Genomic DNA, 72,089 nt, shown 5'->3' on the forward strand with positions numbered 1-72,089 from the left:
CTCTCGAACTATGCTTATGTCTCGAGACTTAGTTGATGTCTCGCAGACCCTTATTCCTCCAGTGTTGTCCCGTGCCTTCTTCTGATCTATCTATAGGATTACAACACGAGACATTCTAAGATGTTCACACAAGTTTACCTTAAGCTTAAATATTTTCTGAGTTGAGCTCAAGTTACCCGGTTGTATTTTCGCTCTTAGTTTACTTGTCGAACTTACATTGATTCCTATCTTTCGAGACTTAGGGGTTTCTAAAATACATTTTGGTATCATCAAAACTTAATACATTATGTTCCTAACATTACCGAGTCTTGGGTAGCTTGGAATCTGTTATCGATCTTACTGTTGAGCTCAATGACTGCAACTTCTAACTTGTTGAGTCGATCATCATGGTTGGGCTCTAATACAAACTGCAGTGTACTTAGGGTTTTGGTAGAAAATTAGGGAAGAAGAAGAATGAGAAATTGGGGATTGGGAAGAGAAGACAAAGAAGATAAGAAAGTGGAAATTGTTATTACTCAGCATAGCCAAAATCTTCTCCACCCACTGAATAAATACAAGAGAATATGCTCAACTATCAAAGCAGAAAAATCGCAACAGAAGGCAGCTGACAGGGTACCAAACAACGTCGTCGGATGCGGAGGCCAACTGCTGCTAACGGTCACTCAAAACGACGTCGCCTGAACTGCTAACCCGACTCCAACTTCCTCCCCTTCATACGGTGTTGTTTAACTAGTTGATTTACTTAGCTTCTGTCTGCCACCCTTCCTCCCTCTTTCCTGATCAGCTATGAATCCTTCCAAGGCCGTAATAGCATGTTTCGCACAGATCAGATGGACTGAAGGAGTTTAGAGAAATATTAGAGGAATTTATGGATTTAGACTTGTTAATAATCTTAATGAAGGCATCAAGAAGCGATTTCTCTTTCCTCTAATTCTTCTTCTGCCCAAGTTCCATTTTTCGTCAGAACGGCCCCAAAATCAAGAGTTTCCAAGTGTCTTCGTAATATTGAAAACACCCTATAACATTCTCCAAATGTTAGTTCCACCCACAACTTCTCATCAGATCAATGATATGTTGTTTTGATAGGTATTTAATGTTATGAAGGAATACACGTCCAATCCCGGGGATTTGATGCAGGTTCGAATTGGGGACTCAATACATGATCGAATTAGAGATATTGCTTGAGGACAATTACTTTTTTTCAAGGTAGGGATCACGGGACTATTTGTAGCATCCCCAGACGGCGCCAATGTAAGAGTAACATTACCCCTTCCTTGAACTGTGGATCCTGCTGGTGAGAAATTCATCACCAGAGGAGTGGGCCAGTTGAATCAGAGGAGCTCCATCATTTCAGCCATGGTAACCATTATCATTTCAAAGCTAGCCTGGGCTTTCTACCTTGATTCTTCTAGTCTTTCCTTGAATTCTGCTTAGTTATCATATATGTTCTTAAAACGCTCTTCATTGTTCACCATGTTGGCTCAGGAATACTGGCTCTAATACCACTACTGTAAGACACCATAGTATAATATCCAGGAACAGAAAGAGAAAACATATTTGTAGCCAAAAAACAAAAAGATATAGTGGTTGATACAGCTCAACATTCTACTAACAAACAAACAAACAAAATGTAGAGAAAATGACAAAAGTATAATAAAGGGGCAAAAAAAAAACAGCAATTAATAACTAACATCCCAACCAACAACCATAAGACAATAATGTTTTATGAAAACAACTTATTAGGATTTCAGTAATTAATTCAGTCCACCTAGTTTGTTGATTGAGTCCTTTGGTTCATTACAGAATGCAATTGACAAATCTGGTATGGAGAATAAAGTTTGCTCTAGCTCCTTCATCAGCTTCTCAATCATTTGGAAAGAAGAAAATTGAGAAATGAAATCCTAGTAGATTACTCACAAGTTTGCCTCCAGTCAATCTAGTACAGTGTCAAAATATTTCAAATCAAGGACATGCAGTAGAAGCTGGCGTGATGATCCTTGCACACCAAACGTACGCAGCAACACGGTATATATTTTGCATTACATAGAATTGTTATATATGTTCACTATGCTTGAACCATGCATACAATTACAATTACCTAACAAATGTACATCACACACCGATTTTACTTTATTCACCTAAATTCTTTGACATTATTTTCAACCGTTATTCTATCAATATCCATTCATAAGTACATAGTATTAGAAGTGAAGGAAGAATATATTATTCACACCTGAACACAGTGAACTACAAGCTATAAATAGGTAGCCAAAGCAACAGCTATAGACTAATTGTAGGAGAGAAAATATAACTGCCTAGACTAAATCAATATAATAAATAAATACAGATATTATTCCTTAATACGCCCCCGCAAGATGGTGGAGCCATCAGTGATACCAATCTTGGACCGGAAACGATAAAAGAGTGACTGACCCAATGGCTTAGTTAACACATCCGCAACCTGATCGCGAGCAGAGACATGCCGAACAAATAAAGACCCAGCAGCAACCATATCACGAAAAAAGAAATAGTCTAGAGCTAGATGTTTCATTCTTGAGTGAAAAACTGGATTCCTACAAACATACGTCGCCCCAAGATTATCACAACATAGAGAAGGCGGGTCAAGCAAGCGCACTCCAACTTCCCGTAAAAGATTCTGAACCCAAATAAGTTCAGCAACTACATGTGCCACGGCCCTATATTCCGCTTCCGTGGAAGACCTAGACACTGTTTTCTGTCTCGTAGACTTCCATGAAATAATATTTCCACCGAGGTAAACACAGTAAGCAGTTGTGGATCGCCCATTGTCCCGGATGTTACCCCAATCAGAGTCAGAAAAGGCTGTCAAGCGCATAGGAGCATCATATTTCAACAACAAACCATGATGAATAGTACCTTTCAAATACCGAAGCACACGCTTCGCTCCTTGCCAATGTTCGACAGTCGGCATATGCATGGACTGCGCCAATTTATTTACCGCAAACGCGACGTCGGGCCGAGTAATAAGAAGATATTGGAGAAGGCCAATTAAGCGGCGGTAACCAGTAGCATCAACCACACTACTGGAGGGATCACAAGACACACGGTCAGCCGCCATAGGAGTAGACACTAGTTTCGCACCGTCCATATGGAACCGAGATAGAATATCTGCCAAGTAGTTTCCTTGCGACAAAAAATAACCAAGGGCTGTGGGAACCACCTGTACCCCCAAGAAATAGTGTAGCAGACCAAGGTCCTTGATAGAAAACTTGTTAGCCAAAGTCATCACAAAAACATCCATGAAATCGGAATTATTCCCAGTGAGGATTATGTCATCTACGTAGACCATGAAGTACGCAATAATACCACTTGAGATGTAAACAAACAAAGAGGTATCCGCCCGGGAGCGAACAAAACCTGCAAAAACCAAAAATTTTGATAGTTCCAAATACCAGGTACGTGGTGCCTACTTTAGGCCATACAACGCCTTTCTCAGTTTACAGATAGAAGAAGGGAACTGAGCATCATGATATCCCGGGGGCTGTTCCATATAAACATCTTCGTAAAGAGTGCCATGGAGAAAAGCATTGTTAACGTCTAACTGTCGTATTACCCACCTGCGACTCAAAGCAATTGTTAAGATGACACGAATAGTAACAGGCTTCATAACAGGACTAAAAGTTTCAAAATAGTCCCGTCCAGACTCTTGTAAAAAACCTTTTGCAACCAGGCGTGCTTTGTAGTGATCTATCGTTCCATCTGGTTTTCGTTTAACACGATACACCCACTTACACCCAATTGTCCGGTGATTGTCCCTGGGAACGAAAGTCCACGTCTGATTCCGTTTCAGAGCAGCATACTCTTCATCCATAGCAGTACGCCATAGGGGATCTTTCAAAGCTTGAGTGATAGTAGCAGGTTCCAGGGAGACAAGTAAGGGATGGGCGGTGGTGTGATTCACAAACTTGTCACCATAATATTTTGGGTTCAAGACACGGGTACGGACAGAGCGACGTGTGACAACAGAGGGCTCAGGAGGCTGATTAGAAGTAGACGGTCTGGGCTGACTGGACGACGTGGGCACAAGAGGCAGTATAGGCTGATTGGATTCGGATAGTGTAGGTTGATCGGAATTGGGTAATGTAGGATGGTCGGAGCTGGGCAGTGTAGAGTGTTCAGAATTGGGCCTTGTAGGCTGTTCGAAATTAGGCGGTGGAAGTTGATCAGAAAAGGTCAACTGATTACCATTACTGTTTGGAATTGCAGTGGTGGTCTGATCGCGAGTTGGAGCCGTGAAGTCGGTCGCCATTGTGGTGGTAGAGGGCTCCGGAAGTGAACTAAGCTGGCCGACAGCATGGTTGGGAATCATGGCACTTAGTGGGTGACTCGAAGATGAAGGCTGAGGATGCACTGTATCAGTAGGATTAATAATTTCAATAGTGGTTGGTAGTGTCAGATTAGGAGTAGGTTGGCTAGGTGGCAAACGTGAAGGCTTACTCAAACAATTAGGCCTGCATGTAGAGGTGGTCACGTCCTGTTGACAAAGCTCAGTAAAAGGAAAATTAGTTTCAACAAATTTTACATGCCGTGAAATGTACATTCGACGATTGTCATAATCCCAACATTTATAAGCAGACTGAGACGTTGAATAGCCTAAGAAAATACATGGTATGGACTTGGGTTGTAACTTTGTACGAACATACGGACGTAGCCAGGGAAAACAAAGACAATCGAAACTTTTTAAGCGTGTGTAGTTCGGTGCTTTCTGGTATAGACACTCATACGGGGACTTGTTTGCTAGAATTGGTGTAGGAAGTCGATTGATAAGATATACAGCCGTTTGGACTGCGTACGACCAAAAGATAGTAGGAAGAGACGCACCATGCAACAAGGCTAACGCGGTTTCCACGATATGCCGGTGTCGGCGTTCAGTGCCATTATGCTTAGGAGTGTGGGGTGGTGTGGTAAAATGAGATATTCCAAAAGAATTAAACAGCGGAAACAATTTGACAAACTCACCTCCATTATCAGAAAAAACCGAGACAATATTAAGCCCAAAGAAATTTTCAACAAGATGTTTGAATTGTGGAAATATTATTGACACTTCTGATTTCTTTTTGAGAGGATATATCCAAGTATATTTTGTAAAGAAATCGACAAATATAACATAATAGGTATACCCATCAATAGACTTTTCAGAAGTACTCCAGACATCAGTATAAAGTAACTGTAAAGGCTTGGAGCTAGTTAAGGAATTCTCTGCAAAGGGTAATTTATGACTCTTATTTATGTTACAAGAGGAACAATTAAAATGTTTAACAACTGCAGGCTTAATTCCTAACTTGTAACTATATATCAACTTCTGAAGAGTACTATTGGAAGGGTGGTCAAACCTATGATGCCAGGCTGTTATTGAGGTTTGACTCGTAACATTTATTTGTGGACAGTGAACCGGCGGAACATAGTAGACATCATGAACATTCTGACCCCTTAGAAGTGGCGCCCCCGTAACCAGATCCTTCACCAAAACATAAGTTGGAAAAAATTGAACAGACACTTGATTAGATTTACATAATTGGGAGACAGAAACAAGATTAGTTCGTAATGCTGGAACACATAAGACATTTTGTAAATGCAAAGAACGAGTTGAGGTGGGAAGGTAGGAATGACCAGTATGAGTAATGGTTAAGGTTTTACCATCACCCAAGCTTACTTCATCAGGACCCCCATAATCTGAAAACCCATGCAAGGCAGATGTAGTAGACGTCGTGTGATGAGAGGCACCACTGTCAAACATCCATTGTGGTGAGGTTGCCTGAGGCGAGGTAACGGAGTTGCCTACTGGTTGTCGATTTTGTGAAGTGTTATTGTCAATGGGTTGACAATTGTTGTCACGTAGAAATTGAGCCAGCATCCTACAGAACTTTGTGTCATGACCTGGGAATTCACAAAAATTACAATATCTACCTTGTCGATTGCCAGAGTAGTTGCCACGGCGAGATGCACTACCACGGCCCCTACGAGAACTCGAGGCAGTAGTCTAATCACGGGTGTAGCCGGGCCCCGGCCTATTCGTTGATGAGTCTCTACACGTCTGTCTCTGTGTAGCATTCGCCGTAGGCAAATATGAAACTTGGTCAGCAGACTGTTTCATATTTCGTTCATACTCCGTCAGAATGGTCCGAAGCTCTGCATAAGTAACTGAAGTTTGACGGGCACTAATTGCCGCCATTATGGGATTGAACTCGTCACCCAATTGGGTGAGCGTATGGACCACAAGATCGTCATCCGAGACCAGATGTTGAGCCAATGCAAGATCATCTGCGATGGATTTCATGTCTTGGAGAAACTCAGACACTGAGCGAGAGCCTCGTGGGTTTTTGGCTAGCTTTGCTTTAAGAGATATAACTCGTCCTTTAGACGAGCTGGCATAGCTAGCAACGAGACAGGACCATGCATCTGCAGTCGTTGCTGCTCTGGAGATGACTGGCTGAATTGTCTCAATGCAACTGCCCAGAAGAGCGGCAAGAATAATTTGATCCTGCCGTACCCATTTGTCATGTGCTGGATTGACAATGGTAGCTGCAGTGTCCGTAAAACGGGCCAGTTCTTTAGCCGTGCCATCAATATACCCCAATAAACCAAGGCCGATAAGAGTGGATCGAACTTGTCGTTGCCAAACTGGGAAATTTGCATCAGTTAGGCGAATGGGGAAGTTGGTGGGGGGTAGATAATTGGATAATCGTAAAGGTTGGAACTGCCATAGGATCAAATGGAAAGAAGAGAGGAAAAAAAAATAATCTCGCAGGAGTTAAGCTCTTGATACCATATTAGAAGTGAAGGAAGAATATATTATTCACACCTGAACACAGTGAACTACAAGCTATAAATAGGTAGCCAAAGCAACAACTATAGACTAATTGTAGGAGAGAAAATATAACTGCCTAGACTAAATCAATATAATAAATAAATACAGATATTATTCCTTAATACATAGTAAACTCGAAGAAGTGGCTCGGGCCACTTTGTATTCAATGAATCCTTTAATTTCATTATTACATGCTTCTCACAAATTAAAAGACATTGTTATATGATTCATTAAAATAAACTTCAACCTCTCCATCTTTTCATGCATAATCAAGTACCTTTTTTTTGGGATATAATTTGATTAATTTTTTTTGTGCTTACAATAAAATTAATCACTTATAATTTCACAAACTCAACCATGCATGATAAAATAACTATTAAAAATCTTATTCATTATCTAACATTAATTACATGTTATTTACATATACCATATAACTACAAATAATCACATACACACTAAATCACAAGCACATACTCCATAAAAAACTCTACATATACGTACTACAATCCATAATATAATATATTCCAATATATTATATTCCTAGACTACACTGTTTGGATTGAAAAATATTGAAATGAAAGAACCCTACGTTTCCTAACGGGAAACACTAATCAATCATATCATCAACCTCAGCTCCTCCTTCTTCTTCTTTTTATTCTCATTCTCAATATGGTAGACCTGTACATACCCCACACATGTCATCAATATTAGTAATGCAACATTTAAAAATATATATATCCTCATCAGATAAAACATATTTGTCCATGTTTTTAATGGCAAATATGCCATAACTCGTGGTAGCTAGGGACATATATATAAATCAATTAGGATATATATACCTCAGAATAAGGAACATATTTGTCCATTGTTAAACATAGTATGGTTTGCAAGCAGGAGTGAGCATTCATTTGTTGCTCAACTTGTTGATGTATTGCATCATCAGCAACCTCAAACTTGTTTGCAGCGAGTACCAGTTCTGACATGTCCTCTCTAAGGTAAAGGTAGAGGAGGGTATCATCACTACTCTCACATTTGCACTTGTAAATTTCATTATCTGCTGCATTGCATTGAATAACAAATTAAATTAAATTAGCTGGCAGCATGCTGCTGCTGCAGCTTTTAAGCATCATGATCGAAATGAATGAGCAAGAAAGAAATTGAAAAGGAAAAATTACACTTTCCATCTCTAATTAAGTTATAGTGTAATTGTAAAATTCCTCATCGCTACGTGTTGGCTGTGTTCACTTTTCGCACTTAAGCTATCACTTTTCGTCCCTAAGCTATAATAGAGGTGCAAATTTCGTTCCTAATGTTTTGTTAGTAAAGGAACAAAAAGTGCAACGCCAATGATAACTTAGGAACGAAAAGTGAGCATGACCAACAATTAGATACAAATTTTAGCATTACTTTATAACTCAGGGACGGAAAGTGTAATTTTTTCAAACTAAAAAATATATATAATTCAATTTATTTTTGTTGGGGAAGACACGTAAAGGGACAAGTCCATCATTGGTGGTTAAGGAATTGTTGGACAGAGGCTTGTGAAAGAGCAAGTCCAGTACCTTGCCTCTTGAGTGTCAAAAATGTGATGACAGTGTATAAGAAAATAAAATTGTACCTTCAATTTGCTACTAGCTATAACTTTTGGTATAGTGATAAACGCTTAACCCTAACAATTTTTAGGTTGATGGATGCATGCATACCATGAAAGACGCAGATTGGAGCAGTGGTGGAGGAGAGAATTAGGTGAGCCACATAGCATTCTCGTTTGCAGAGGGCGCATAGGACGAGTTGTTGGGGAGACTTGGGAAGGATTGTGAGGGATGATGATGGGTTGAGGAGTCTGTTCAAACACCAGCAAGCGCAGTCATAGAATCTCAATAGGCACGCAAATGAAGACTTCACACACACTGTAGAGGAAGAGGAAGGAGCAGTAGCAGATTCATATTGTGCAAGAAGCATTGCTTGTTTGCATAGGAGTTGCTCATAAGGAATAATGGGCATCCTTTTCAGTACAGCATAACGATGGCAAGCCGCTGCACCAAATGGAATCCAATCCCAGCTTGCAATGTTCACAGCCTCGCCGCAGTTAAAGCCTACCTAATTCAAACACAACATCACATCATAATTCATAATTCATAATTCATGGTATGTATGTATGTGTATGTATGTGTGTGTATATATATATATATATATATATATATAGTATGGAAAAATGCAATTTAGTCCTTCAGATCAATTGTTCCTTGTTAGTAGTTTTAGTCCCTAACTTTTGCAATATACACCTAGATCAACAAAACAATTAAACTCTACTAAAATTATACTAAATACACAAGTATTTTAGTTATTTTTAATGTTTCTTCTTTAATTATAATCTTATTAAGTCTCAATATTTCATTTGTAAAATTAAAAAAATACACGATTTTAATAGGACCGTGTAGAGAAATTACTCAAAAGAGGGACGATGTGCCACAATTGAAAAGAAAATGTTAGTGAAAAAGGTTGTCAAATCTCTATTTTGCATGAAATACTAAAACTGACAATATTATAAAGAACAAAAATAATACTGTAAAATTTTAAAATATCCACTTACTAAATAAAAATTTAATAGAGTAATAGTTTTGTTGCTCTAAAAGTTGAAAATACAATTTTTTTTTTAAGAATTAAAGGTATTTATACTGTAACGTAACCGTATAAGATTAAGGACTAAAACCGCTAGTAAGGAACAATTGATGAATTAAAATTAATATAATATTTTTTCTTATATAATATTAGAGGGAAAATCAACGTACCATGACTGAATCCAGCATGATATGCCCTTGGGAAAGTGATTACAAACTCTCCTGGCATTTGCACAGCCTTGAAAACAGGGACGTCGTGTTGCAGCAAAATCCCAGGTGAAAACATGGTTGTTTTCTCAGCCAGAATTTCAAAAGCTCCATCTTCTCCGTCTCTTGATAGAATATCTGGTTTATACACATGCTGCTCAGCAACTTTCTCAAATGCAAGGGCTGCATCACCAGGAACTCCATACCAGGTTTTCGGCGCCCCACAGTGATGATAGTTCACACTGCACATACATACACATATACATACATCATGTACGTACAGGAGGGAATCAAAAAGAAAATACTATTTCGACTTTCAAATTTTACTGTCAACTTAAACTCCTCCACTCAAAATTTTAAGAGTTTATTACCAAAATGGTCCTTCGATTATTGCGAAATTATCAATTTAGTTCTTGACAATTTTTCTTGCCCAATTAAGTCCTCGACTTTGAAAATTTTAACCAATTTGGTCCTCCATTTATTTTGGTGTTAAATATCCGTTAATTGAGATCAAATTAGTAATTTTGCAATAGCTAAGGAACCATTTCAGTAATTAATTATTGATTGAAATGGTCCCTTGACTATAGTGAAATTACCAATTTGGTTCCGATTTAACGGATATTAAACGGTAAAATAAACGGAGGACCAAAATGGTTAAAATTTTCAAAGTTAAGGACTTAATTGAGCAAGAAAAATTGTCGATGATCAAATTGGTAATTTCGCAATAGTCGAGTGACCATTTCGGTGATAAACTCAAATTTTAATGTTAACATTTTCCTTAGACCCATACATCAAATAATTTATCATCTCTTGTCACATCAAGTAGTGAAAGTGAAGGAGTAGAAAATGAAAGTCCATGTAATAGAATTCATAATGTATATATCACCAAAAAAAAGTGCATGTATATGAATCATAAAATATTCTAGTAGCATTAATGCATGCCCCCAATCGTGGCAGAGCCAACATTTAAAATTTATATATTTAGAAACTACATTAAAAGTACTATTAAACATAAATAAAAAGAAGTCAAATTTAAAAATAATTAAAAATTACAAAAAAAAAAAAAACAATGAAGAAATAGTTGGTTTGACCATGAATAGTAAACAAGACAAATAAAATGGGATAGAGGGAGATTGAGTAGTATTTTTAAAATAATTTTAAGATTTTTCAACAAATGCAATAAATTTTAATTTTAACTTAAATTATGGAAAAAAAAAATATTTATATATATATACAGAGAGAGAGAGAGAGAGAGAGAAATCTGTTCAAATGTAGCCGCGCCTTCCCGTGCGGTCCGTGCGGTTCACACCACTCAATGTTAGAAAATGCACCACTCAATGTTATAAAACACACCACAATGAATATACACGAAACACACCACACACCCAAAAGGCCAAAATAATGCACCATAGCTTCTCTGCCCCTAATGGTGCATTTGTTAACACTGTGTGGTGTATATTTGCATACCTAGTGGTGTGTTTTTTGGTGATGTATACCTAAAGGTACATATTTGTGTGGTGCATTTTCTAACACTGAGTGTATGTCTGTATACATAGTGGTGAGACCGCACTGTTCACACGTTAAGACGCGGTCACACTTAAACTATATATATATATATATATATATATATATATATATATATATATATATATATATATATATATATAATGACGATGATAAGAATTGATATAAGCATTTTAGCTCTTCGAGAATTCAAATACGACCACAAACATTATAACGTAAAAAAAAAAAAAAAAAAGAACGAGATAGAAACTTATAGAACTAGAGTGAGTTATAGTTTGATTTGGAGTTTCTATTCTTTCTTTCCCTCCGAGAATTCAAGAGAAATTGTCGACATCTCTTTGAGAATTCAAATATGATTACAAATACTAAAACATTTATAAAATAAAAATGAAAAAAGAACGGGAGGAAAAATTATAGAACTAAATAAATTTTGTTGGCTTTGATAGTTTGATTCGTTCATTGATCATTTAACTTTAAAATGTAAAAATTAAATTATTTTGGTACATGAATAACTAGGAAATTAAAGATTTAGACAATAAGTCTATGCATAAGTGTGTATTTTAACGAAAAACATCTTATTTTTACTATAGAATATTCAAGTCATTATAAGTATTCTTAAAATATTTTATATAAACAAATATCATACATTGTATCAAGCAAATCTTATACGTCTACTAAAAAACAAATGTTATATGTATAGGTGTATAAATAATGTCAATACATAATTTTTAACTCACAATTGAGATTTATGAGAGTAAAGAAAAATGTTATGTAAAGAGTAGGTCTCTTGTTTTTAAATGCTCAATATAACCTTAATTTTATATATTTTAATGAGATCAATCTTAAAATTTTTAAAATATATATGCACAGATAAATAAATAAAAAATATTAGTGGTTTAATTGACCCAACTGAAAATAACATAATTAAGAAATCATTACCTAAAATGTTTAAATTTGAAGAAAAAAAGTCAATAGTTTTTTAATCAATAGACATTTAATGTAAAGTACTAATGGCCTATTATTTTGTAAATTGACTCAACCGGCCTAAACATCTCCCAAAACACTAGGACAATAGTATTATTTTCATTTCAATTTTTTTGAGACTTAATTTTATCTACTTGTCTAGTCTTCACTCCTTGGTACTTTCTTTATAGTATTACTTCTTTTCAAATGACTTCAATTTTTACTACTCTCCCAAGTCCCAATATACCACTCTCCTTTTTTTAATCAACACTACCCGATTAGCGTCGTAGCTATCGTAGCGAGCCAATACAGCATTCACGGAAGGATGTCCGAAGGCGAATGCATTGCCGGCTAATGAGAAAGTTATCACGGCGGCCTCCGCATTGCACCGCTTGCAGAGCTCGCTGGCTTTTTTGAACAGGTCTTGGCGACCCTTGGTGAAGGTAGTGTGCCTCTTCGCCTTGTCCTCAATTCTCTTGATTTCCACCTTCGTTCTCACATGATTAAATCCTCCCGCCTTCGGCACCACTCTCCTTTTGTCATAAGGGTTTAGACTTCAATTTTTCACTACTCTCTTAATCCTCTTTCAAGGCCTGGAATTAGACCTAGGGATTACGCATAATACTTCTGTACAAAATTGTGACTTTTTTTTTTCTTTTACACATCAGTCAAGTTCTCCATAATTACCCCATGCTTACGAAATATATATTATGTACCTGTACAGATAATGATCCTCCACATGCCATGCAAACATACTGAAGAGCATTCCTATGTAAAGCATAGGATGTGTCAATCCCTGAAAAAAAAAATATGAAAAAAATTTTTTTAAAAAAAATTAGATGATGCTAAATTAAAGGATTCTTATAATCATCTCTATCTATTACCGGAATTTTATTTTCTAGCAAACGGAACATTGATCTAGGCAGCTGTTTAAGCTTCTGAAAAGAGAGTGACAAAAGGCATAAACTAACTCCATTAAATTGAGAAACAAAAACACGAAAATACAGAATAAAATAAAAGAATATATAAAAACCATGCAGTCAAAATATATATAGCATCTGAATCTAGCAAATAAATTAATGATGTAGAATTTCTAGCTACATTCAAGTTCCAATTGCTGGCTCCAAGAGGATCATTGACACTACTTGAGAAGGCACTACCATCAATATTAATTCCATACTCCACCATTTCTTTCTTTCCTCCTCCTCTACTCATTTCTTCCCAGAATTCTTTTTCCAGGTGCGAAGCAGGAAGACATCCAGAGATGCCATATTTACGAGCTGCCCGCCTCCCAGCCATCTTCTCAAATCCATGAAGCGTATACTTTCTGGAACACATATATATGCCATATAAATGATGATACATATATATATATATGTATAAATCTTTCCCTTCTCCTCAATAAATTAAATACCTTCCTCCAGTGTAGAAGATGATCCTGTCATCACTATCCCATTTAGCCAGTCTCAGAGGTTGTAATTGCGTCTTAAATTTAAAATTTTTGATATTTTTCGTGAGCACTGTTCCAGCTGTAACACAAGCATCCAGAGGGGAGACAACTTTACAAATGCCTGGAATTCAACACAATAATTTCAGACAGTTATATTGTCAACATAATTATATTTAGAATAAATTTCACTTTTATTCTTCAACTATTATACATGAATCACATTTAGTCCTTGGCTATTAAACTGTTTTAATTAGATGCATGACTATGTAATTTGTATAACATTTGGTCCTGCCATCCAATTTTCTTACCAACTATTGCCGGAAGTGTTCCTTGTGGATGAAACAAATGTAGCGCTCATCTGCTAATAGTTAACCGTCATGACCAAATGTGATACACAATTACATAGTTATGCACCTAATTAGAAAATTTTAATAGTCAAGGATCAAATGTGATTATATATAATAGTTAGAGGACCATTAAAAAAAATGAAGTACCATATTTTGAGGCCTCAGGGGCAATTTTCTGCAGATAAGCAAAGGGATCCTCAAATTCAAGGTGGGACGGGTAATATTCCGGACACATCTGCATTTTCTTAACCCAATCTACTTCACTTAAAGTAAGGACGCTATCTGTTTCTTGTTGTTCATTCGTGTGTATATTCTGTAGTCCCTCTGATGATGCTTCAGTTGCAGATGACTTCAATCTCTTTCTAGATTTTAGATTTAGAGGCGGTGGTGTCATCAGAATCAGAATCAGATAACAAAACGTACTCGATCGATCTGTGGATTATTATGTTTTCCTTACGGTATTGTATGGCTTGTTGAGAAGTTGAGAAGCAGAAGGTAGAAAGACATATATAATTGCAAGCAACTGTGATTCATGGTTGAACCGGAGACTGAGGCCTGATTTGAAAACAGTTTTCTGGCGGGAGAGAGAGCAATGCAACTACCTTGTTTTAAAAATAATACTCCCTCAGTCTTTTTGAATTTAATTCTTTATTATATTAAGTTTTTTTGAAAAAATTAAATTAAGTTTAGTTTACTACTAGTATATAAAATTTATATATTTTAAAAATTATATTAAAAAAATACTATTATATACATATAAAAATGTAAAATTAAAAAAACAATAATAATTTGACCAGTGAATAATAAATATGATAGGTAAAATGAGACATAATTGGTTAAAATAAAAAGAAAATGCCTTTATGAATTATTATGGTAGCCAATATTTATGAATGGCAAAATTGGAAGTAATCAAAACTGTTCTCCATACACAATGGTTATTTTTTATCAGTTGTTATATCGTGGACCACGGTCCACAATGCATTGTGAACTATGGCCACAAAACGACGTCGTTTCAGTAAGTGGAAGACGGAACTCCGTAACTGACACTAGAACTCATCTTAAAAGATACTGCCTTACATTTGTTTTGATATTATCGAATCAAACTGTAGTTACATCGAAATGTAACTGCAGTTGTGTTGAAATGTAACTGCAGTGTATATAAACTGATGCTGAATAACAGTTTCACATTTGTGTTTTTATATTATCGAATGAAACTGTAGTTATATCAAAATGTAATTGTAGTTGTGTTGAAATGTAACTGCGGTGTATATGAACTGATACTGAATAACAGTTTCACATTTGTGTTTTTATATTATCGAATGAAACTGTAGTTATATCGAAATGTAACTGTAGTTGTGTTGAAATGTAACTACAGTTGTGTTGAAATGTAACTGCAGTGTATATGAACTGAAAGTGATGGCGCGGATTCATCCATTTGTTTTCATTAATCAAAACGACGTTGTTTTGATTCGCGGTCCACGATATAATTTGCGATTTTTTATAGAGCTTATTTTAAAACTTATAACTTATTTTAACTATAAATAAGTTATAAAGTCTGGTTGGTAAAACATTGAGAGCTTATAATAATTTTTTATTTTATTGTGAACGCTACCCAAAATAGCATTTCAAAATAAGCTAAGTTTCAGGTTTTTAAATTTTTTTTCTTCTTTATCTATATTAATTTATAAAATTGACATCATTTACCCTTCATTAATTAAAGTCCTAATATCTTAGTTTATCCTTTTATGTCTTTTTTTTTTTTTTACAATTATTAGTTAATTCAACAATTAATTTTACCAAACATTTTAATTTCAATTAATTAACTTATTACTACTAGCTTTTCAGCTAGACGTGCCAAACATAGCCATATCGGAGGATTTAAGAACATTAACTTCAAGTATAATATCCACTACTTCAAATGAAATAAATATTGTTGGGTAGTGCCCACTAAGCCAATTACTTGTTTATTAAACATTATATTTAGATTAATGCTTCTTCTTTTTTCACTAATTTTCCCCCTTGATATTCATCTTGTGATGTGGCAATAAAATACTTTTTATTCATTAGTTATCTTAAATTGATAAACTTATCCAATGTTAAAAAAATGAATCTACTTATATCTACTATACTAATAAGAGTTAAAGATAGTTAGGCCTAAAATGGGTAAAAAAAATGACGGTCAAATTATTTAATCAAATGGATGGTTCAGATGAATTATTTAATCAAATAGATGGTTAAGATAATTCAGATTAATATTATTAATAGAGATTACCTAATTTAACCTTACTTTTATGATTATCCGTTAAGTTTTCTGTTAAATATTCTCTTCTCCGTTAACATTCCCTTAACTTTTAACTTACCCATTAATTTCTATAAGAAAGGTCTTAGGTTCGAACCTCATCTCAATCAAATTTGACATAATTAAGTTTCTCATTCTATTTTACTCTTATTAAATTAAATAAATTAGTAGCTACAACAAAAAATGATACATGTATTTCTTTAATTTAGAATTATGTGTCTACAATACCTTTATTTGAAAAAATTATTCATTATCAAAAAATTAAATTAAATAAGAGAAATAATTTTATTAGTTATATTGTCTTTATTTTCTCTCATGCAAAGAATCTTTACATTCAAATTTATCAATTGATATTCATTACATTGTCCATTATCTTATTTTTACAATATCTTGTAATTAAATATCAAAGTTATAGTACAAAATAATGTTATATATTTAGTTACCAAGTATTTTATTAATACTATGAAAAAAAATTTATTAAATAATTTGAAGCTAATTATATTAACTACTTGGGGATTTGTTGATAAAGAGAGTACTCAAATAATAACCCAACAAATTGAAGCGGGATCACTCTATTTTACTCTTATTGAATTAAATAAATTAGTAGTTACACAAAAAAAATAATACATATGTATTTCTTTAATACCATGACAAAAATAAACAAAGAATAGTTTGAACCAATTATATTAACTACTTGGAAGATTTGTTGACAAAGAAAGTACTCAAATAACTCATTACCCAGCAAATTGAAGTGAGAAACTACCTTTTAATATATTTGGAATACATAATATTTTAAATTTTCAAATTTTTATTAATTTATTGAATCTTTTTTCTTAAACTAGGGATTTTTTTTATCCACAATAACTCATTCAACAATAATGGTTGAACCAAATGAATCCCAAGCAGAACACCTAAAGGAAAGTCCATAGCTCCTATATCATAATCTCATTGCATGACGTTGTCATCTATGCTACCAACAATAACCGAGTTGCAAATAACACACTACCAACAAAAAGGAAGAGAACAAATAGTAAAGATGAAGACAATGACAATGCTACTCAAAAGGGAGTGGGTTCGAGCCTTAGTGGAGGCATCTGTTGACTCTTTGTGATTCAGTAGGTTGAGAAAGTAACTATGAACAGATACTGAGAAAGTAACTAAGAACAGATACTACATTGTAACAGATACTGAGAAAGTAACTAAGAACAGATACTACATTGTAACCGAGTCAGTAGAACTCAAAAAAACACTTAGGAAAATTCAAATGGAAAATTTAAATTAAAAGTAGTATTTATTTAGACTATCATTTTTAGACAAAATATTTAGACTATCGATTTTACAAGGTTGCAAACATTTATTTTAGTAATAATTATAATGAATTTTCTATATTATATTGGATTCATATACTTTGAGTTAGATATTTAAATAAAAAAATTCGACATTCAATTACCATGTACAAACTTCTCCTATATAATCTTGCATTGATATACTTTCAAATATTTATTTAAATATAAACATTGGGCATTAACCCATTCGCGCAATGCGCGCATAAAACTAGTTACTAAATAAAGGTGGAAATTCGGAATTGAAGTAAAATCAAGAGCTAAAAGTTGCATTACTCTTAGGGGCCGTTTGGTTCAGGTAATCTAAGATTACCTAGGTAATCTGAGTCTGGTAATGTTATATTATCCCGTTTGGTTCAAGTTATGAGATTACCTGGTAATATTATATTACCTCAAAGTTGATGTGGCAGTAATGTTTCAAGGTAATGTGATTACCCAATTTTCTTAGGTAATCTTAGATTACCTTGATTTATTCCAACTTTACCCTTGTTAACTAATCCTTATAATAACAATAACAATAATAATAATAATAATAATGGAATAAATATATGTTTATATAATCAAATATACATGTGCATATATATATATATATATTTAATATTTAAGCATTGATATACATTCATACATTCATATATAAATAAATAAATATATATATATATATATAAATATATATAAATAAATAAATATATATATATATATATATATATATATATATATATATATATATATAATTTTAATCAAATGCGGCTGTGTTATTAGGTGTGGTCGTGTGGCCCAAGATATGCCGATGGATGGAGGTGATCTGACGGTGGAGGTTATATATTAGGATTTAGGAAGTTTAATTCGCGTAACTTAAGTGGGGGCTTTATGGTAATTGTAAGTGGGAAGGTAATTTTAGAGTACAGAAAACACCAACAAACGTATTATTAAAACACACCATTCAACATACTAAAATGCACCAGTTCTTAGATTAAAACACACCACTTAACCACCACACACCAAATGCAACTACTCTCGTAAAAATCACCACCACGTGTATTAAAACACACCATTCTACGTTATAAATGCACCACTGGACAAATTAAAACACACGATTCCCCACCATACCGAAATACACCACTCAATTCAAATGCACCAACAAAATTAAAACACACCATTATACGTTATAAAATCCACCACTGGACAAATTAAAACACACCATTCCCCACCATACCGAAACACACCACTCAATTCAAATGCACCAACAAAATTAAAACACACCATTCTACGTTATAAAATGCACCACTTGACAAATTAAAACACACCATTCCCCACCATATCGAAACACACCACTCAATTCAAATGCACCAACAAAATTAAAACACACCGTTATACGTTATAAAATGCACCAGTTCTCAGATTAAAACACACCACTTAACCACCACACACCAAATACACATACTATTGCGAATTACAGCAATATTATCTCAAATATGAACCAGATTAATGTTGATAATGCACAGAGTATTGCGAATTACTCCATTCTCGTTTCTCTGTTGGAGTTGACCTATGCGTTTTGTTCAGAACGGAGCGCTCGTTGCCGGTGATGGAATCCCTTCTACGCTTGTCTGGTGTTTGTTGCTCAGTGCTCGTCGACTTCAAGTCTTCGTCGTCATCTGGTCTGATCTAATCTGGTTTTGAAATTGTAGTGAATTTCAAACATTATCCTTCCCGTTCGCGTAGCTAAAGATCGGCGCCTATATTGTTTGGATTAATATGAAGCCTTAGATCATGGGATCTAATGGTGCAAATAAGGCCACACAGCCGCACGGGGGAGACTGGCCGCATTTGATGGGGACTCTATATATATATATATATATATATTAAGGACATTATAGTAAATTGATCCATATAAACTAAAATATAACCCTTAACCAAACAAGGTAATATTATATTCCACAATCCAAATCAAACACATCAGGTAATCTTACATTCCTAAAATCTCACATTACCTTCCTGAAGGTAATCCTATTACTTGGGGTAATCCAAGATTTCGTGAACCAAACGCCCCCTTAAAATATATTTGATTCGGATTATCTCACATAACCTCAGAAATGTATATATTATAATATCACATTCCCTTGTTTTGGTCCAAGCGAATGTGAGATCATTATAAGAAATGTAAGACTCGTGAACATTGTTTTTAGTTCATTTTTAATAACATCTATAAGAATGTAAAATTCACCTAGACCTCAAGTTTGAGATTACTCATTACTCTTATAATACTCCCCTCCCCCCCCCCCCCAATCCAAAAAGAAAAAAAAAAGCTGTTATTACATTATTTGTGTACTAAATATACATTTTTATTTTTTAATAATATATAAAATAATGTACTTTCATTATTCAATAATGTACTTTATGTACACAAATAATATATTTTTTATTTATTGTTCATATCGCTGTGTGGACTTGATATACCCAATAATGCACTGATTTATGTTGGGTTAGTATAGGTGCACAATCTGCCCAATATTTTATATGAATGGCAAAATTGTAAGTTAAAATTCATCAAAATGTAAAGAATAGCCATAGCCATGCCATCAACGAAGATGAACTTGAAATATAACGATCACACTTTGAAATGAAATAATCATTATTCACAATTTTGGTGCACAATGTAATTTATCACAATTCGCAGCTAAACCTAAGGGCAATGTGAAGGGCAAATCATCTAACCTAAGATTGTTCCAATGATTATAAGCCTTAAGAGTACAAGTTCAGAAAAGCACCTCGGCTGGAAGAAACTCTCTGCTGCCAAAAAAGAAAAACTGTTCATCCTGTTCCATAGTTAAGCGCATTTTCTATTATAAATGGCATATTGATCCGATAGATCCGTACTGGCCGGGATTAATAAGGATTTAAGTCGAGTTGAAGAAATTAAAGGATCAAGCCTTGAACAGACTAGGACTTTCTTGATTCTTGAGTGGTAGGAGCTTTCGAGGATTCTGATGAGGTATTTATTTGAGCATAACCTTCTGATGCATACGCATTTCTTCCCTGTTCTTCTTCAACCATCTTCTCCTTTGTCTTCTGTCCCACTTCCTCGGCAGCTTTTGTAACCCGACTAAAGGCGCCAGTAACCCAAGTTGCCCCGGTAAGGATATATCTGTTCTTCATAATGGCAGATCCAGCACTGCTAACACTCTGCTCAGCAACTGCAAAGGCCGACTTCGTCTTCTCAGAAACCTGAAGCTTTTGGTCCATTTCCTTCACTTTTTCATTCACAATTGTTGCTCCAATTCCGATTTTTTCAGTAAAGCCTACCTTTTGGTCAAACGAAGCAACCGTGGCTGATGCAGTGGAAGTAAACTGGTGCTTCTCATCGAAATCCTTGGCTTTGTTAAGTGCGTCCTTGCCCAAGATAAAGCCCTTGGCTAACATACTGCTGACAACATCTTCTGCCGTTAAGATAACAGAATCAGCTGCACTTACAGGTTGATTTTCAGTTGCCTGCACACCAAAATATTTTCACTAGGAACCGCCACTACTTGGAAGAATGTTATAGGACCAGAGGGATCTTAAGATATGATACATACGGTAGATCCTGGTAAAACATTAGGTGGTAGCTTGTATTCAGGATCCAACTCAATGGTGACCGACTGATCAACAATAGTAGATCCCTGGAAAACGCAAATTCAATTTATTGTTTTACAAGAACAGCAGTATGAAATGAAATAAAAAGAAATAATTGCTGCATGTCCAGCACTATTAATCGTAGGCAGGCAAAAACACACATAACTAGATGTATACAAGAAGCCACTAATCCTAGACAAAACTTAAATTTATGTTCTGGGTTGTCAAATATAGGGACTCAAAGATAAATATGTTGACTATCCCATGACAATAAAGAATAGTGCTGGTAACCCCAATCAAGATGGCTAAGGATACAAACTAACAAACTTGTAACCACAAGGTCACGAGTTTGAATCCCAGCCTTCTTGGTTAGAGCCGGTCAGCTATGGGCAACTTAGGTTGGTTTGCCGGCTATGGCCAAAAGGCAGGTTTTACCTAGTGCATACCCTCGGGTGCGGGTTCCCCTCGTCACCCCAAAGAAAGCACTGGCTGATTGAATTTGGGAAACTTATTGACATGAAAAAACACTGATTTTGTTGATCCATGATTCAAAAAAAAAAAAAAAAAGAAATGTGAACATACTGAAAGAAGCAATGCAGTCTCTGCACCCTGGGGATCCATGAATGTAACATAAGCAGTTTCAGACCGTTCATTGGCACTGGAAAAAAAATGCAAAAAGGCAAATTACAAAAGACCAAGAATTACATAAAAATCACTCGGAACGGTAAAAGAAAAGTAACAATAAAATAAAACTAGCCAGCCTTTGTTCCATTTAATAACTACTTTAAATTGCCAAGTTTAAAATAGCTAAAATGCCCAGCAGAAAACCAACCTTTGCATTTCAACATATTCAATTTCTCCAGAAAATGAAAAGAACTCCATGATATCTTCTTCAGAAGCACTTAAAGAAACATTGCTCACTTTCACTGTTCTTACCACCTGCCATTGCAACAAACAAATAGATATAGAAAAGGATTGGAAAACAAGTGATAAACTTGAAATCTGTACTACATTACTACTTCGAAAATTATAATTAAAATCCCCAAAAACACTCAATTTATGACTATATGCATAGCAAAGCTTCATGACTTATGAGATATGTACATTGTTAATATAAGGCATTTTATGAATATCGTATCCATTTCCCTTAACAAATGAGTATCGCATAAATTCCATAGAGTGATCAGATACAACTTCAAACAAAAACAAAATCTAAAAAATGAACACAAAAAGAAAGTTTACGTGTCAACCAGATTGAAGAAACAATAGCCTACAAGATCGACGTATTCGGGTGAATCATAGATCAATGAAGCAATTCAAAAACTACGAATTTGTTGATCAATTCTACAAAAATTTCATCAATTTCAATGAAACTGGAATTAATTCACCAAAAAAGGGAAACAATAAGGGCCGCCAATATACCGAGACACTCACCGACATCGAGTCCCAGAGCCAACAGCCTGCAACGGAGCAATGAAAGGAAGAGGTGAATGCAATGCCTGGGTATGTATATTGGCGGTAGGGTGGCAGAGAAGATGGAGAGAAGGTGTGAGGAGTTTAAGCAGTGGGCAATCATTTGGTGTCAGGTGATCCTCGCATTAACATTATCTGAATTCACACTCCAAATCCGAATCAAAATTTAGAGTCAGGATACACCTAATTAATTTTAAATTGGAATAAATTTCAAATCACCTTGCTATACTCCCCAGTCCCCACATCTACTGTCATTTTTCATGCTGAAAAATTTGTGGTAAGTTAAGATTTAAAGTTTGTTTTTAAGGGAAAAATTGTAATTTATGCCCCTCCATAATATGCTAATTATAAATGTCACCCCTGAGTTATTTGTAACGTTTTGAAAATTGAGGGGCAAAATTTACACTTGGGAGGGGCAATATATGTATAGTTTTGAAAATTGAGGGGCAACATTTACATCGCTAATAATTCAGGGGTGACATTGATAATTAACATATTATGGAGGGGCATAAATTACAATTTTCCCTTTTTTTTAATAAAAAAAACACTAAATCACAAAAAAATCTTTAAAAAAATTTATTAATATCTTTTAATAATTTTAAATAAATTAAAAATAACAAAAATCTCCCCTGATATAGTATACTCCGTATTATTTAGGGTCAGGTTGAATGTGACCAGGAAGTTAAATGAAGGTGGGATAGTATGGTTGGGAAGTTAATTAAAGTGAAAAATGTGCTCGAAAAACAAGCTATGGGCCCGACCATATAAGGTCGAGAAGCTCCGGTTGGAGTGGTGTCTATTCGGAGCCCAAAATCCCTTCATAAATGCACTCAATGCGCTTTATATAGGTGAAGATAGGGAACTGGTTCCCGGGTCTCGACATTTTCTCCATGTGTTGAAAGCATCCTAGATGAACAGGCGGTGAGTTTTACACTCTACAATTGTCTAAATAAAGCTAACAAACCACGTGAATGTGTAACGAAACTTCATATGGTTCCCTAGGGTAGGCTTATTTAAGGTTAATAATCGATTATTCAAAGCTTTCTCGACCACATTTTAGTCAGGAATATGTGATCCTTTTATTAATTATGGTCGTAAATGATAAAAAAAAAAAAAAAAAAGTCGATTCGAGTGATTACTGATCGAAATTTCGGTGAGTGACGGTCTACTAATAACAAGACCAGGAGGTTGGCATACACTCTCAAGGTCGGTAAATATACTTGTGAGACCGAGAAGTGCACTTACGAGGTCATAAAATACACTAACGAGGTTGGAAAATGTGTCTATGAGCTCCGTAGGACAAGTGGTTACCCTATAATCCTATCATAAGCCACCCACTCCATGTGGTGCGATGATCGTCAGCACAACGGAGTAGACTAAACAGCACAATATATTCCCGAGCTCCTTCATTTTGATTGGAGTCGGGAAACAGCTGATCAAACTTATTTGCCTAACGCGTAGGGCTCTTGGGGATCAAGAGATCAAATTTTACCGATCAAAACCTCAGATTTTTACCATGATCAAGAGATCAAATTTTACCGATCAAAAGATCAAATTTTTACCACGATCGAGAGATAAATCCTTACCGATTAAGAGAGAGATTTTTACTGCGATCAAGAGATTAGATTTTTTACCACAATCAATAGATCAAATTTTTTAGCAAGGTCAAGAGATCGAATTTCTAGCACGATCAAGAGATCGAATATTACCAATCAAGAGACCAAATTTTATCGTGATCAAGCTAAGAGATTGAATTTTATTATGATCAAGAGATCAAATTTTACCGATTAATAGATTAGATTTTATCATGATCATGAGATCAAATTTTACCGATCAATATATCTAATTTTACCACGAATTTATAGGCTCGCGGTACCGGTGGTGGGTGGATCAACTTATCCGGACTTAATAGCCTACTTTGTAGGGCTTATGTTGAGATATGATTCCGGACTTAGGATGCCGATGGTTAAAAGACCGACCAAACTGAGCTTGTAAGTACATAAATAGATTTTGAGTATTCTAAATACAAAGCTAAGAATTTTTTTTTGAAAGGAAATACAAAGCTAAGAATAATACAATACAAATTAAAATTACATTCATAATTTACAAATTTGAAAACTTCAAACCACTAGCTCTTAGCTTCAAACAAGGAAACTTGTCGCATACTCGATCTTAGTTGGTGGTCGGGTTATGATCGAGTGAGGTCGAAGAGAGCACTTATACTGGTTCGCCTCATTTCCCTATGAAAAAAAAAAAAACAGAACACTCATTGCACGCCTTACAGTACCAACTTTAATATTTTATATCAAGCATGTATTACAAGATTGTCCCATTGCGCTCAAAACTAATGCTAATTTCTTGGCTCTAACCGGATACAGACGTCAATTTTGATCCGCACCTCCGAGTCGATTTGCTCTGGTCAAATTTCTAATACATCCCTTAGCTATGTAGAACAAAGTAAGCACAATTGAGTATATAATAAACAAAAATATAGAACATACCTATTCCACAGACAATATAATTGACTGGTTGCAGATTATAGCAATCCATGAAATGAGAGGACAGTTTCCTTCCGTATATAATTGTGCACCCTACAAAATGTAAAGAAACAATTTTCAGTATTAGGAGAGGATTTCCACTGCTGTAACAGAATCTAAACCTTACTTAATGTCAAGTATTTTTAAGTTTTACCTACGTTCACATTAAGCTTATTGAAAATTTGAAATACAACATAAAGTGCATAACAGAAGCAAGTAGTAAAGAGTTTTAAATAATAGAAACAATTTTAAGTAACAATTAACTCATTTCATCAACATCGATGTAAAATAAAATCAAATATTATTGAAAATCATTCCAAATAGGACCGGAATCGAATATTTTATATGAACCAAAACGGTAAAATAATTACAAATTATTTGAGTATGATAGGGATATACCAATCGGGGACTAGGAGCCAGTATATCCGGTCGACGATTAGAGAACATAAATGGCCCTTCGACCCGACCATTACTTCTTACCCTACCTTCCATCCTTTGTGAAGCCACCGATAAACACTTCCTGACCATGAGACGGCCGGCCTGACCATTATGCCTCTAAGGTCGGTTTCAGACCTTAACAGCACGTTTGGTTCACGAAATAAATTTTAAGGGAATAGGAATACTATTCCATAAGGAATAGAATAGGTAAGGAATATAATAGGAATTGTATTCTAGCGTTTGGTTCGCGGAAGGAATAGACTTGGAAATTGTATTACAACGTTTGGTTGGTTAAAGGAATAGAAATGGAATATATATTTAAAAGACATAAATGCCCTTGTACAAAATTATTATTATTATTATTATTATTATTGTTGTTGTTGTTGTTGTTGTTGTTGTTGTCGTCGTTGTTGTTGTTGTTATTATTATTATTATTATTATTATTATTGGCAAACTTATGTCCTTACCATTATTGGACACACCATATCTATGTCATGTAACACCGGTGAATCTGTTATGCACCACTAACTAGAAATTGTAAATATGATCGATCACAGTAGAGACGACTAGCTACCAAAGTCATATTCAAAATGGAGGCTCAATTTACCATCATTTCATAATCAACTAGTAATCAATATATAATAAGAACATTTATTAATATTCAGAAGAAGAATACCATAAGTTTTTAAAAACAAAATACTCAAAACAATTCAATGATAGTAGCAATGTTCATAAAATATAAATATGAATAATGATATTAATGGCCAGCAAGAAATCTTCCGATCCACTGTAGTCTTCGATCAGGATCAAGACTGAGAAAAAAAACCACTTTATTAGGATGATAAGTGTGACACCCCAACTTTTCACAAGCTGAGATAGCTAAAACTTTAACGCAAAAGCTATCTGTCACAACTATCAAACATACATAGCGGAAGCGATTTAAAACCTAAAGGGGTATCATGCCACATCTAGGTAAGAAAAGCACGGCCTAGATGCACAGGCTAACCAAAAGAACTGAACTGCATAGATAACAAATCCTCAAACATGTCTAAAACATCTGAAATCTAAACAAGAGTACATATAGTCTCAACATTGGCACACAGGCCCAAAACACAAGTCTAAAACAACATAACTATGTCTAAGCTGCCTCATATAGATAAGCTCTAGCGCGCTCTCGCTTAGACTTATTGCATTCCTGGAAAACATACAAGAAACCATTAGCAAAAGACTGCTAAGCAACCACCACTCACACCCGCAAGGAAATATAGATATATATAATAAGTTGTAAATAGGTTTACACACCCATATAGAATATAAACACCAACGAACTGTTCAATACTTGAAATCGGATACTCAACAACAACACGCTGAATAAAGGATAAACCAAGACTTCTCAACAATACCAATATTCAACATAATTGCACAAGGCAACAAGATATCAATAGAATATCAACCGAATCAAGAATACAATAGAATACTCAAAGAAACGATCAACAAGAATACATCCAAGAATAATCAACAACCAACGAGATATGACATAACTCAAGGATCAAGTAAAGAGACCAAATAGACCTCCACCTAAGGATAAGACCAACCCTTACCCTCCAACCAACATACCAAACCTCATACCAATCATCAAACCCAAACTCAGTGCACGGAACTAAATAATACCCGAATCATAAAGGCAAATGGTGCCCAAATACATAGAGGCAAATGGTGCCCAAATACACAAAGGTAAATCGTGCCCAAATACATAGAGGCAAATATTCCTCAACTACTCGAATGGCAAATAATGCCCATATACACAAATGGCAAATAATGCTCATATACACAAATGGAAAATAAAGCCTCAAGAATACACAAAGATACTCAAAGATTCACCATCCACATCCAATCTCAACCTCAGCCCAAGAACAACTACTCAGAGTGTTCATCTCAGATTATGAACACAAACCAACTCCCAGATAATATAATCAAGGATTCAACAAAGCAAGAGATTCAAAAGATGGACTAAGTGGTAGGAATAAATACTCCAAAGACATGGTAAAATACCCAACAAAATACACCAACAAGGTTCAGAACAAAAGGGGAAACAACCAAACAAACAGACCACAGAATAGCTCACTGGAACAAACTCCCAGCAGAACTAACGAAACCCTCCAGCGGATCACCGTCCTCCGCCGCACCCCTCCGCAAGGAGGAGGAGGATCACCTCAGTGGAACTCCTTCTTCCGCCAACCCTCACTGTGGCCTACTTACGGAAGACTCCAGCGGGACACATTATACCGCTGGGGTACTCCGCAAGGGCAAACCCAACCTCAGATCACAGACTCAGACAGAATACGCAATGTTCGTATTAGAATACAAAAATAGGATTATATTGCTCAGATTACAACTCCCAGAAGCCAAATAAACAAGGAATCCATACCAATAAATATCCATAAACATCAATAAGCAAAAGATCAATAACACAAGTTCATAATCCATCAAAGATGACTTTACAGACAACAACAAATAGGCTAACAGCAAGGAAATCATCAGGATTCCAATACACCAAATAATATCATAGATTGAGAGTGTGAAAATAGATTTTGGTGGACATAGTGGTTACCTCTTGAAGCACACTCCACCCAAGAACTCTCAAACCTCTTCACAAAGCTTCACCTCCACCTTGATCATCTTTTCCCCAAAAGAACAACATAAGAACTTGTATAAAGATTATGAAAATAACATGATGCAAGGTATACTCCTAGAGATAGACACTTACCCAAGCCCCAACAATCCTAAAAGAGAAATCTTGACTTGAATATTGAAGATGAAATGAAGACCAATTTTTGAAGGAGAAGAAGATGAAAATGGCGTGAAGAATGAGTAGGGGGAGAGAGAGAATGAAATAAATGGCGTGAAGAATGAGTAGGGGGAGAGAGAGAATGAAATCTCTAGAAAGTGCTAAGTCTTGAATATATATACCATAGAAATCTCTAGAAAGTGCTAAGTCTTGAATATATATACCATAATACATATATACATATGCTAAGTCTTGAATATATATACCATAATACATATATACATATACTAAGTCTTGAATATATATACCATAATACATATATACATATATGTATATATTAGGGTGGAAGATTTAATAAGGAATGGGCTCAAATCTTTATATATATATAACAATTCTATGTACAAGAATAATTATTGGGCCAAATAATTCATCTCTTAAATAGATGAATACATAGAATAAGGAGAAAGCCCATAATATTAGGAATTAAATGTCTTAGAGACAATATATATATATATTAGCATAAGGAATTAGGCCATCATATACATACTCTTACTTATAAGAATTGTAAGGATCCAAATTAGAATAAATCCCTTACAAGAATTAAATCAAGAATTGGGCTTGTGAATAAAATAATTAATTTCGGGTTCAAGAAATCTATATATATATATATATCAATTGGAAAGACTAAGCCCAATTAAATCAAATAAATCATCCGGCGGAAACGATTACCGGTCTCAAGGCTCGAACGAATTTACGAGGTGTTACACTCTACCCCCCTTAAAAGGAGCTTCGCCCCCGAAGCTCACAGCTCACGGGAACTTGAAACGGAACGGTTCAAGGAAACAAGGAATCGATCGAAGGTTAAAGAAAAGGATTGCTCAACCAACTTAAGAACATACTACACCACTAACTCTTAACCTCCTAACTTACCCAACCCATGCATAGCATGCAAGAACTAAACTAACTACTCACCTAGGTCAAATAAAGCCGGATAGCGTCTCCTCATCTCGTCCTCCATCTCCCAAGTGGCCTCCTCGACTCCATGGTGGGACCAACATACCTTCACCATCTTGACTGCCCTGCGACGAGTCTCTCGAGTTTTGGTATCTAGAATCTTCACTAGCTTCTCTTAGTAGGACAACGTCTCGTCTAACTCCAGCGTCTCCGGTGCAATCACGTGAGAGGCGTCATGCACACACTTCTTCAATTGGGAAACATGGAATACGTCGTGCACTCGGTCCAACCCTGCCGACAAGGCTAAGCGGTAAGCTACCAGCCCAACCCTCTCCAAGATCTCATAGGGACCGATGAATCGAGGGCTCAACTTCCCCTTCTTCCCAAATCTCATCACTCCTCTAGATGGTGAAATCTTCAGCCACACTTTCTCCCCTTCCTGGAATTTCGCTAGCTTCCTTCCCAAGTCAGCATAAGCTTTCTGGCGATCTTGAGCAGCTTTCATCCTCCTTTGAATCAACTTGACTTTCTCCGTGGCTTCTTGCAAATACTGGGGTCCCAAAGTCACCGGGTTTACCAAGTCTTCCCAACATAACGGGCTTCTGCACTTCTGGCCGTAGAGCGCTTCGTAGGGGGCCATCCGAATACTAGAATGGTAGTTGTTGTTGTAGGAAAATTCAATCAAGTCGAGGTGCTCCTCCCAAGACCCTTGCAAATCCAGCATGCAAGCCCGTAACATATCTTCCAATGTTTGAATGGTTCGCTCCGTTTGCCCGTCAGTAGCGGGATGAAAAGCAGTGCTCATTTTCAACTTAGTGCCCAAAGCTGCCTGTAGCGACTTCCAAAACTGTGACAAGAACCTTGAGTCACGATCAGACACGATGTCGCGGGGTACTCCATGATACTTTACTACCTGATTTATGTAGGCCTTGGCCAGCTGATCCATAGTCCAAGTCTCTTTCATAGCGATGAAACGGGCCGTCTTGGTAAGGCGATCCACAATCACCCAAATCTTGTCTTTCCCAGTCTTGGTCAAAGGCAACCCTCCCACGAAGTCCATCGAGATGGAATCCCACTTCCCTTCAGGTATTTCTAGGGGTCGCAGCATTCCCTTAGTCTTACATCTTTCTGCCTTAACCTTTTGACAATTTAAACATCGGCTCACGAAGTCGGCTACTTCCTTCTTCATATTAGGCCACCAGAATAGCTTCTTCATGTCTTTATATAACTTATCACCGCCAGGATGTACTGAATATGGGGTATGATGACTTTCTTCCAATATTTGTCTCTTCAGCTCACTGNAAGTGCTAAGTCTTGAATATATATACCATAATACATATATACATATATGTATATATTAGGGTGGAAGATTTAATAAGGAATGGGCTCAAATCTTTATATATATATAACAATTCTATGTACAAGAATAATTATTGGGCCAAATAATTCATCTCTTAAATAGATGAATACATAGAATAAGGAGAAAGCCCATAATATTAGGAATTAAATGTCTTAGAGACAATATATATATATATTAGCATAAGGAATTAGGCCATCATATACATACTCTTACTTATAAGAATTGTAAGGATCCAAATTAGAATAAATCCCTTACAAGAATTAAATCAAGAATTGGGCTTGTGAATAAAATAATTAATTTCGGGTTCAAGAAATCTATATATATATATATATCAATTGGAAAGACTAAGCCCAATTAAATCAAATAAATCATCCGGCGGAAACGATTACCGGTCTCAAGGCTCGAACGAATTTACGAGGTGTTACACTCTACCCCCCTTAAAAGGAGCTTCGCCCCCGAAGCTCACAGCTCACGGGAACTTGAAACGGAACGGTTCAAGGAAACAAGGAATCGATCGAAGGTTAAAGAAAAGGATTGCTCAACCAACTTAAGAACATACTACACCACTAACTCTTAACCTCCTAACTTACCCAACCCATGCATAGCATGCAAGAACTAAACTAACTACTCACCTAGGTCAAATAAAGCCGGATAGCGTCTCCTCATCTCGTCCTCCATCTCCCAAGTGGCCTCCTCGACTCCATGGTGGGACCAACATACCTTCACCATCTTGACTGCCCTGCGACGAGTCTCTCGAGTTTTGGTATCTAGAATCTTCACTAGCTTCTCTTAGTAGGACAACGTCTCGTCTAACTCCAGCGTCTCCGGTGCAATCACGTGAGAGGCGTCATGCACACACTTCTTCAATTGGGAAACATGGAATACGTCGTGCACTCGGTCCAACCCTGCCGACAAGGCTAAGCGGTAAGCTACCAGCCCAACCCTCTCCAAGATCTCATAGGGACCGATGAATCGAGGGCTCAACTTCCCCTTCTTCCCAAATCTCATCACTCCTCTAGATGGTGAAATCTTCAGCCACACTTTCTCCCCTTCCTGGAATTTCGCTAGCTTCCTTCCCAAGTCAGCATAAGCTTTCTGGCGATCTTGAGCAGCTTTCATCCTCCTTTGAATCAACTTGACTTTCTCCGTGGCTTCTTGCAAATACTGGGGTCCCAAAGTCACCGGGTTTACCAAGTCTTCCCAACATAACGGGCTTCTGCACTTCTGGCCGTAGAGCGCTTCGTAGGGGGCCATCCGAATACTAGAATGGTAGTTGTTGTTGTAGGAAAATTCAATCAAGTCGAGGTGCTCCTCCCAAGACCCTTGCAAATCCAGCATGCAAGCCCGTAACATATCTTCCAATGTTTGAATGGTTCGCTCCGTTTGCCCGTCAGTAGCGGGATGAAAAGCAGTGCTCATTTTCAACTTAGTGCCCAAAGCTGCCTGTAGCGACTTCCAAAACTGTGACAAGAACCTTGAGTCACGATCAGACACGATGTCGCGGGGTACTCCATGATACTTTACTACCTGATTTATGTAGGCCTTGGCCAGCTGATCCATAGTCCAAGTCTCTTTCATAGCGATGAAACGGGCCGTCTTGGTAAGGCGATCCACAATCACCCAAATCTTGTCTTTCCCAGTCTTGGTCAAAGGCAACCCTCCCACGAAGTCCATCGAGATGGAATCCCACTTCCCTTCAGGTATTTCTAGGGGTCGCAGCATTCCCTTAGTCTTACATCTTTCTGCCTTAACCTTTTGACAATTTAAACATCGGCTCACGAAGTCGGCTACTTCCTTCTTCATATTAGGCCACCAGAATAGCTTCTTCATGTCTTTATATAACTTATCACCGCCAGGATGTACTGAATATGGGGTATGATGACTTTCTTCCAATATTTGTCTCTTCAGCTCACTGCAAGAGGCTGGCACACACCAACGCCCTTGATAACGTAAACTGCCATCAGAATGTAACTCAAAAGGTCCCTTCCTGCCATCGACTAGCTTGGCTCTCAATTTGCTCAACCGGGTATCGCCAATCTGACTCTCCCGGATCTCATCAAGCCATGTGGGTAAGATCTGCATGTTAAAGAGTCGGATCTCCTCTTCCCTCTGTCTCTCTTCCACCACTGCGATATTCATCCTTTGAAATTCCTTGCACAGGTCGTCAGCGAGCATCCATGTGGCATTGAGAGAATGTTTAGTCTTTCTACTCAGTGCGTCTGCCACTACATTCGCCTTTCCTTCGTGGTATTGAATGGTCAGATCGTAGTCCTTAATGAGTTCCAGCCAACGCCTTTGTTGCATGTTTAACTCCTTTTGTGTGAAAATGTACTTTAAGCTCTTATAGTCGGTATAAATCTTGCATTGCACCCCGTAAAGGTAGTGCCTCCAAATCTTTAATGCAAAGACTACGGCGGCTAGTTCCAGGTCGTGCGTGGGGTAGTTCTCTTCATGGTTTTTAAGCTGTCGGGACGCGTAGGCCACCACTCTGCCCTGCTGCATCAACACACATCCTAAGCCCTTCTTCGATGCATCGTTGAACACCTCGAACCCCTCGGTTCCGGATGGTAGGGTTAGGACAGGGGCAGATGTTAGTCTTTTCTTCAACTCTTGAAAAGCTTCAGCGCAGTCGCTGTTCCATTGAAAGGATGTAGTCTTCTTCATAAGCTACGTTAAAGGCTGCGCGATCTTGGAGAAATCCGGAACGAACCTCCTGTAGTACCCTGCCAATCCTAGAAAGCTTCGAACTTCGGACGCAGTCGTCGGTACCGGCCATTCCATCACTGCTTGGATCTTAGCGGGGTCTACCGAGATCCCCTCCTTAGCTATTACATGGCCCAAGAACGCCACACTGGTTTTCCAGAACTCCATTTTGACACCTTGGCGTATAACTGTTTTTCTCTTAGGATTTGCAACACCGTTCTGAGATGCTTCTCGTGCTCCGACGAGTTAGGAGAGTAGACCAAGATATCGTCTATGAATACTACCACGAACTCATCCAAGTATGGCTGAAACACGCGATTCATCAGATCCATGAAGGCTGCAGGGGCGTTTGTTAGCCCAAACGGCATCACAGTGAACTCATAGTGACCGTAGCGGGTCCGAAATGCTGTCTTAGGGATGTCCACGTCTGCCACCCTAAGCTGATGGTATCCAGATCGTAATTCAATCTTAGAGAAGATACCTGCTCCCTTGAGTTGATCAAATATATCGTCGATTCGAGGTAGGGGGTACTTGTTCTTAACTGTTGCTCGATTCAGCTCCCGATAATCGATGCAGAGTCGCATGCTACCATCTTTCTTTCTTACAAAGAGTACAGGGGCTCCCCAGGGTGACACGCTAGGCCGAATGTAACCCTTGCTCAACAAGTCCTGCAACTGCCCTTTTAGCTCTTGCATTTCTTTCGGTGCCATTCGGTATGGGGCCTTAGATATTGGGGTAGTCCCCGGCACCAAGTCGATGGTGAACTCTATCTCTCGGGGTGGCGGTAGTCCGGGGATCTCTTCGGGAAAAACATCCGGGAACTCGCATACAACAGGTATCTGTCGAGCCTCTTCCTTAGGGGCGCTAAGGTCCTCAACCGCACATAGGAAAACTTCATGCCCTTTATCTAGGTATTTCCTAATCTTGATCATGGAGACTAACTTGACCTCAGGCTCCTCAAGTATCCCTCGGTAGGATACCCTCTTGCCCCCGGGACTCCTTAAGACCACCTTCTGTTCGTTGCACAAAATCTGGGCCTTATACCGCCCCAACCAATCCATGCCCAATACCACTCCAATGCCGTCCAAGTCGAATTGGATGAGGTCGCTCGGAAAAGCCACTCCTTTAATCTCCACAGGCACCCCTTCAAAGATGTGCTCACACGCCTTGACTTCGCCTGATGCCACCTTGACTTCGATCTTCGTCACTGCGCTAGGCACAATGCCCAACTCGCGGACCAGCTTAGAGAATATAAAGGAATTAGAAGCTCCGGAGTCGAACAGAATTAAGGTGGGGACGGAGAGTACCGGGAAGATACCGGTAACCACATCACAGCTCTCAGCCTGGGACTTGTTCATGATAAGGAGTTCTCCCAGCTGAGGTGGGATTCCTGCGTTTCCATCCATTCTTGCGAAAATAGGGAGGTTTACTCCCTTGCTAACCGAACCGCTGCCTTTGCTGGCCCGACACCGGCCATCTTTAACTTCTTGAGGCGTTCCAGCATCCCTCCTCCCGATTCGGGGGCTTCTTCCCGATTTCTTGGTGGCACCATGATCACTAAATGGCGTGAAGAATGAGTAGGGGGAGAGAGAGAATGAAATCTCTAGAAAGTGCTAAGTCTTGAATATATATACCATAATACATATATACATATATGTATATATTAGGGTGGAAGATTTAATAAGGAATGGGCTCAAATCTTTATATATATATAACAATTCTATGTACAAGAATAATTATTGGGCCAAATAATTCATCTCTTAAATAGATGAATACATAGAATAAGGAGAAAGCCCATAATATTAGGAATTAAATGTCTTAGAGACAATATATATATATATTAGCATAAGGAATTAGGTCATCATATACATACTCTTACTTATAAGAATTGTAAGGATCCAAATTAGAATAAATCCCTTACAAGAATTAAATCAAGAATTGGGCTTGTGAATAAAATAATTAATTTCGGGTTCAAGAAATCTATATATATATATATATATATATATATATATATATATNTATATATATATATATATATATATATATATATATATATATATATATATATATATATATATATATATATATATCAATTGGAAAGACTAAGCCCAATTAAATCAAATAACTCATCCGGCGGAAACGATTACCGGTCTCAAGGCTCGAACGAATTTACGGGGTGTTACAATAAGTGAGCTTTAACGAAACAAGGTCCATTTCATCTAAAATCAAACCATCAACCTCTTGTAATACACGATCAAGCTTCTGAAACATATCCATATCATGATCATATTGAAGGCCATCAGACAAGTTCTTACCAACTTTTGGCATCGTATTGCTTATTAGCTTTGCAGCATTAAGCATACTCTCAGCACATATCTCGATAGCTTCATCAGTACTCCCTTTTCTCTTACTTGAATTGCTTCATTTTCTTCCATCATTTTGTGGCTCAACCTGGGTACTCATGAAATCAAAATCATCCAAAACAACAAATGCACTATCATCTGTATCAACTCTTATATCGTTTTGTTCTTCAGCTTGTATTTCTTCAACTACATCATCTGTTGTCTGTGTATCTTTTCCAGTTGCACGATCTTTAGAATATATTGCAGATAACTCATTATAAAACTTAAAACTTCTTGTTCTAAATGTTGTAGCTTCTTTATGACTCTATAATAAACATATAAAATAAATTATTAGTATGTATACATTAATAAAAATAAATTAAAGTAAAAGGAATGATAAATACTTACAGTTAAGTATGAGTCCCAAATTGCATCTTCAGCATAAACCATGTGCTTTTGCTCATTCCAACCAAGCCCACTTGTGTCTTTACCTTGCACCATATCATGAATAAAGCCCCATTCTTTTTTCAAAGTTTTAATTCTACTCTCAATATGTAGCTTAGCTTTTATGGTAGAACTTGGTATTTTTTCCAAAATCATTCTTTCAAGTTCTAATAAACAACATTTCTTAAACCCTATATCGGAATTATATTTCCCTACATTATGCATTTCGGTCAAACAAGACACTAATACAATGTCTTCTTCGGGTGTCCACTTTCTTTTTGTTTGCTTAGTACTTTGAGAGGCAATGGTTGCAGATGTAGGCTCAGAAGACATTTTTAACTACAAATAAAATACATTTATGAAATACATAAAATTGTTCATAAACCACATTACAAAAAAAAAAAAAACAAAAAAAAAAACAAAACAAAACAAAACAAAACAAAACAAAAAAATAACAAAAAAAATAACAAAACAAAAACCATCAATGCACATGTCCTCAATTTCTAGATGCTATCCATTCATTGAACATGTTATTTGCTAATTCTGTCCTCCAATTATTCCAAACGTCTGAAGGCTCTATTTGTGTAATATCATCATCTTCATTTATTCTGTTACCTTGTACCAATTCATCTTTCATAGGATCAACATTCATCTCATTTCTAATAAAGTTATGCAGCAAACAACATGCAAGTATAATTCTGTTATGTATTCTAACAGGATAAAATGATGGGCTTCTAAGTATAGCCTATCTCATTTTTAATAAACCAAAAGTCCGTTCTATGACATTGCAAGCAGCTGCATGTTTCATATTAAAAAACTCTTGAGGAGTTGTCGGTTGATGACCTTGACGCCATTCATTTAAGTAGTACCTTTGACCTCTAAATGGTGCCAAAAACCCCTCACTATTGGCATATCCTCCGTCAACTAAATAGTAACAACCTATAAACATAATTTTATAGTATAATGAGAATGCATATTATATTACATCATATTTGAGATTGAATATTATAATACTTACCATTATGGACCTTAAGTGGATGCCTTCTAGATAATGCATCTCGAAGAACTCTACTGTTTGCTCCAGATCCTTCCCATCCTGGAAGAACATAGACAAATTGCATATTAAGTGTACATACACCAAATACATTTGTTGCAATTTCACCCTTTCAAGATTGATATCTAGGTTTATCTTCTGATGGCACTTTTATTGTAATGAATGTTCCATCTAAAGCGCTTAGATAATTCTAAAAATTATATCAAATATTATTAAATATATATTCACATTGTAGTTATTTGTTATAAATCAAGTGTATAGTAGGGGATCAGCTTAATTACCTTAAACCATTTCCATCTATGATCACTACAAAAAAACACATAAATAGCGACGGACTGTTCCGTCGCTAAATAGCTAAAATCCGTCGCTAAATAGTTTAGCGACAGAATTTATCCGTTGCTAAAAGGCGCATCGCTAGAATTTAGCAATGCAATTTTTTTCCGTCGCTAACTTTTGCGACGGAAATATCCGTCGCTAAACAAAAACAATCCGTCGCTATTTTTCTCTCGGCGACGATTTAATGACGAAATTTGTAAGGGAATAACGACAGAAAATTCCGTCGCTAAATCTAGTGACGGAAATTCCGTCGCTAAGCAAACAAAAATCCATCGCTTGTGACGAAATTTGTAAGAAAATAGAGACGGAAATATCCGTCGCTAAATATAACGACGAATATTTCCGTCGCTATTTCGTTGCCATTCTTTATTGTTATAAGGTGTTTAGCTACGAATTTGCTACGATTTTTGTCCATTGTTAAATTTAAAAAAAAATGCCACTATTTTATATCTCATACCTGTATTAATCTATACTATAGTACTTCAATAATATAATCGAAAAATTTATTATATTAAGAAATTCAAACTCAATAACAATAATAAATCTATAGCGTTGTATAGTCTAACATTGCTAGAAATGGTATCAAAAACATTAATACAGAATCTGCTGGATTTCATAATCTGAAGCTTCAGCTAAAGCACTTATGCAATATCAGTCCATTAAACCTCAAAGCACTGTCAAAAGAACTAGCTAGCAGTATTTGTTTGTATAGCTATATGCCAATCCTTTTCCTTAGCAGCAGGGTGAATGTATTTGGCCATTTGTAGATGAACCAAGAGGGAGCACTGGACACTAGTGTAGGAGATGCCTCATTAACATAGTCTTGATCATCTTCTTCTACATACTGCTTAGTAAGAATGCTGGGTAAAAGGAAAAATCAAGTAAAAAATTAAAGATGGTAATGAGAAACTATAGAGGTTTACATGGAAATAACACTCCAACAGTGCAGAAATGTAGGTCTTTTTCCTAGAATAAGATTGAGAAATAACTTTCCTAAGAAATGGCATGCAGATCTTGAATTAAATGTAACTCTCAATCTTCTATTTTATCCAAATAGGATCCAGAGTTATTATTCACTAATCACATACATTCGGCATTTACTCAACCTATTTTTTGAAGAAAAGGTCAAATAAAGCTTTGGTTTTTACTCTATACACATTAGCTTCAAAATGCTCCCTCATCATCCTTAATAACATCTTGAAGACTAACAAAAGCATGAAATCCTATATCCCATCTAAATCACCCTAAAATCCACATATACAGAGAGCTTCTATGACATTTTTACTTAATTTTTACAATCACCAACAACCTGTTACTGCATGCCCACAAATAAAATGAAATCATTTCAAAAAGGATGAATATATATGGGATGCTTGTCTAATGGGTTATACAAGCATTTCTTGAAGTTTGTTACTTTCTTCCTATCCCACAAAAAAGCAAGTGTTCATTATTGGGAAAAAATCCATGGCTGCCACATACTGCATAGGTAAAAACCTTTAGCTAAAAATAACATGATATAGCTTAGGGATAACACTTGGATCCAGTGGTGTTTCAACTTTCAAATATTACACCTAGCAGAAATAAATTATGACGATAACAAGAGAATGAAATATAAAATATGATCAGATATAAATTGCTAGATTACTTGGTGGTGGGATAATTACAAGAGCCTAGAATTTATGGGTTATGAGAGATACATAAGAATCTAGATTCATAACATTGTCATTTACCACACCTGATAAATTAATGTGACTTTGACTCTTCAACTCTCAGTTTTCCAACAAGTTTTAAAAGATGAAATTGGATATAGGAAGGTATGATTACACTACACAATGATCAAAAGAGGAGACGAGAAATATTAACCTGAGGTCATGATTAGAGTTTAGACTACTGCATTAATTATATAAATAACACACTTTCTCATCTGGAGATTCCTATCCTATTCTGATAGTTCACTCAAGCTCACAGTGAACTTCCCACTCAAACTTATAATCTTTCATGACCCAGATGTCACTCAAGCTCACAATGAACTTATAATCCCTATTTTTTTTTTGTCTTCCTGTCATCCTGTGTACCACACAACATTTACTCATGTGTGCATGTGTGTATACATATGTACACATGCACTTTTCCCCATCATAATGTAGCTGTTGATGTAGTTGGAACTGGTTCAGGATCTTTGAATAAATGATTTCGGAGTTTCAAAACAACATTTAATACTATATTAAAGTATCGACTAATAGTTTCACCTGACCTTTGAAAATTATTTTGAATGATCCTATTTTTTACATGATGAGCAATAATATGTAAAAAAAAATATTGCTACTTGCTCATCAACAAGCATATTTCTTGTTGGTCTTAACCCTCCTATAGTTTGTAACATTGTACATAACTTTACAAAAGCATGTCGATTCATCCTAAGTTGAGATATGCATTTTTCATCACAAGAATACACTGTTCGTAACATATATTCCTGAGACCCTAAAGTATTAATAATATAAGATTGCATTCATTTTTTATTAGAACACAATATTGTCAACATAGACATCATCATTATAAAAAATGAACTCACAGAAGCACACATATCCAACCATATACACAACACATCTACACATCTTTTTCTTCTTTCAGTACGAGTTATTAAACGCAAACGAGCCATAACTGCAAATTCAATTTAAACCTTACAATATTCAAAACTGTAACAATATAACTCACAAATAACATATCAAAAACACATATATTTACATACAAATTACAATAAAAATATTAAACAACACATATACATCACAAAAATATAAAACAAAACCCTAGATATATATATATCTAATTAATAAATATATAAAATCTGTTGCGGCTGCGGCGTGGTGTCGCAGCCGTAGCAGCCGCAGCAATATATATTAACAAATATACATTGTTGCTGCTACGGCACCGCGCCGCGCCGCAGCAGTATATATATATATATATATATATATATATATATATATGTATACTGTTGCGGCTGCGGCGTTGACAAGCTATGAGTATGTGGTGAGGTGAAATGCGGTAATGAAAGGTGATAAAACGAAGAGTCAAGACTCCCCGAGTTTCGTGTCTCTCAAGGATGGCGAATGGGAACGAATTAGTGTGTTGGCATATAAGAAGTTGAAAGGGAAGAGTTACGAGAATGGCTAAGGGTAGGATTCATTTGTAGGAAGGTAGAAAGGTTGATAAGGGTTGTGTAAAATAAATGGAAAGGCGGAGATTGGGGCTTTAGCCTTCTCTATGTGGTCTATCTTTGTATGGACTTGCGAGCAAAAGATGTGGAATCGACTAGGGAGTTCGTGGCACTTTACCAAGTGGCATCACACTTTGGACTCCCACATCCTCATTCGGTTGGGGCATTTCATCGAACACATTGTCTACCACTCCTCTCGGATCTCGTCCTTTCGGACTAAGAGCAGAGATATAGATGAGTTAGACTCGTGAGTGGCCGCTATCGCGCACACACTCACTTCCTTTGGGTTTGCTACCTAATGTGGCCACACTAGGCACAAAGCTTAAAGAACATCATCCACACAAGTTCATTATCCAACAATCAAGAAACTCACAATTCGATTAGAAATTATATCAAACATCTACATAGTCTAGCTTTGGGGCCACCAATCCCCTATCTAATCTACTCTAACATGCTAAAGAAACAAGAAAAAGAAAGGAAATCTCAAAGAAACAAATATTAGATTAAGATTTGGAGAGAATAGTTACCACCCTCAAGAGGGGATTCTTTTACACTTTGTTCTTGAAATTTCAATCTTCATCCTTGCCCTTGAATCTAATCTAACCTAGAAGAAAAGGAATTTTCCCCCAAGAGGGGAGAAAACCCTCTACAATTTTCAGATCTAAACTATTCTAAAAAAAGCTCTCCCTAGGTTTAGGGCAAAAGGGATTTATATAGGTGACAAAAGGGAACAAATTTCCCGAAATAGCCCTTGTCCCGACCACGCATGCCACCACGCGTGGTGGTGGGCGTGGATGGTTTCTGGAAAGATTCCACGCCCCTCCACACGCGTGTTGGGCTGCGTGGGAAGATGCTGCTTGCGGCTTTGTTTGTCTTTTGCTCTGTTTTAATCTCAAATCCCTTTCCAACCTCTAAAATACTTTAAAACTTTTCCTAGAATTGATGTTAGAAGATTTTAATCACATCTGAGCTAAAATGCACAAGATTGTTATGATCGGATGGCAAAAAGTTACACTTATAATCCATTTTAGACCCTTTTTAAGTACCATTCTTGGTGCTTATCAAAGTTTCCACACTTAGACCTTGCTTGTCCTCAAGCAAGCATACTTTTCTAAACTCTAATCATGTAAGCACCAAGAATAGTTCTTTTCCTCATTGTTAATTGATCAAGTGATATGTGGGTGTTCGGAGTTGAGCGGGTGAAATCCCCTATACTATCTACCAAGACCGCTAAACTCATGCCAACCAAACGTAGGAAATATGTTAAGGAAGTGAGGTCTCAAGAGATGGATATAACATAAAAAGTTTGTTCACACCTTTCAAGCATGCAAATGACAAAAGGGTTTCACCTTGTATTTTCTAGGGGCCTCCAACCAATCTGACTAGTGGGAACGATGTGCATCCCTCGGCCAATTTCCAACCAAAACGCCAAAGCCCCTTTACGCAATATAAGTGAGGGCAGGGATATGGACCGCTCATTGCCATGGCTTGGGCGATCACTCTATTTTCTCAACCCCTTGGATCTCATTTTCGGGCGACACGACTTCACATGGATCTCCATGCTTTTTCGAAGGTCAGTGCAATGGGTGCCCGAATCCAAGCGGGGTGGCTCACCTCCTCTCAATTCTTCTCATCTCCCAGGATCTCTTCGGGATAACCGACTTCACATGGAGCCCCATGCTTTTTCGAAGACGGTGCAATGGTTACCCCGTATCCTGGCAAGATGGCTCACCTCTTATTTTATCTCAGGGAGTGGCCATATTGAGGCCTTTTTACTTTTCTCCATATCAACCCCTCATGCATTTTTCTAGGGAGAAGGGATTTTTTCACTCAAAACTCACTTTAAGGCTCTCCTTTTGCCCCATGTCCTGCTAAGATAAATTCAATTTCCGGGCTTCGCAATTTATCTTTCTAAAACTCAGGGGATATACACTCCCACTTCGAGAGATCTTTGACTGAGGTCCAAACAAAATACAAGGTGAAGAACATGCAAGCACACATAAAAATTTTCAATTTTGGGTCAAATTGTGCAAATTCATGCAAAGTGTAACTTCCAAAGCATATTCAAAACATTCGTATTTGGCACAAGGTTAGGAGCCCTCCTAGATAGTATTGGCAATAACACACCCTCTAGTTCTTATACCTTATCATTCAATCAATCAACTATTTCAAGAAGCATACACCCTTTCCACACTTAAAAGTAAACATCGTCCTCGATGTTTCCATAAGGAACAAAGGAAAAAGGATATACGGTTCAAAGGGTTCTACAGATGCCCCTTTTCCACACTTAAAAGTGTGAACTAGGCTAAAGCAATTCTAATAGTAATAAGATCACATCCGACATAACGACGTCATGCAACTCTTCATGTGTGATACAAGGAAATATAGCAGTCAAAATCAAACAGGGCATCTAAAAGGGATAAAAGAAATACTCACAAGGTGCATCCCTATTAAAATTTTGTGCAATCTGTACTTGCCCTTCAAAACTTGGTTAGAGTAAAGGTAAAGAAATAAATGAAGAATTGAGATTCTACCTTTCAAAATTGGTTTTCTTGGATGGTGGTTGAGTGGTCTCTTCTTCTCCTTATACGTGGGTTGCCTCCCACGAGCGCCACGTTTAACGTCTTTGGCTAGACGAAACGTGCAAAACAAGACATAAACAGGAATATAACCAAAAGTATAAAAAAAAAAAAAAACAGAAGGATCGTCCACAATCATAGTTTGGAATTATCAAACACAAATCATCATTGTCTTTCTCTTTTTCTCAAGTACCCTCTTTTCTTCACATTCTCTTGATGTCTTTGATTTCTCTTGCAATTTCTTCCAATGTCTGCATCTGCTCCAAGTGTAGTTGATACTGGAAGTTCTAGAGGGATCTCCAATCTGTAACTAGGGTAAACCAACTTGGGATGTTGAAGCTTGCATGGTTGGAAGTCTACTCCTCGGCTTGTGGTGGAGGTACGGATGGTCCAAGCTCACGGGGTGGTGGAGAATACATTGACGAGTCCACAGGTGAATACATCTCATTTGAAGATGGGGAAAGGAATGACATCGGTGAGGGTGTAAATCCCGTAGATGTCATTGGCGTGTCAGAATGATCTCCTGCCATCTCATTGTCTTCCATCGTTCGCGCCAAATATCTCAAGTTAAGCTTCGCGAAGTCCTCGGGAGATAAAGGAACAATGTGTGCTCCTTGCAGCCTATGTTCAAACCAATGTATCTTCATTTGGTGACCTAAAGAGACACACAGTCTCGTCACCAATGGGCCTATAAAGATCGCCCTCGTTGACTCTTGTTGTTGCGCAACGAGCAAGTTCTTGCAGATTAAGCTCATGTTCACCGAGTTGCCTGTGTCCATACTCCATAGCATGAATAGCTCTATCTTGGAGACTCGGTCATAAGTCTCCGGCCTGCCTTCCCAGGAATGTGCGATTACCTTCAACAAGACTCTTAGATCCTCCCTTACAATGTGAGAGACTCTCACTCTCGACCCAACCCAATCAATTCCCGACCTTGCAATCATCGACCAATATTTTCTCGGGGTGTCTCTATCTCCAAAATTGTGTCTTAGCCTTCGATACCAGTGCTTTAACTGGTCATCTTCCTCGTAAAATCCTAAGAGAGCGCCCAAGCGATTAGCCGAAATGTGATGGTCTTGGTTGAAAAGCCGAAATTTGATAGTCGGGCTGTAGAGGTCTCCGGTCACTCCTTCAACATGCAGACTTGCGATGAACTCATGGACAAAGGGAATGAAGGTATCTTGCCTCCAGCTCAACAGATTATTCCAATAAGGTTCGTGGATTAACCTTTCCAGTCCATATTTACACTCAAAATCTTCCAGAACTGTTAAGTCGATGTACTTCCACTGCACAATCGGGAAGTTAAGCAGCTGTCTGTATCGACCTAACATAGTCGGTGTCATCAACAGGATTTGGTTTCCTGTAGGCACTTCAATGTAGGTAGTCTTTGTGTTCCTCGCGTTGTTCTCTTCCTCCAGTGTTTTTCCTTTTTGGAGCCTCCGAACTATTTGTTGTGCAAGCTCATTTGGAGAAAACATTTTTCCTATAACATAGACAAGCAAAACACCGTACAAGGAAAAACATTTTCCACTTTAAACATGAATGTGAACAATATTGCACTTTTTAAAGAAGGGATAATAAAAACTCATTGCATGTAACATCATTTTGGTATTTATCAATAATTCTATCATAAACATGCAATGATTAGTTCATTCTACTCCATACTCAACTCATAGTCAAAAGGTCAACAAATGGTCAACTTCATCTTCTTCCTCAAGACTAGCTTGAGGTTGAAAAATGGAGAAAACATAGAAGTTAAAATTGGACCAAATAACAAGTTGCATATAACAATGTGGTGCCTAGAGAGTAAGAAAGTTGCAAACTTTACCCACCATGCTCACTATATCATCATGGATCTCATCATGACAAGAGAATGCCCAAATCATACAATTTCAAGATCTAGCCACAAAGATATGGTAAAACATGGAATTTCTAATATATAGAAGTAATGTAGGCCTATTACAAGTCTAATAAGTCATTTCATAACAATATATCTCAAGAAAAATCTTAAACAAGAAAAACCCATGGAGATATGCTTCAAGGAGAATAAGTTCTTCATTCAAACAAGTAATAGCAAAAGAGAATATGCTCTTACCTTAGAAATGACTTAGGAAGATCAAGAGAAGTTGAAAAACTTGGAAGGAAATGCTTTAAAGTTGTGTGTTTTCAGCATGAGAATGACTTTAGCTCGTGGTGGTGAAGAAATGGGGTAGCGAAGGGTTTTAACCTACTTCACGCGAAAATTCCGCAAAAAATCTGATGCCCGTCCACGCATGTCACCACGCGTGGTGGTGGGCGTGGGAGCTTACTAGTTCATTTCCACGCCTGCTCACACGCGTGTGAGTGGCGTGGCAGCTTACTGGAAATGTTCCATGCCTGCTTACACGCGTGGTAGCAGGCGTGGAAGGCGTGATATGCAGAATTTCACCTCGATTTTCCTTCCTTCCTTTGCTAATGATGATGATTGTCGATCGATTGCGAGCAATTTGTAACTCTCGGGTTGATTATCTGTACTTGTTAGCTTAACCGAGGTTATAGAAACATTATTGAAATAACGATAAAGAAGAGTATATTATAGATAATAAGAAGAACTTAAAGAAATGCAGGATAACATTGGGACTGCCTCCCAAGTACGCCATGGTTTAACGTCTCCTGGCTAGACGTAGTGTGGCCTATCCTTCAAGGCACACAAATTTTGGGACCTTACCAAGCGTCCCGTGAACTTTAGCTTCAAGGTATGCCCGAAGATGGGAAACATCCTTGAATTTAAAAGCGAAGAAGGGGAAAGCATATTGTATTGATAAATAAGCACGGGGTACTACCCTAAGTTGTTTAAGGATAGCATGCCTCTCGTCTCCCTTCTAGTTATAGATTCCATCTCTAAAAAATTTATCCTTAAAAACTTCCTAGTGAACACACCCACCGCTATCTATCTCACGTGAAGTGTCTACACCCTCTCCCGAATCATCAAATTCGCAGAACTCACTTTCACAAGAATAAAAAGATTTGATATCATCCTCACTCCCCAAATCATCGCAAAATTGTAAGGAATCACACTCCCATGAGCAAAAGAAAACCTTATCAAGATTATCATTATAAATCGTAAATGAATCATCCTCACAAACATCATAAGAATTTTCAATTAGAGTTGGAGTGAGAGTTTTACCTTGTGCGGGGTTTTCTTCTTCCCACACGATCTCAATATTATCCTCGTCTTCACTCTCAATCTCTCCCCATTGTTGTGTGTTCAACTCAAGAGTCGAAACTTCTTGGAGTACCGGGGTCTCAAGTTCTGTGCATCCTTTGACACTCACCTCTTCATCATTAATCGTCTTTTCCATCTTGTCATTCTCTCGCCGATTGGTCTCCATTGTTGGGTGGTCATTTGTGACGGGGTTGTCAACCATTGGTAGCATTCTCCTCATGAGTTCTTCCGACATTGACAGCATTTTGGTCTCGATTTCATCTAGTGGAAGTCCTTCCTCACGAAGAGCGACAAGATTCTTCTTCATTTCTGTTCTGATTTCGTTCCTCAAGTTGATAGTATCCTCCCTGGCCATTTGTAAGAACATATCTACCTTTTCTTTCAATTTTTGGATTTCATCATTGACCGGTGGAAGGTACTCATAAGATGGTACAGGTTGAGTGAAATTTTGAGCAAAAGGTGGTGTTTCATAGAAATGTCTATCATTTTGTTGTGGCGGGGGTGAATAGCTAGTATTGGTGTAAGAATGAGAATACCAATGTGTCTCAGGTTGGTGGTTTGATGGATGGTTATAATGAAATGGAGGTTTAACAGTTGAAGGAATTGTGGCCTTTAATGCCGGTTCACAATTGGGATCAATCTCCTTCATGACTCGAATAAGTCGGTTGTTAATATTCTCCGCTATTGAGCTCAAGGATTCCTCTCCGTCTTGATATGTTGGTTTCTCAATTCTCTCATAATTAAGCATAGAGGATGTAGCATAAGGATATGGTTCGTAGTCAGGATAAGGAAAAGTGTTCGGGTAAGGTGGGTATGTATATTGTGATGGTGGGTACAAATAAGGATTTGGATAGTACTATGGGTGTTGTTCATAGGTTTGAGGTGGAATGTTTCTTGTGTATGATCTTCCATGGTATGGGTAACCATGGAGATATTTGTAAGCACTCATTTGTAAGCTTCAATTGCTTAGTAGTAGAAAATTTCCTGCGCAAGCTTAACAAACAACAAATATTTCGCAACTAAAAGTAGTTGCAAGTGAGCAATGATATGTTCAAGATAAATAAGCTCACTTCTCTAATCAAGTAACAAAAATAAGAAAATAAAACAAACAAAAAGAAAGAAAGAAATTCAAGAACTCTTAAAAATCTACTTCAAAAATGTCAACACAATTCAAGAACCGTTTGTCATCCCCGGCAACGGCGCCATTTTGAAAAGCTGTGAGTATGTGGTGAGGTGAAATGCGGTAATGAAAGGTGTTAAAACAAAGAGTCAAGACTCCCCGAGTGTCGTGTCTCTCAAGGATGGCAAATGGGAACGAACTAGTGTGTTGGCATATAAGAAGTTGAAAGGGAAGAGTTACGGGAATTGCTAAAGGTAGGATTCATTTGTAGGAAGGTAGAAAGGTTGATAGGAATTGTGTAAAATAAATGGAAAGGCGGAGATTGGGGCTTTAGGCTTCTCTATGTGGTCTATCTTTGTATGGACTTGCGAGCAAAAGATGTGGAATAGACTAGGGAGTTCGTGGCACTTTACCAAGTGGCGTCACACTTTGGACTCCCACATCCTCATTCGGTTGGGGCATTTCATCGAACACATTGTCTACCACTCCTCTCGGATCTCGTCTTTTCGGACTAAGAGCGGAGATATAGATGAGTTAAACTTGTGAGTGGCCGCTATCGCGCACACACTCACTTCCTTTGGGTTTGCTACCTAATGTGGCCACACTAGGCACAAAGCTTAAAGAACATCATCCACACAAGTTCATTATCCAACAATCAAGAAACTCACAATTCGATTAGAAATTATATCAAACATCTACATAGTCTAGCTTTGGGGCCACCAATCCCCTATCTAATCTACTCTAACATGCTAAAGAAACAAGAAAAAGAAAGGAAATCTCAAAGAAACAAATATTAGATTAAGATTTGGAGAGAATAGTTACCACCCTCAAGAGGGGATTCTTTTACACTTTGTTCTTGAAATTCCAATCTTCATCCTTGCCCTTGAATCTAATCTAACCTAGAAGAAAAGGAATTTTCCCCCAAGAGGGGAGAAAACTCTCTACAATTTTCAGATCTAAACTATTCTAAAAAAAGCTCTCCCTAGGTTTAGGGCAAAAAGGATTTATATAGGTGACAAAAGGGAACAAATTTTCCGAAATAGCCCTTGTCCCGACCACGCATGCCACCACGCGTGGTGGTGGGCGTGGATGGTTTCTGGAAAGATTCCACGTCCCTCCACACGCGTGTTGGGCTGCGTGGGAAGATGCTGCTTGCGGCTTCGTTTGTCTTTTGCTCTGTTTTAGTCTCAAATCTCTTTCCAACCTGTAAAATACTTAAAAACTTTTCCTAGAATTGATGTTAGAAGATTTTAATCACATCTGAGCTAAATACACGAGATTGTTATGATCGGATAGCAAAACGTTACACTTCTAATCCATTTTAGACCCTTTTTAAGTACCATTCTTAGTGCTTATCAGGCGTGGTGCCGCAGCCGCAACAATTGTTATATATATATATATATATATATATATATATATATATATATATATATATATATATATATATTCAAATAATAAATTTTTTTTTAAAAAAAAGAGAAAATTAGAAAAATACCTTGAAGAAGAATCCAATTTGCAATGGCGGAGGTGAGATGTGTGCGATGACAAAGAGAGAAAGGTGATGCGATGCGATGAATTTTAGAAAAGTGAGCGTAAAAACATTTAGGTTTTAAAAAGTGTAAAAAAGAAAATATATTAAAATGGTTATTCCTGAGAGGCCAGGAATAGACTAATACCAGGGGGGTGCAATAGCTATTACCCTTGCAAGGGTAATAGCTCATTCACAGGAACAATGTTCCTGAGAATACAAATGCGAACCAAACAACGGAATAGGCTATTACTGGGAATGCTATGTCATTCCCTGCCTATTTCGTGAACCAAACACCCCCTAAGAGTATAGGGACATCTCACTCCACGTGTACGGCATCGATCCCCATCTATGAAGGCCCGGTGCATAAGGACATAGACATCTCAATCCACGTGTACGGCGTCGATCCCCATCTATGAAGGCCTAGTGCATAGGGACATCTCACTCCACGTGTACAGCGTCGATCCTTATCTATGAAGGCTCGGTGCATGCACACCACGTGCTTACCACCACGGGCGGCTGCTTCTCACCGTGCCAGGTCAAAGAAAGAAAGAGAGTGAGAATGCTTGGCTAAGTGGTGATGTTGGCTGAGAGCCCACCCCACTGTGACTCTGTTACAGTGTAGTATCTATTCATAGCTACTTTCTCAACCTACTAAAGTACAAAGAGTCAGCATTCGCCTCCACTGAGACTCAAATCCACTCCTCTCCATGTGGGAGTGTAAACCGGGTGCCACTACACCACAAGGTCTTTGGCGGAGAGAGATAGAGAGGGAGGGGACTTTGGGCTGTTTACTGATAATTGAGAAGAGCTCAGGAATCTTTAACTAGTGTAACGCTACCCAAGCCTCACTCCACATAACCAAAGTATTTTAGGACAGACTAGTCTGTTTGTATTCCGTATTGTATACAACCGGTATTTACTACAACAAAGTATATCCTGATGTAAAATGAAATGAAATATTTATTGAAAGTCATTCCAAATATGATCATAATAGAAATATATATCATTTTTATAAGCAAAATATTATATCGCAATAATATTAATAAAACACAAGAGTACATGATACGCAACACTCAAATCTCACAACAAAATTGACTTTTCCTTCAACTAAGTTTTTGAAGTACCTTATTCCATAGTCTTTTCAAACCACAAATTCAGGATATAACACTCATGAAACAACTACTTGAATCAACCTCCATAAACAAGACATAGCAGAGGCCCAAAAATCCTACTGATGGTAATTAATTCTTTCATTAAATTAATATTGTACTCAAATTTGTGTTTAACAGTATTTACAAAAAAAAATTCATTATTTGTCTGTGAATACAATTTTTTCACTCTGTAAAACGACACAAATATTACATAAACATCTTTATCAGCTTAATTATTTGAGAATTTTTTTGGCAATGCTTGGAAACTAATATGATTATCAGCTTACAAATACTCCGTGAATTTATTTAGGCAATGATTAGGAATTCATTTATAGATGATTTTATTTAACCACATGATAGGAAAAAATACAACAATTATAATTGTCCAAACAAAAAAAAACACAAATTTCTATACCTTTTTTTTAAAACAAATTTCTATACCTTTAATAATGTAAAATGGATTTTCTACAAACAATAGATGAAGGATATAATTTATTGAAAACACTAAAAAGAAAATAATAGTGAATCAACTAATTCAACATAAAATTAAACTAATGGCAAAATCAAACTCACCATTAACATAAAGGCTGAGTCAAAAATTAAGGTCGAAGGTCGATGCCCTCGCTGCCAGCCGCCATTGACTTTGTTGCCAGACCCCGTCGCCTTGCCATCAGCCTTACTGCCACTTGTCATCGTCCTTGTTGCCAGAAGACGTCACCCTCACTACCATTTGTAGTCTCACCCTAAACCAACCCAGTTCATCGCTATTCATAATTCCCATGTCGACGCTATTCATAATCCAGTCCTCTCGGTGGCGTTCAATGATATTGTTGAGACTGCACCGAGCGTCGTATGTGGCTCGACCATTGAGAAGACGAGACAGGTCTTGGAGCTAAGTTAGCGCCAAGAGGGCCTCGTAAGTACCGACCTACTCGACATTTAGAAATTTGTGCTTCATACTAGTAAAAGTGGGGGCACGGATTTGGGAGGATGAGCCACTAGGAGGTTGGGGGACTGATTAGCTCGGAGCAGGGCTAAGAAGATTAGAAGGTACCCGAGATGTTGTGTCGACATTTTCCCGTAGCAAGTCCTCAGGAATCGCCGGTCGCTCAATTACCCGATCGGTTGCAGCACTTGATGTAACCTCCTAAACCTCTGTAAAGTGCTTGACCTCCTCGATGACCTTGTCGTAGGACGAAACCGAGAAGGAGCTAACCTCCACTATCGTGTCTTAGTCCCTGATTGAAACGTTTTGGTTATCCGTGTCCGACATTATCCCTATAAGAGATAAGTATACTTAGAAAAACTCTAACCGAGCCTATAGTTGGGATTCAATTAAATAAAATAAAATGAACGAGAAAGAAAAAGACTTACTGATTGTTTTTGCTCAGAAGCTATGCTCGGGGCTGGTCAACGAAAATCTTAGTACGCAATTTGAATGTGTAGCTTGAGATGCTATCGGAATTCTACAGTGAGATAGCGTAACTTTGGTTCACCTCAACGGTCTATTTATAGGTGAGGGAGGCAAGAAAATTGGAATTCGAAAAAGATCTTTAGGGTTTTTGATAAGCTCCCAAGACACCTATATATTTGAGTATAAATAAGGGTGTTTTATAGCATTTTTAGCATCCTTATATGATAATCTGATGAGATTTTGTGTTTTAAATTCATTAACCACACACAAAGCTACCTTTGGTATAAATTGAGATATTTCAGAGGTCCTGTGAGCTATTAAGAACAAGGAACGAGCGAAACGAGCAAACCAAGCAGGACAGGAGCCCCGAAGGACCCGAAAAGGTGCATTCACACGTGAAGGTCACGTGGCAACTTTCCAGTAGCTGTCCACGCCAGCCTTCACGCGTGAAGGTGGCGTGAACGGAACACTGCGTGGAAATATATTTTAGGGCGAAGTTTCAGAGACTATTTAAGGAAACATGATAGAATTTCAGAGGGAGAAAAAAATTCCCAAGTTCCATTTCCATTTTCCTCTTCATTTCTTAGTTTTTAGGATAGTTTAGACTTGCAATTTCTCCTTGTAAATGAATATTTGAAGCTTGGATTGAAGAACCCATTTCATTTACTAGGTGATCTCTATTTTAATCTTATATCTTTTTCTTATCTTGTTCTTAGATTGAATTAGCTATTGATCTTGAATTCTTGATTATGTGTGGCTAGTTTAATCTAGGGTTTGGATTTTGTGAAGCTATGTTGCTAGTGTGATGATCCTATTTCTTATTTTGGATTCCATTGCCTTGTTTGTTGGAAAATTCTATTCTTGTCTATTGATTGTTGTTTTGATGAGATCTTATATGGATTTGGCCAATCTATTAAGAGATTGAGTTCTTGACTCTATCATGGTTTTTATTAGAGTTGAGATTGAAGCTTTGTGGCAATCATAGATCCTATGGACTTCTTATTAGTTAGAGTTGAGATTGAAGCTTTGTGGCAATCATAGATCCTATGGACTTCTTATTAGGAATAGTAGGAAAGTATGTAGCTAAGGTGTTTGATAAAATGTCTCTTAGGGATTTTGGTTGCTAAAAGGCACTCCTAAGCCTAAGATGCCCTAGTACACAGAGGTGGAAAAGGACTAAGAAGACACACTCTTGAATAGTCAACATCATTGCACCATTTATCCACTACTTGAGACACACTAGAATGCAACATAGATGAACACGATCCAATCCCTTATTTTCTTATATTTGTTTTCTTATATCTTTTACTTCACATTTCACTATCTTATGATCATTTACACCTCACAATTGCCATTCACCGCATTTACCTCCCATACTCGTTGCATCACATGATTCGATTGATTGAAAGCATTCGCATTTGATACACCTCCACGTCCCTCCTTCGAGACCGACACTCGGGGAGTCATAGACTCTTCATTTTAACATTACACATACATCCACAACCCTTGACACCTCACCCCTATGCACGCAAGTGCTGTCAGTTTTACTCATAACATGACACGTGTCGTGTGAGTTGATTTGAACGGGAATCTACACGGCTTGTCATGGGCTGGCATTGCACGAAATCTCGGCTTGGTCGAAGGCACTTTGACGATTTTACAGTCCGAGTCCCTCGCCACAATACCTTAGCTCGGGACACGGACTAGGGGCTACTTGATAGGGAATATACCCCGGTACACTAACCTATTTGCCTGAGGGAGTAAATCGGTATCGGCTACCAGTGCGACGAGAAACCTTTCTCGGTCTAGTCCGACCCGATAGGTTACTAACCGACTCGGCCTGTAGATTATTTCCCTCATGGAATAGAGAAGGTTATATCCTTACCTTCTTGAGCTCGGTCCCAACTAAACGTGATCACGGTTCGATTCTGGTTCCGAACCGGCGGTTCACGGTTCCACAAAATTGCAAACCGGAACCGGAACTTCCGGTTCATGAACCGGTGGTTCCAGTTAAAACCGCCTATTCAAACCTCTTTTTTTTTTTTTGTAAATATATAATATATAATATCTAATGTATATACTATATACTATAATATATATATATATTAATATATATATATATTAATATATATATATATTATATATTTACAAAAAAAAAAAAGAGGTTTGAATAGGCGGTTTTAACTGGAACCACCGGTTCATGAACCGGTGGTTCCAGTTAAAACCGCCTATTCAAACCTCTTTTTTTTTTTTTGTAAATATATAATATATAATATCTAATGTATATACTATATACTATAATATATATATATATATATATATATATATATATATATATATATATATAATATCTAATATATATAATATGTAATATATAATATAATATTTATATATATATCTAATATCTAATATATAATATATATAATATCTAATATATAAATAATATGTAATATATTATATATTTTATATATATAATGCATGTTGGTGCATGATTTACGGTTCTGGAACTGGAACCGTCCGGTTCCAAACCGAAACCGACGGTTCCGATTCCAGAATCCATAGAACCCTAACCAGAATCGGAACTGTACGGTCGGTTCCGGTTCGGTTAGTACAGTGCACGGTTCGGTTCGAACCGAACCGTGGTCATACCTAGTCCCGACTTGTGTGACTAACCTCATTCCAAAGCCCACAAAGATAACCTTTAGAAACGCATGCTAATAGCAACCTTCGACCCGAGCCAGCTTAGAACTATTGGCTAAATAGGCATCCTATCACACATGGACGCTTTCCCTCGGATCCTATCACACGTGGCACGCATGTCGGTCCTTCGGCATGTGTCCCTCTATTCACTCTTATAAATATCCCGCTAAACGCTTGTTTAGGTGACTTTTGGACTCATTCTCTCTCTAGTCCCATAAGTTCGAGAACCTCCGACCTCAAAATTCTCATATGAGCACTCCCGAGCTCCATTAAGTGCATTATAGTACAACATATACAATTACATGCGAATATAGATACTTGGTGGAATTTATGACATCATCACCCCACCTAATTTTTGTTTTAAAAAAAAAACCTATAATGTATACATTAAATGAACTCTATATATATACTAGTTTTATACGCACATTGCGCGTATGGGTTAATGCCCAATGTTTATATTTAAATAAATATTTGAAAGTATATCAATGCAAGATTATATAGGAGAAATTTATACATGGGTAATTGAATGTTGAATTTTTTTTAGAGTTTATTACCAAAATGGTCCCTCGGCTATTGCGAAATTACCAATTTGATCCTCAATAATTTTTCATGCCCAATTACGTCCCTCGACTTTGAAAAATTTAACCAATTTGGTCCTCCGTTTATTTTGCCGTTAAACATCCGTTAAATCGAGATCAAATTGGTAATTTTGCTATAGTTAAGGGACCAAATTGGTAATTAATTTTTCACTGAAATGGTCCCTTAACTATAGCAAAATTACCAATTTGATCTCGATTTAACATATGTTTAACGGCAAAATAAACGGATGACCAAATTGGTTAAATTTTTCAAAGTCGAGGGACTTAATTGGGCACGAAAAATTGTTGAGGACCAAATTGGTAATTACGCAATAGTCGAGGGACTATTTTGGTAATAAACTCTTTTTTTTATTTAAATATCTAACTCAAAGTATATGAATCCAAGATAATATAGAAAATTCATTATAATTATTACTAAAATAAATGTTGGTAACCTTGTAAAATCAATAGTCTAAATATTTGGTCTAAAAATGATAGTCTATTTTTCTCAAAAAAAAAAATTATAGTCTAAATAAATACTACTTTTCATTTGAATTTATCTAAGTGTTCTTAATTCTCTTTTGAGTAACATTGTCATTGTCTTCATCTTTACTATTTGTTCTCTTCCTTTTTGTTGGTAGTGTGTTATTTGCAATTCGGTTATTGTTGGTAGCATAGATGACAACGTCATGCAATGCGATTATGATATAGGAGCTATGGACTTTCCTTTAGGTGTTCTGCTTGGGGTTCATTTGGTTCAACCATTATTGTTGAATGAGTTATTGTGGATAAAGAAATCCCTAGTTTAAGAAAAAAGATTAAATAAATTAATAAAATTTGAAAATTTAAAATATTATATATTCCAAAGATATTAAAATGTAGTTTCTCGCTTCAATTTGCTGGGTAATGGGTTATTTGAGTACTTTCATTGTCAACAAATCCCCCAAGTAGTTAATATGATTGGTTTCAAACTATTGTTTTTTTTTTTCATGGTATTAAAGAAATACATATGTATCATTTTTTGGTTTAACTACTAATTTATTTAATTCAATAAGAGTAAAATAATTCCGCTTCAATTTGTTGGGTTATTTGAGTACTCTCTTTGTCAACCAATCTCTAAGTAGTTAATATAATTAGCTTCAAATTATTTTAAATTTTTTTTTCATAGTATTAATAAAATACTTGCTAAATAAATATATAACATTATTTTGTACTATAACTTTGATATTTAATTACAAGATATTGTAAATAAAAATAAGATAATGGACAATGTAATGAATATCAATTGATAAATTTGAATGTAAAGAATCTTTACATGAGAGAAAATAAATTAAAGACAATATAACTAATGAAATTATTTCTCTTATTTAATTTAATTTTTTGATAATGAATAATTTTTTCAAATAAAGGTATTGTAGACACATAATTCTAAATTAAAGAAATACATATGTATCATTTTTTGTTGTAGCTACTAACTTATTTAATTTAATAAGAGTAAATAGAGTGAGAAACTTAATTATGTCAAATTTAATTGAGATGAGGTTCGGACCTAAGATCTTTCTTATAGAAATTAATGGGTAAGTTAAAAGTTAATGGAATATTAACGGAAAAGAGAATATTTAACGGAAAACTTAACGGATAATCATAAAAGTAAGGTTAAATTAGGTAATCACTATTAATAATATTAATCTGAATTATCTTAACCATCTATTTGATTGAATAATTCATCTGAACCATCCATTTGATTAAATAATTTGACCGCCATTTTTTCTACCCATTTTAGGCCTAACTCTCTTTGGCTCTTATTAATATAGTAGATATATGTATATATATATATATATATATATATATATATATATATATATATATATATATTAATGCTCAAATTCATTAAATAAAAATAAATAAATTAAATAACCAAACCATTTTTCTTTATTACTTTATTTCTTTTGTCATGATTTCAGTAAGGGAGGGCATCAAGTATCCAATTTAACTTCATTACTCTCTTTGTGGTATATGTTTTAGTTTTATTAGTTGATTAATTAATTAGTAATTTATGTCAAAGAGCTTGTGGTCTAGTGGCTCCCGATGTCTCGGTTTACACTCACACATGGTACATGGATGGTGGGAGTGGGTTTGAGCCTCAGTGGAGGTAATGCTTACTACATACATTGGTTTACACTCACACATGGTACATGGATGATGAGAGTGGATTCGAGCCTCAGTGGTACATGGATGATGGGAGTGAGTTCGAGCTTCAGTGGAGGTAATGCTTACTAAATTAATTAGTAATTTGTGGTATATGTTTTAGTTTTATTAGTTGATTAATTCATTAGTAATTTATTGTATATTTTATTATTTATTTACATTATTTATTTATTTACATTTTAGGATGTAAATTTGCTAGGTTAAAAGATTAGTTTTGAAATTAACAAAAATTAATAATGATTCTATATTTTCCAAATCGTGTAACAATTTGGGTCCACTTGCGCTCACTCTGAGTGGTCCCGAGGGAATTGAACGTAGGTTCTCTCAAAAGAAAGCTTATTTGTCACTTAAGCTACCCCATTGGGTTGTGATAATACATATTTAAATAAATGTAAATATTTTACTATTGAATCTATTTTGTGTGATGTGAAAATTTCGAAAGTAATGTTTGACGTCAATCGCACTCATATAATTATATATGTCATATACATTACTGCACATAGTATAATTAAAAATAATTATCAATAATAATCAACAAAATCATGTAGGATCCTTTCAGAAAAAAACACACAATCATGTATGATATATGTTTTTTTTTTTTGGTAAATTCATGTATGATATATGTAATGATATTGTATGATTGGTATTGATGTTTACTAACATGTAAATTTTCTCTCAAACTTTGTGACTTTGTCCCTAACAATATCTCTAATCTCTCGGGTCCAATAATGCCCGTAATAGTTATGAGGAGATAGTAAAGAATATGCTCCAATGTACTAACTGCTAAACTCTTTACAATATGGTGCGATGATCAATAGCATACTATGAATAGAGAGGTATGCAATTCATTCGGAAATGGATATCTGCATTCCACTACACAAGCTCAGGTACTCTAAACGCTTACACGGCCATGGAGTCAAAACTTTCCGTACCTAATAAATACAACTTTTGTATTTGTAATCTAATTTTAATGACATAATAATGTTGAATACGAAACAAATTAAAAGCACCTTCCTTTTTCTTGTCGTTAACTCATCAAATCAGCAGCTGCAGCTCCTACACGCTACATCCACTGCTTAGTTTATACGGTTCGCCAACGTTAGTTTCCTTTAATAATATAATTTTCCTCTTCCAAAGACAATAACTAACAGATCCAACTAACCACCGTACCATTGAATTGCCATTCCGGCCGGCCGGCCGATAAAACTAAATGAGCTCCGACGACGATGATCTTGAAGGTGGGCCCCAGTCCGGTCGGGCCGGCGTGTTCCGGATACACACTGCAGTCGCCGGCTTCCGCCGCCTAATTGTCAACACCATTGGAACTCCCAACGACAACCTTCATCTCCGTCAGAGGCTGTACGTCATTTCAATTTTTCATTCTCCACTTTCCATTCTACAACTCGATCAATATTTTAAGTTGTTTTGTTTCGATCTCCAATTTTCTATTTTTCTATATAAGTAGAAAAAATTTTCCTCAAATCCTTTATAGTTGATGATAGTTCATTAAGTTAGCTTGATAGCTTATAGATGATTGGGTTAGTTAGTTACTTGTAAAAAAGATAGCTAATTGAATGTAAAATAACTATATTATGTTAATTTATTAACTCTTAAATTATTTTTACAATTTTTATTTATTTAATTATTATTATTATTATTACAAGGATGAGTGAAATCAAGAAGAAAGAAAAAACATTATTATTGTTGTTACTAAAACAAAAAGAAAAAAGAGGCAAGATAGATAACAACATCGGAAATATAAATATTAAGATGACAGGGTAAAATGATTATTTAATAATTAAGGTCAATTCACTAACTAAAAACTCTACTCTTTTTAGTTTTTCAAATTTTAATTTATTATCACAATAAACTAATGCAATAATTCATTTTACTAAACACTTAAAAGTAGCCTATTAACTAATCAAACCAGCTAAACTTACCAAAACTAGCTAAAATTGACTTATGAGCTATATAAGTTACCAAACTGGCCAGTCTTCTGGACTTTTTATTTATTTATTTATATAGCTCAGTGTTGGTTTAATTTGGTGTCAGGCAGAGTAGCAGGGTGCAAATTGGGCAGTTAGTAAAGGAAACTTCAGCCAAGCTCAAGCCTGTTGCTGATAAGCATGAGCAGAACCACCCTGTAAATACATTGAGATCGAAAATTTGAGTTAGTTATTAATTTCTGCAAATTTTCATTTCTAGCTAAGCTAGCTGGTGAATGTACAGTTGATGTGCCGCCGTACGTGCCTTAGGTGTTGAAGACATACTTTCAACTTCAGCCACCCCCTGTGGAGGAAATCGCCAATGCTAGGCTTGCAAAAGATGTTCAATCAGTTCTTAAAGAGTTCGAAAAGGCCCATCATCATCATCTACTCACACCAGAGAAAGACACCATTATTTTGTCTCCCAGCAATAATAATAATGTTGGACAAACTTCCAGCTTCATGGAATCTATGAGGTAGTAACCTATCTTCTGTACATTGCATGATGTTGTATACCTTAACAGTGTTAAAATTAAAGGAGTTTAGCTCACTAGTTCAGTATGTAGTATTTGGAAGAAGAAATCAAAGTTTAAAATTTGACAGCGAGGGTAGGGATTATGCCTAAAGTGGGCAAATCCATCCCTTATACGCACCAACATTTGGTCCTGTCTGCTGAGCCATTGAGTTACTATAATTTACATTTCTCACATACTCTGTCGAGTCGAGGTGTGAGGGTCCTTGGGATTTGAGATTTAACCTTCTGAGAGAAGGAGAAGTCATATATAGCATGAATACATTATATTATATTGCAGACAGGAAGTCATTCTCCAGCTGGAAAATGAGATTGATTTAGATGATGAGTCGATGTCCATGTTTGAAGAAAGAGAAGAAGGTGGGATGAAGGAAATTCAGGAGCAGATGAATGAAGTAAATGAGATATTCAGGGATTTAGCAGACCACCTGCTGGTTCATGAACAACAAGGAATTACAATTGGTTAGCATCATCACATCACATCACATCCAAATTTTTTTCTATAATTTTCTTTATAATAACTACTTGGCCTGAAGCGTTCATCTTTCAGAGGGCATCGTTCCAAATACTGAGATCTGCAACACCGCTATCACAGCACAAGCCACTTCCCAACTACCAAAGCCATCAAGAAACCACAGCTCTGAATCATCTATGGTACTATACATAAATGTCATTTCATGGCAGCAATGCAAGCTAATTAAGTGTTTGTTGACCATATATATATATATATATATATATATATATATATATATATATAGTCAGTTAGGCAGAAGTTGGTAAAGGGCCAAGTCCATCAATTAGTAGCTAGAAAATTGTTGAGGGAGGCTGGTAAAGGGCTAAGCTCAGCACCCTACCTCTCGAAAATGTGATGGGGATGAAATCTAGTTATATAACTTTTGCATAGTGGTAAGCGTTTGATTCTAACATAGTCCGACTATCAATAGAGACAAGGGCACATCTTTCAATTTGGTATCAGAGTCAACTCTTGCAAAAGGTCATGGGAGCGCTGAGATGAACACATTGTTAAATTGTGTTTACTAGCCCTTCTCCTATTTGGATGATCTTGCTTGGAGATTGACACTAACTTATTACTCTTGCAGACTTGCCTGTCACTGGTGATCTTTGGGGTTATCCTGCTTATTGTACTCATACTACTTACAGCATAATGAAGCAGGTTTAAAGCACTACATTCTGAAACTTAACCTGAAGGGGTTATTCATCAAATTGTCTTCACTTCACTTCTTATGTACAACACCCTGAATGTAAAGTCATCAATACATGTATATATATATATATATATATATGCAGCTAGCTAGCTTGATCATTAAGTATTAGGGACCCTCTGCGGCTCTGCCTCATATAGAGCTGAGATATATACATTACAAGCCAAACTCCTCTATTCTTCAGGGCATTGGTTATGGAGGGACAAACTCAAATTTGTTTATCTACTTTATGTTGAAAGATAAAGTGATAAAAATTCAAACTATGATTTACTACCAAACAGAGTGTGTATAATATATGTTTTAGTTTAATAATTATCTAAACTTAAAGTAATCATCTTACTTATACATACTCTGATTTGATCTCTATATCTGTCAACTCACAATCTTTCTTTTCATCTAATCTTTTTATATTTGATTATTTGAGTTAATACTCAGTTTAGCCCTTGACTATAGTGGTTTTTTTCAATTTAGTTCTAAACGATTTTTTTTTGTGTTTAATTAAGTAATCGACTTTGATAATTTTCCTCAATTGAGTCCTCTGTTAAGATGCCTTGGTAATTTCACTGAAACTGTAGTTGTGTTGAAATAAAAATACAATATCTACTATACTAATAAGAGCCAAAGAGAGTTAGGCTTAAAATCGGTAGAAAAAATGGCGATCAAATTATTTAATCAAATGAATGGCTCAGATGAATTATTTAATCAAATAGATGGTTAAGATAATTCAGATTAATATTATTAATAGAGACTAGTATTTTCGCCCGTGCGTTGCACTTATTGGATTTGTTTAATATTTTAAGAATATTTAGATCGATATACAATTATATAAATTATAACATCGAATATTATATAGCGCGATTGATGAAATTGGTTGGATCAATTATGTTTTTTTTATGTTTTTCTTGTTTGAATTAGAGCAAATAATTGTCCAATTAACCAATGCGATGCACGGATAAATTTTTTATTATATATTTAGATAATAAAAATAAAGATGAAATTATAAAAAATTCTAATATTGAATGTATACATTTATTTGATTATAATATTATTGCAAAAGTATTACTCAATTAATTGAATAATATATGACATGTTTGTCAACAATTATTTTAAAAAGATCGATATGTAATATGACTTATGTAATTATATTATTACTAAAATAAATATGGGAAAATGAGAAATAATTTTTAAAGTATTAATAAGGATGCATGTATATTTAATACGGAGTATTATTTTGGTCTGATAAAATATTTCTTGACAAAAGATTTAAAATTGGCATTCATGAATGTATACTATTAGAAATTTAGTATAACAAAAAGAAATAAAAACACATCTAGTATAGAATAAGATTTAATGAATTGTATTGGATTGTACGTAGTATAGGAATTGTAGAATAATAGACTTCATTTTGTAGTATTGGATTTCGTGTTTTAATAGAAGATTTATTTGATACGAATTGTATTGGAATTGTAGTATAGGAATTGTATTGTTTTTATATTATTCTATTGTTTATACGAATTGTATTGGAATTGTAGTATAGGAACTGTATTGTTTTAATATTATTCTATTATTTTAATTGTTTTAATGTACAATATTTTGGGCGGAAAGGAAGATTTCGTTTTGGAGGATTTTGTTTTTATATATATAAAGATAAAGATTTATATATTCTGTAGCAACTAAATATTTAAAGTATTAATAAGGATGCATGTATATTTAATATTATTTTGGTCTGATAAAATGTTTCTTGACAAAAGATTTAAAATTGGCGTTCATGAATGTATACTATTAGAAATTTAGTATAACAAAAAGAAATAAAAACACATCTAGTATAGAATAAGATTTAATGAATTGTAGTATATGAATTGTAGAATAGTAGACTTCATTTTGTAGTATTGGATTTCGTGTTTTAATAGAAGATTTATTTGATACAAATTGTATTGGAATTGTAGTATAGGAATTGTATTGTTTTTATATTATTCTATTGTTTATACGAATTGTATTAGAATTGTAGTATAGGAATTGTGTTGTTTTAATATTATTCTATTATTTTAATTGTTTTAATGTACAATATTTTGGGCGGAAAGGAAGATTTCTTTTTAGAGGATTTTATTTTTATATATATAAAGATTACCTAATTTAACCTTACTTTTATGATTATCCGTTAAGTTTTCCTTTAAATATTCTCTTCTCCGTTAATATTCCGTTAACTTTTAACTTACTCATTAATTTCTATAAGAAAGGTCTTAGGTTCGAACCTCATCTTAGTCAAATTTGACATAATTAAGTTTCTCACTCTATTTCACTCTTATTAAATTAAATAAATTAGTAGCTACAACAAAAAATGATACATATGTATTTTCTTTAATTTAGAATTATGTGTCTACAATACCATTATCTTCCAACAAAACAACGCGGAACGAAGGTCGTTTCTTTTCATTAAAAGAAACGACACTTTTTTGGATCATGACCCACGGTATAATTTGCCATAACAACCCTTATCTCTTATACTTGGCCCACTCTTGTTAGTCTGGCCCATGTAATCAGTTGGGCTACTCTGGTCTCTTGCTTAACTCTCAATACTTTATTTCTCTCTTAAAAAAAAAAACAGAAAAGAAAGAAAAAAAGCTTGGATTTCTTGTCAGCCCACCGAACTCGTTCATGAACCGGTACGTGTCACTGAGTGAAGATATCCGAGTTGAATCGTTGACGGCAAGAAAGACCAAGAACAAGAAGAAGCCCGAAAACAAAGTGGTATCTGATTCCCTGTCGCGTTTTGTTGTTCCCTAGTTCCGACGTTGATTCGATTCTCCGTCGAATACTTCTGTCCCTCTCCAACCCTTTCGTATATCTGCTCCTCTTTCCCCCCTTTCTCTTCTTACCATTTTTGTTTCTCTTGGAATCGAAACATCTTTTTCAACTATATCGGCTTAATTTGTCCGCCAGCAGAGGTAATCCTGCGTTTCTTATCTTCATTTTGTATGATACATATTAATTTATTATTTATACTATGATCCCATTTTCTTTTCAATCCGAAAGATCACGAAATCTTTTCTTTTCTGGTTACCTAACAACCTAGTTTCCAATCTATCTGCTATTTCCCCCCGTAGGATTTGCTGCGAATAGGATCTAGTTGCACTCTATCTGTTTGAAATAATGGCTGAACCGCTACAAGTAGTTTGTTTACAAGGATGGGATGGACTGGAATTTTCTCTTTCAAATGTTAGAATCTTTGTGGTTAAATCCTAAATGCTATTCCGTTTATGTAGAACTAGTTTTAGATTGAATGCTGGCTGTATTTAGCAATTAAAAAAAAAGTGATTAATTAATTTTGATTTGTGTCCACTCGAAGTTGGATATTTGGTCAACAGATTTAAGGTAAAAGTGATAACTTTTAGATAGCACAGCTTAGCAGTTGTTGATATGTTTTTGTAGGATGCTTGAGTCTGCTTTGCCCTGGCTACTATCTTCACTTTAGATTACTAATGTTCACACTCAGAATCTAAACTCAATTAGTCAATTTTCACTTTGAATGTACCAAACATTCGTGTTTGCAGATTTTCACTCTGGATGAACTAATGTTCATGTTTTACTCCATGATGTTCTGTAAATCAACTCCTTAGCTCTGTCAACAAATATGCTAACTTCCAACGCACAAGTTTTCATTTGGATATGATTACCATAAAGGGTTTATCTTTGCATTTATGTCTAGAAGTTACTGATGCATAAACAGATGTTAAGATTAAATATTGTGACAATTCTCTTCTTTAGCATTCATGAAGGATCCAGCGTGAGTACCAAGAGCAACTGTATTACTTGAAACTGAACTTTTAATTCTTGCAAACTAGACACTGTATTATAGCATTTGTACTCAGAAGAACTTATGCTGCCTTTTCCTGAATGTGTGGCATCCTATTTTTGTTTCCATTTGTTAAAAGTGTGATATCTTTTTTGCAGTGAATTGTTACTCTTTCACATCTTTTTCCACGAGGCGTAGTATTCCTGTCTCTTTACGCGCGTAAAGGAACTTGTGAAAAGCGAAATACTTGTCCAGTTTTCTGGAGATTGAATGGCTGTTGTGGCTGATGTTGCATAGATGGAGAGGAAATTTCTTCTTCGAGATATAAACATTCATTATATCTTTGCTGGGGATTGATGCTAAGTTCTTCAATGGTAAACGTCAAAACCTCCCATCATCCAATCATATCATATAGACCTATACGACCTTCTGATTTAGAAGTTCTTGAGAAACTTCATGGTGATCTGTTCCCTATCAGGTTAGGTGATCACTTATTGTGCCTTGATTATTTCTTCTTGTCACTCTACTGCATGGTTACAAATTCTAAAGATGGAGTTTGTCTTTTGATGAAAATCGGATAATTTGGTACATTAGGTATGAATCTGAGTTTTTCCAGAATGTTGTAAATGGCCGTGACATTGTATCTTGGGGAGCTGTTGATTGCAATAGGCCTAATGGTCAGAGTGATGAACTTATTGGATTTGTTACTGCACGAACTATCAGGGCAAAAGAAAGTGAGGTGAGCTTCTTGTACATTCTTCAAGTAATTGGATCTTGTATGGTTCTCTCTTCATTGTGATTGAGATTTCTGTGTAGGTAGAGGATTTGATCAGGTTTGACCCATCAATGCCCGACCAGACACTAGTTTACATCTTGACACTGGGAGTTTTAGAACCTTATAGAAAACTTGGAATAGGTGAGATTTGGTTTAGTTCATAGTATGATAAATACTTTGAAAAGGTGCCAGTTATTAATGGATGTTCTCTGGTTTTGGAATTTCAGCCAGTTCTCTAATCCGTGAGGTCATAAAATACGCCTCAAGCATCCCGACTTGCCAAGCAGTTTATCTACACGTGATCTCCTACAACAATCCAGCTATCTATTTGTACCAGAAAATGTCATTTCAGTGTGTACGGAGACTGCATTCTTTTTATCTGATCAATGGCCAGCATTATGATGCATACTTGTTTATATACTATGTGAACCGTGGCCGTTCTCCTTGCTCACCCATGTAAGTAGAGTTATTTGAATTCATTCTATTCATGTTAGAAAAACTTTACCAAAAACCCATTTGATTTTTTATTGACATAAATATTTTGATGATACTGCCCTTGGACTTTAGGTTAGATATCAAAGGTTCGATTCCCCAACCCCTCAGTTGTAACAAAAAAAATATCTTGATGATAAAAGGATAGTGTTTGTTGGTTGTAAAGAAACCATACCTATGTCACTATGTGCTTCTGCATGGCAGGTAGGTCCCATTAGTAGATTAAGCAACTGAACCATTATCTAGTTGCCAAAGGGTATTGAGCCTGTTCTGAAAAAGTCACCGATAGGGTTTTCGGGTGCATTGAGCCCCCAAATATGATAACAGACAAACTCAGAATGGCACCAAAACTGAGCTACATGTACATTTCAACCTTAAGTAGAAGGCTTCCATAAGTTTTGAGCCTGTTCCGAAAAAGTCACCAATAGGATTTTTGGGTGCATTTGGCACCCAACTATGGTAACAAAAGAACTTCGAATGGTACCAAAGACTTAGCCAATTTTATAGCAAACTTATAAAGATTCCTGTACTAGATTGAAGCAACTAACAACTCAACTAACCACTTTTATTCTGATTATGGCTTGAACTTGAGCTGGGATTTATAGCACGATCAAGGAAATAAGCGAAGTGTCTTAGTGACATTAAACTCTTGGTTATGTTGGTCTTACATTACTGATTAAATCATGGTGCTTTCATTTGCAGAGAGATTCTTACTCTTTTGGTTACTTATGCAAAGAGTGGATTCAAGTCGATGACTGCAAAACTATGGAAACATGAAGAAAGAAAGACTTCCAAGTGGCCCAAAAGTAAGGAATCGGGTTGCCTTCTCCCTACAACACAGAACAAGAGGACACACAACTGAAACTTGAAACTACACGAAGTTGATTGGTTTAGGCTTATGCATACATCTTCGGGCGATTGTGTGAGAAACAGATCAAAAAGTGAAAAAACAATACCGTCCTCTGTTATTATTATTAGGCTTAATCTTGATCAAGCTTGAAGGAGGAAAGGAAATGTTGTCATGCTTCATACCTCTAACAGAGGCCTATATGTGTCTTGCAGAGATATTACCTGATATATATATAAATATACGGATAGATGTGAATCTTATTAAAATTGCATGTACATTCTGTTTTATAGATGTGAATCTTATTAAAATTGCATGTACATTCTGTTTTATTTTGTGGTTAGGTTAAAATCACAATAGGTATGTTAGTATGTAGCATAACTACAAATAAGATTTTCGGACTTTGAAAATGATAGATTTTAAATTAGGTTTACAAAATCTCTTAAGGCTTTTGTAGATTTTGTAAAAATTTATAAAAATCTTATATCACATTTATTTTTTATAGATTTTTACAGATATTTTCATTTAAAAAAGTTTACAAATATCCTTAAAACTTTAAATTAAATATACTCTTACAAAAGTTCACTAACTTCTATTGATACTTATTAGAGGTTTTTTTTTTCTTTGTTTCTGTTTTTATTTTTTCGGTATTTTATAAATATAAGAGATCAAACTTTCACACAAAAAATAAAGTTAAATTTCAGTCATTAATCTAATCTAAACCAATGGTCTAGATTGAAGAATTTTTTTTATAAAACACAGCGACATTATGAATTGTATAGATATATTGTATATCTTATACTATATACTAATACTAGCGGATTCTTTACAGCAACGCATGCAAACAGCATGGCAACTGCTGTCTATGGAACATCAATTTCCTCAGCTCTTTGAAGAAATCCCACTTAACACCAATTCAAGTATCTATAATCTATCCCACAAATCCCATCACAAAAGATCATATTTTTTAAAATAAGTTGAAATACACAACATAATCTAGCAGCTATAATTAATGTTGTAGATGGCGCTAGGCCCTAATTGGGTGCCTAGCATCTAGAGCGCCTAGACGCCACCTAGGCTGGTGAACAATAATATTAAGAAAAACACATTAGTGTACACATTGCACACCTAAAAAAATATTTGGTCGAGTTGGGCGCCGAGTTGGCTGACTCGGGAGCCGAGTTTTGCCGACTCTCATGCCTAGATTGCCTAGTTGGCCGACTAATCGACCAACCGACTAATATCTACTTATTCGTAAAATTCCCTTGGCTTAGGAGAACCTAGTGCCTAATCAACACCTAGGCCGATTTTTGTCATAGTCGCTATTATTCTTTAACTATTTTGATGAAAAAGTAATGAACAAAAGAAAATTGAGTTCAATTGCTGGCAAAAGTAGATTTAAAAGTTGAGTACATTTATTTGAGTTCTTTGGGGACTCACATTTACTCGATCTGAAAATGCAGCTATCAAATTAAATACAACTTAAAAAGTAGGTATAAAGTAGTTGTTACTATAAGCAGCCTGCAGCCATGAACAAATTGATGCCAATCCGAAAAGAAACATAGGCATCTATGGATGCATACTGAATTTGATCGAAGGTGAGTTGTTTGGCGTCCCAATCACTGAGCGTTACATCAGGCGGCTTCTCCATCACTCTCCCTAAAACTTCCCATGCCATCCTCTTCAACCCCATTCTTAAAAACTCTTCCAAACCGTAAACCCACGCAGCCAGATGCCTCAAATCCACAACTTTCCTTACAACCAGACCATGATCTCGCAAGAGCTTTTTCGCGTCATCTTGGACCCCGACCCCTACAAATGTGAAGAAGGGGTTGCCCAGAAAGGCGAGTAGGGAATGTGGGAAGTAATCCCTGTGGAGGAGAAGAAAAACCAAGCAGCTTCTCCCGACGCAGAGCTGGAGCGTCGCGGCGGGGTTGTCCTCTTCTCCTTCCCGGCAGCACGGGTGCCACTCAATGTCGAGTCCGACAACGAGATCTTGCAGGCGATGGCTGTGGTTGTGAAGGGTCTTCTCAACCCATCGATCAACATCGGCAGCTCTTTTGGTCACAGTGACAATAAGTTTGATACCGTGAAAGAAAACGTGGTGTAGCCCAAGAGAGCGGCGGTTGTACTTGCGTAGGCGAGGTGGTTTCATCATCCAAATTATTATATTGTTGAAGCGAATTGAACAGAAGACGAGAGCGGTCGTCTGTGGTTTTTTGAATGGAAGAAAGAAAACAGAAGACAATATATAGCCGGGGCTAGCTCACTGATTTCTTGAATGGAAAGAAACAGAAGGGAAGAGAATTAGAGCGGTTATAATGAATACTTATTTCAGCTATATATATAGAAGGCAATAGATTGTCCCGCACCCTGGTTTCTTGAATGGAAAGAATCAGAAGAGATATATACAAGGCAATAGATTGTCCAGCACCAGTGATAGTGACAGTGTGTGTATTTTTTTTTGTTGGTACTCAAATCCGCAACTTTTTAATATGAAGAACAACTTGGTACCATTAGACAACAAGATTTTTGTGGGAATTGAATGAATCTAATATATCCTTAAGGTGGATTCGTTTAACCTTAACAAATAATGGTTGTGGATAATTGATTTTCTATTGCTTTAATCTTTATGGATATTATTTATCTGTTTATTTATTTATTTATTTCAGGTTTATATTAAAGGTATTTTTATATTATAAATAATTACTTCGCTTTTATTCTTTAAATTAAGCAAACAATAAAATAACACTTATAAACTTAGCTTTATCACCAAATTTCATTTGGTGAAGTCATGAACCAATCATGCGAATTAATTAATTTAATCGTCATATTACAAAAATGTACTAATAATTAAGTAAAATTATGAAAACCTATAGTAAGAGTTATAAAATTAGATTACGTAAATGACATGTGATTTTCACAAAAGAATAATAATAATAATAATAATAATAATAATAATAATAATAATAATAATAATAATAATAATAATAAAAAAATTGAATACACCCCTTTTTTGGTCATAAAAGACACTACCAGAATCTAGCTGCCAAATTCGTATTACTTAGCTAACATGTTTACACCCAACTTATAAAGGTTACTGAAATAAAGATGTTAGATTTTGAACTTCAACTCTTCAAGTGTTAGAGATTAGCACTTAAATGATTTAGATATTTGATAACGGACAAAAGTCAAATAAAATTAAAAAGCTTGATTGTATTGAATGTATAATGTGAAGACTAGTTAACTTTAGAAATTTTACAAGTGTGGTTTGAAAATATAATTTAACAAAATAATAGTGTGAATGACACAGTTTGCCTCCTTATTTAAATGGCTAGACCTTCTATTTATGCATCAAGAGTATTTATCTTTTAAATACATTTAATAGGATCAGAACTCATGTCCCAACACAAATTTACCCAACATAAATTTACCTTCTGTTGCTTCACTTTCTTGTACAGGTGTGAATAAATTATAAATGCATTATTATTATGATCCAAAGCATCACCCAAAATTATAAACAATGTTATTAACAGAATGTTTTTGAATTGTGTTTCGGTTTCTACTCCATGTTTAATACAGAGCTGCAATATCTCTTTCATCCTCTATTTTTATTCCGTAAAGCTTTAGGTATTGTTAACTGATTTAAGGTAAAAGAGGCACCAAGTAGTTAAAAAACAAAATTGTCCCCAATTTTAAAGAAAGGATTTGATACCATGAGAATGTGATCCAGACATCTTAATTAGTATTAACTCAAAAATAAAAGCACATATATATAAAAACACAATATATATCAAAAATCACAGCCAAGCCAAAAACAAAGAAACAAATATTATTACGTATTCAACAAAATTGAAATTTACATTTATTTAACTTCTTTTAGACTAGTACCTACGCTACAAAAGACGTAGCTTGTAAGCAGCCATAGTAAACAAATTGAAACCAATTTGAAAAGACGCAAAGGCATCTATCGACCCATACTCAATCTGACTGAAGGTAAGATCTTTAGCGTCCCAGTCGCTCAGCGTTACTTCTAGCGGCTTTTCCATCACTAGCCCGACAACTTGCAGCGCAATCCTCTTCAAACCCATTCTGGAAAACTCATTGGAATCGTAAACCCAAGCAGCCAAATGCCTCAAATCCACCACTTTCCTCACAATCAAGCCGTGATCTCGGAAGAGTTTTTCAGCGTCATCTTGAACCCCCACTCCGACGAAGGTGAAGAAGGGGTAGGCGAGGAAGTTGAGGAGCGAATCGGGGATGAAATCCCTGTGGAGAAGCTGAAAGATGAGGCAACGCCGGGCAACGCAGAGCTGGAGAGTTGCGGCGGGTTGAAACCGCCGCTTGTGTTGGGATGCCACTCAATGTCTAGTCCCACGATCAGATCGCGGAGGTGATGGCAGTGGTTGCGGATGGTGTTGTTGATCCATTCATCAACCTCCACAGCTTTCTTGGTCACCGTTACACTCAGATTCGCACCGTGAAAACAAACCCTAACACAGCGACGAGGTCGTACCATTCTCGAAATCTTGAAGAAAAAGAAAACAACTTTGGAGGCAAACGTACGTAAACAAGAAACAAGAGTTGTGCGTGGTTTAATTTCTTGGAAAGAAAGAGATCAGATGAGAAGATTGAGTGAGTGGTTTCATGGAAGCAAAAGAGGCAGTTATATATAGTTTCGATCAGTCTTGCAAATAAAGCAACGGTAATAGAGTTTGAAACTAGCCGCCATAATGAGTTTGAAATTAACCGCCATAATAGCTTCTTACTTCTAGGAAAGTACATTAAACTAACCGCCATAATGGCTTCTTACTTCTAGGAAAGTACTTTAAACTAACCGCCATAATGGGTTCTCAAACGGTCAAAACCTTTTTGTATTTTTGACATAAATTTCTTGATGGTAAAAGGATATTGTTTGTTGCGTTAATCATACCGTTGTAATAATTGCCAAATCTGCAATACTTTTGCTTATCTGGTACTTCGTAAGCAGCTCTCCGTACCGTTACCCACTTACCAATTCTTCTGCGTTTTGTTTTTGGTTTTTGGTTTTCAGTTTATGTTTCAACATATTAAACTTTTTAGGATCAAACGTTTACTACT

General features: G+C 36.1%; 5 protein-coding genes and 1 pseudogene across 6 annotated transcripts; 2 read left to right on the top strand and 4 right to left on the bottom strand.

Moving 5' to 3' along the window:
- Positions 1-20,195: 20,195 nt before the first annotated feature.
- LOC116014047 (binding partner of ACD11 1-like) lies at positions 20,196-22,910 on the bottom strand. The gene is made up of 5 exons (XM_031254034.1): positions 22,648-22,910; positions 22,046-22,152; positions 21,796-21,871; positions 21,177-21,260; positions 20,196-21,090 (listed from the first exon to the last, which is right to left on the bottom strand). The coding sequence occupies exons 1-5, from the start codon at positions 22,651-22,653 to the stop codon at positions 20,542-20,544; spliced, it is 822 nt and encodes a 273-aa protein (XP_031109894.1). The 5' UTR covers positions 22,654-22,910; the 3' UTR covers positions 20,196-20,541.
- Positions 22,911-35,635: 12,725 nt separating this feature from the next.
- On the bottom strand, positions 35,636-36,585 carry LOC116013118. Its single transcript, XM_031252774.1, has 4 exons — positions 36,546-36,585; positions 36,217-36,464; positions 35,918-36,133; positions 35,636-35,809 (listed from the first exon to the last, which is right to left on the bottom strand). Exons 1-4 carry the CDS (start codon positions 36,583-36,585, stop codon positions 35,636-35,638), a joined length of 678 nt encoding a protein of 225 aa, XP_031108634.1.
- A 21,837-nt stretch (positions 36,586-58,422) lies between these two features.
- LOC116014202 (syntaxin-22-like) lies at positions 58,423-61,429 on the top strand. Of its 2 annotated transcripts, none has more exons than XM_031254203.1 (6): positions 58,423-58,701; positions 59,395-59,485; positions 59,598-59,803; positions 60,140-60,321; positions 60,396-60,513; positions 60,960-61,429. In XM_031254203.1, coding segments are annotated over exons 1-6 (747 nt in total). In that variant the 5' UTR covers positions 58,423-58,552; the 3' UTR covers positions 60,961-61,429. The 2 variants fall into 2 exon arrangements, with proteins under 2 accessions (XP_031110063.1, XP_031110062.1); XM_031254202.1 differs by having other exon boundaries at positions 58,430-58,701; positions 60,410-60,513.
- A 2,285-nt stretch (positions 61,430-63,714) lies between these two features.
- On the top strand, positions 63,715-67,309 carry LOC116011829 (histone acetyltransferase MCC1). Its single transcript, XM_031251246.1, has 6 exons — positions 63,715-64,027; positions 65,034-65,353; positions 65,470-65,614; positions 65,692-65,791; positions 65,878-66,106; positions 66,845-67,309. Exons 2-6 carry the CDS (start codon positions 65,232-65,234, stop codon positions 67,002-67,004), a joined length of 756 nt encoding a protein of 251 aa, XP_031107106.1. The 5' UTR covers positions 63,715-64,027; positions 65,034-65,231; the 3' UTR covers positions 67,005-67,309.
- A 1,060-nt stretch (positions 67,310-68,369) lies between these two features.
- LOC116014314 (Werner Syndrome-like exonuclease) lies at positions 68,370-69,225 on the bottom strand. The gene has a single exon (XM_031254344.1). It carries the CDS (start codon positions 69,145-69,147, stop codon positions 68,500-68,502), a length of 648 nt encoding a protein of 215 aa, XP_031110204.1. The 5' UTR covers positions 69,148-69,225; the 3' UTR covers positions 68,370-68,499.
- Positions 69,226-70,879: 1,654 nt separating this feature from the next.
- On the bottom strand, positions 70,880-71,696 carry LOC116011724 (annotated as a pseudogene).
- Between the last annotated feature and the right edge of the window lie 393 nt (positions 71,697-72,089).

Source organism: Ipomoea triloba, chromosome 3 (genome assembly GCF_003576645.1).
Source record: "Ipomoea triloba cultivar NCNSP0323 chromosome 3, ASM357664v1".
NCBI lineage: Eukaryota > Viridiplantae > Streptophyta > Magnoliopsida > Solanales > Convolvulaceae > Ipomoea > Ipomoea triloba.

Excerpts from the sequence above, each read along its gene's own strand:
- LOC116014047 (XM_031254034.1), bottom strand. Across the intron at positions 21,872-22,045 it reads GAATATGTTGAAATGCAAAG|TGCCAATGAACGGTCTGAAA; the intron begins GTTGGTTTTCTG and ends TTTTTTTTCCAG. Across the intron at positions 21,261-21,795 it reads AGACTGCATTGCTTCTTTCA|GGATCTACTATTGTTGATCA; the intron begins GTATGTTCACAT and ends TGCGTTTTCCAG.
- LOC116013118 (XM_031252774.1), bottom strand. The coding sequence starts at position 36,585 with ATGTCTTCTGAGCCTACATCTGCAACCATTGCCTCTCAAA. Across the intron at positions 36,465-36,545 it reads TGCAACCATTGCCTCTCAAA|GGAAATATAATTCCGATATA; the intron begins GTACTAAGCAAA and ends TGCATAATGTAG. Across the intron at positions 35,810-35,917 it reads TTGATTTCATGAGTACCCAG|CTAATAAGCAATACGATGCC; the intron begins GTTGAGCCACAA and ends AATGCTGCAAAG.
- LOC116014202 (XM_031254202.1), top strand. The coding sequence starts at position 58,553 with ATGAGCTCCGACGACGATGATCTTGAAGGTGGGCCCCAGTCCGGTCGG. Across the intron at positions 59,486-59,597 it reads AGCATGAGCAGAACCACCCT|GTGTTGAAGACATACTTTCA; the intron begins GTAAATACATTG and ends TACGTGCCTTAG. Across the intron at positions 59,804-60,139 it reads AGCTTCATGGAATCTATGAG|ACAGGAAGTCATTCTCCAGC; the intron begins GTAGTAACCTAT and ends ATTATATTGCAG.
- LOC116011829 (XM_031251246.1), top strand. The coding sequence starts at position 65,232 with ATGCTAAGTTCTTCAATGGTAAACGTCAAAACCTCCCATCATCCAATC. Across the intron at positions 65,354-65,469 it reads GGTGATCTGTTCCCTATCAG|GTATGAATCTGAGTTTTTCC; the intron begins GTTAGGTGATCA and ends TTGGTACATTAG. Across the intron at positions 65,792-65,877 it reads TTATAGAAAACTTGGAATAG|CCAGTTCTCTAATCCGTGAG; the intron begins GTGAGATTTGGT and ends TTGGAATTTCAG.
- LOC116014314 (XM_031254344.1), bottom strand. The coding sequence starts at position 69,147 with ATGATGAAACCACCTCGCCTACGCAAGTACAACCGCCGCTCTCTTGGG.